This window comes from Bactrocera oleae, chromosome 5 (genome assembly GCF_042242935.1).
Source record: "Bactrocera oleae isolate idBacOlea1 chromosome 5, idBacOlea1, whole genome shotgun sequence".
Lineage (NCBI taxonomy): Eukaryota > Metazoa > Arthropoda > Insecta > Diptera > Tephritidae > Bactrocera > Bactrocera oleae.
In genome coordinates this window covers 70,166,154-70,227,101 of record NC_091539.1, presented here as the reverse complement: position 1 = coordinate 70,227,101, position 60,948 = coordinate 70,166,154, and the positions used below count along the sequence as shown (strand labels likewise).

The 60,948-nt window shown below is 35.9% G+C and overlaps 2 protein-coding genes and 1 long non-coding RNA gene across 4 annotated transcripts; 2 read left to right on the top strand and 1 right to left on the bottom strand.

Moving 5' to 3' along the window:
- Positions 1-9,856: 9,856 nt before the first annotated feature.
- LOC118681315 (uncharacterized) lies at positions 9,857-18,250 on the bottom strand. Of its 2 annotated transcripts, none has more exons than XR_011396580.1 (3): positions 17,650-18,250; positions 11,843-11,994; positions 9,857-11,779 (listed from the first exon to the last, which is right to left on the bottom strand). It is a non-coding gene; the product is annotated as an uncharacterized lncRNA (long non-coding RNA). The 2 variants fall into 2 exon arrangements; XR_004977033.2 differs by lacking the exons at positions 9,857-11,779; positions 11,843-11,994 and adding exons at positions 12,030-12,611; positions 12,668-12,810 and having other exon boundaries at positions 17,650-18,239.
- A 782-nt stretch (positions 18,251-19,032) lies between these two features.
- LOC106627082 (trypsin-4) lies at positions 19,033-20,079 on the top strand. The gene has a single exon (XM_014247080.3). It carries the CDS (start codon positions 19,165-19,167, stop codon positions 19,978-19,980), a length of 816 nt encoding a protein of 271 aa, XP_014102555.2. The 5' UTR covers positions 19,033-19,164; the 3' UTR covers positions 19,981-20,079.
- Positions 20,080-56,311: 36,232 nt separating this feature from the next.
- LOC106627079 (uncharacterized) lies at positions 56,312-58,512 on the top strand. The gene is made up of 4 exons (XM_014247077.3): positions 56,312-56,793; positions 56,886-57,054; positions 57,542-57,859; positions 57,935-58,512. The coding sequence occupies exons 1-4, from the start codon at positions 56,423-56,425 to the stop codon at positions 58,346-58,348; spliced, it is 1,272 nt and encodes a 423-aa protein (XP_014102552.2). The 5' UTR covers positions 56,312-56,422; the 3' UTR covers positions 58,349-58,512.
- Positions 58,513-60,948: the final 2,436 nt, after the last annotated feature.

Below are 60,948 nucleotides of genomic sequence, written 5' to 3'. Positions count from 1 at the left end.
GAAAAGCATTACTTAACCACAACGACCTCTACTGTCTGTCCATATTACATTTGCAACGAATTTGCTTATTTTGGTATATTATTTACGACCATGGGAACTAAAAATCTCCGATTTATGCTGTCCAATTATTTTGGGAATATACTGCCACATATCCTGTTGTTTTCAGATGCATGGCTTACTTTCGATATCATAAATTCACCGCAAATGAATGATTCACTGGCCTATGCAGCAGTTAATGTATTTTGCTAGGGAAAAAAAAGGTTGCAACCATTAAAACATTATGCATGCGGTTGCAACAAATAATTGCAAGCGGCCTCATCAATATGTCAGAGGTATAACGTTAATTGCATAAACCTAATAATTTATGCGCCAAACATAATTATGTGTGCGTAAAATAGAGCAAAGCAAAAAATTACTACAACAAGCACAACGGCAATAGCAACTGCAGCATTCAGGCAAATGTATGCAAAAATCAGCGATTAATTCATGCAAAACGCAACCAAACGAAGTCCAATAATTTTAAAATACTTCTTGCAAATGCATTTATTTATTTATTTGTATGGAAAATTATGCGAGAGATAAAATTTGAATTAAGCGCACCAAATTACAATAACTACGACTCGTGTGTGTGTGTTTGTGTGTGGGCTTTCATATCGTAAATTAGGTCATCTGCACTTAATTTACTTCAAATACTTAATTTGCATTACAAGTGTGCTAATGCACACGCACACACACACACAAATCCACATGCATATTCCCCATTTATTTATTTTCACAAATAATTACGGAAGCGAATTAAAATAAATAAAGCTGGTGAACTCTACTCGTAAATTATTGTGTTTTTAAGTGACTTTTAATTCCAATGCAAAGCAAAAAACCTTTCAATAATTATGGCTATCAAAACCTTAGGCTCATGGGTCGGCCCAATCAGCTGTTTGAGGTCTCTAACGCATAATGCTCGCAAATAAAGCTGCCAAATCCAACGGTGAAACAGCCACTACTGTCAGCAATTAAAAAAAAATATTTAATTGCAAACAAAAACAAGAGCAATTGATATTCGCGCATTTTGTGGTTAGCAATTCAGCCACTCGGCCCACTCCTATCTCGCCTTGCAGCCCCAATGATTTATTTCGCTAAATGCATACGCATAAATTCAGTGATATTTCAATATGTAAAAACAATAATATGCCATAGAAACCAGCGAAGCAGCTACAACGAACAGTGATACAAGCAAAAGTGAATTGGAAAGGGGACTCCATCGTTATATATAATATTTATGTTATAAGTGATAGATATATTAAGTCAGCGACTATCGCGTAAAGGTTCGTGGGTCCATATTCCACGCGAGGCAATATCTAAAATTTAACTAAAATTAAACTTCGTTTAGTTTTAAAATTTCATCAGTTTTATCTCAAAATTCATTAGTTGTACAGAGGAATCAAAGGAGAGTGCGCATGAATTAAACACTATGCAGATACATAAAGTTTATCATCCAATAAATTTTTCAAAATCGAAAAAATTTCACTCAAGGTTTTACAGTGCACAAAGATTAATTAACGTTGATTTCAACAAAAACACATTTTTAAGTTGGACTGAAATACTGAAATATTTGTGGTGTCTCAATGCCCCTTTTATGGTTAGAAAATTCCCATTAGTTATAAAATTGAAAAGAAAAAAACTAATTTACCTTAAAATAATTAAAATAACTGTTAATTTTTTTAAACGTTAGGTTTACGAAAAAATAGTAATTAACTTTTTTTGAAGAGCATGCAATTTTGTACACAATAAGAAAAAAATAGAAAACTGCAAGGCGGAGGATCTTTCCATTGCAATTAAGAGCTCATACTTGGAGGAACTTTAGATGTGTTAACAAACCAATTTACCCAGCGACAAAAAGCCTTAGTTTTTTTTACCCATCCTAATGTATATTTTACTAAGCATTTACACAGATTATCGACAATACGTTGCCAAAAATTTCAAATCTAACTTATGCTATTCAACTAGCACGCAGCCGATGCCACATTTGGTTATTTTGCTTTTCGCTTTAGTCGGTATTTTCAATTTATTCATTCCAATTAATTACAAGTAAATACATATGAAATATGAGCCATACAATAAACGAAATATTTTACTAAAATGTAATTTGAATTATATGCAATGGTTACATAATAATTATAAATATATTGGGAAAAAGGTGATCGTATTAATTGTCAGTTTGAATTAGTTTTAGTCGATGGCATGGCAATGTCAGAAATTTGCATAAATTATGATAAAAAGGAGAGATTAAAATATAATTATATATGTATACAGGTTGGTTGAGAAGTTTCTGCTCTCACCACCTCTCTCAAATAGCACTACTAGCTCCAAATTCTGTCAATTAATTCTTTGCTTACAAGCCATTTGAAGTTGACGTGTCAGAGTATTTTTTTACGACCAAAAACCGCAACCACACCAGAAATCATTGAGCAAGTTTATAATATTATTAGTGAAGATCCAAGTTTGACTAAGCATGCAATAGCTAATGCCATAAGCATCTCAGACGATCGAGTACTTCATATTTTACATGGAGAATTAGAATACATATTAAAAAGTTGTTTGGAAAGTTAGCGCCGCACATGTTAACAATTCAACAAAAACTGGGTCGAAAACAAATTTTTAAGTATAATTTGGATCGTTTTAAGCAGAATAAAACCGATTTCTTGCTTTGTTTTATAACTATGGATGAGACTTGGATCTACCACTATGATCCTAAATGAAAACAAGAATGTTTATATATGCAATATCGACCTTCTCAAAATGAATAAACAGAATTTTGGTGCATAATAATGTACCTCTCTTGCGAAATTGCTAATTACTCCGAGTTACCTAGAAAATCTCATACTGGGTGCTCGGTACAAAATTATTCGAACTTTCTCACAATCGTAAATAATTTCGTTTATCCGTTTTGTGGTTATTTGCATAGTGTTTTGTATGCACATTTGTATCTGCAATTCCGCTCATAACTGTTAAAAGTGGTTTACGCGAAAATTCCACAGCGGCAGCAATGCAGCAACAACAATATGAAGATTATGTATGTACAATCATACGAGCACTTGTGTGTGTGCGTGTGTGTTGTAGAAACATGAGTTTTATAAAAATGCAAATTACGATAACCGGATTAAAAAAAATTTTGAAATTATAATTGGGATCGCAGGCGAATGAATGGGCAAATGGACCAAGCCACAAAATCGCAGCGCTTTTCGACGTGCAGAACCCTGCATTCCCGGGCAGCCGTCGCGCTTACATTAGATGAAAAATGTTGCCATTTGTTGGGATTATTTGCGATCGGAAATTGTGGCGCCGATGATAACGAGTCTCCGAGCCCAGAGTGGGTGTGTGTCGGGTGCAAGCAATAGTATTAGAATGCTAGGGCTTATTAGAGAACAAATCAGGCGGAGGACAGATGGAGAAAGAGTGTGGGAGAGAGCGACACTGAGTGCAATGATAAAGTAAAAGTGCATAAATGGCATGGAAATGCTTTCACAATAATTATTGCACTGAAAATGGGCGTTCTGAATGTTTGGGTTTTACGCTCGGTCAGATGGGAGAGTTAAAGTGGGCATAAACTTACATACGCACATCCACGAGGACATGTGTACTTACACATATTAGCATTGCTGCGGTTGCCGTGTGTTTGTTGGTGTTTAAGCTGCATGAAGGTTGAGCACTTGAAAGCGAAGCTTTATATATGTTTGTTATTGGTTCACGTATGTGAGTTGCTATCGAAGTTGTTGCGCATTTGTGTTGGTGCTTTTATTGTCCTCTACATGCTGTTGCATATTCATGAACTGTAAAAACGGCAATTCTAATGAAAAAACTATGTGGAAAAGGCAAACTCGTGTGGGGAAAAATTGCAAATGGACGGTGAAAATGAAAATAAAATGTCGATCACATCCAACAGATACGGAAGCAAGTGTCCAGTTACCATACACGTACTCATAAGAAATCTAGTCATGATACACACCCACTAGGGATCGGAGTAAACACATTGCTAGTATAGAAATACATAATTGAGCTACTTAACTGATCCACAAATATATTGAGTTGGTGCGTCACTTGGCACTTAAGAAGTGCTGGTGGGATCTTCAAATTCATCGTCATCTCCCAACAGCTGTTGGTTTTTATAAATAACTTTCTTTTGATAGCAATGCACTCGGTAAGTTAACATTGACTGAAAAGAGACAATCGGTTTTCATAAAAAGCGTTTTTATAATAAAAGTGGGTTTGACTTGAAAGACAAAATCCTTAAGTTTCCTTAAATAATAAAAGAGTAATGATAGTTGATTACATATATGTACAAATATTACGAGTATATGTATATAATAATGACTTTTGAAAAAAAAACTGAATGGGACTTTAAGTTCTTGATTTAGGTCCAAGGCGTCCGAAATAGTCCTTCTTTACCAGAACCCACAAACATTTTCATCAATTCGTATTTCCTATTAACATTTCTTTCTAAAAATAAATTTTATGAAATCGGTTTATTGAATAAGTGAGCGTAATAGCTTCGAGATCTCTCTCCTGCCGAAGTCGAAAATTTTTTCGTTTCTTCGGGTTATTTTTACTATAACTAGTTAATCATAAAGCGTTAAACGAATTTTGACCGCAGGGGTTGTTGATAGCATTTCCTGATTTTCTTCTAACATAGCTTAAACCCTATTAATTGTTCCCTCATTTATTTATGCATACAACAATAATTACCATAATATCAAGCGCTCAGTCCACACTCAGTTAGAAAATTGCCCGAAAACTTTTCTACAACCGCTTTTCTCCGATGACTTGACAATTGACAAGCCAAACATTTTGTTATGTCGTATTTACCGTAAAAAATTTCACACTTTTTGCTGCTGTTGAGAGTTTAAGCCCAACCCACTTGTTGCCTCCTACGTGCTCATTGTGTTTTCAATTACTTCTGCTGTGCCATTTCACTTCGACCATTTGCGAAATTTAATTTACCAGTTGGCATTGCAAAACAAAAGCCATTACATATGCAGATCAGAGCCAATACCAGTACAATTGCACATGCGGATGTGCGACTGTGATCCCTGAATTGACCAGCAACAACAAACGCAGCAGGAAAAAACCGAACAAAGAGAGCACTTTCATTTAAAATAATAAAATTAATTATTTGAATAATAATTTCACATTCAGCAATCACCTATGCCTGCGTCTGTTTGCATGTGTGTGTGCATGATTTCCGAATTTTTTGCTTTCGCATTATTGCTTCCTGCTCAGTTCATCTCATCTTGTCCGTTTGCTCGCTGGACCCCACACACACACACGCACACATACAAAGCTAGTTTTACATTTCATTTATTTAAGTGTGCAATTCAATGGAAATTGAATTCTCATAATTGCAAAAGAAAATCGACAAATACCACACACGTACATACATCTATATACACACCTACACACACACTTCAATGCACCAGTGACGTTTTTGCTCGCCTGCATTTTCATCATAAACGCTCACCTTGTCGGTTCGTCGGAGACCAGAACACTCCGACACATTTGTGATGCAATTTTAAATAAAATTTTTTCCTTCCTAATTGTTGTTATTGTTTTAGTATTTGTACTAAATTGATTTTCATTCATTGACTATTGTGTGTTGTGGTGTAGAATTTTTGTTAGCATTCAATATTATGTAATGCCAAATATGAAATTAAAAAAAATGTACCGAATATTAATAATAAATTTGTTAAATGTTCAAGTTTTTAATTGCATTTTCATTTACAATCAAATTGCTTGAATTGAGTTATGTTGATGGTTTCTTTATTCTAATCAATTGTTTGAGTTGTAAAACAATTGTTGTTGTTGGGAAATTAAGATTTCATAGTGCGAGCAGATAGTAGAAAATGTTGATTTCACTGCGGAATAATAAAAGGCAAAAATTGTGATAAACAATTATTTTTCCCTGTTACATAGAATTAGTCAAATATATTGAATTTTTTGTTGTGGTTTTGAGGTTAGCAACACATACTCGTATATTCAATGATATTTTTTTTAATACAGTTAATTTATGTTTAATTTAATGAATAATATTTCTTATAATACATTTAAATAAAAACAGAATTAAATACCTTTGAAATTTGTTCTATTAGAGGCTGCCATCTGTTCGAAAATAATGTTAATACAAAAAAGTTTCTAAGACTAATTATAAACACTACAATATGGGGATTACAGCGAGGCGATTTGAAAAAGACTGCGGTTTAAAATATTTTTTTAAGAGAGTTGCCACTTGTTTAAAAATTTTTATTCAATATAATTTATGAGAGGTAAATGTTATCACACTAAATTGGTTTAAGAAGGCTGAGAAAATACTTGAGAAGGATGCCACCTACAAATAATGTAATACGAGTATATAATGTAACTATAAGTAGATTATTACGTTATGGGCATCAAAACCAATAATAAATGCGTAAATTCCAAAGAAACGATTATTTAAAATTTGGCAAAGGTTCCCATCTCTTAATAGGTCTCATAAACTTTACACTGCACTTTAAAGTTTGTCTGTGTGTTTGGTCAGTGTTTGGCTCAATTGTGACATCGCTCACTTTTAGATTGTCATTTTACCTCACAGTATAATTCAAAAATTGCCAGGATTCGTCTCTATTCAACCAAAGCACCAACTTATCGATTGTAATATTATAATTTGCTGAACATTTTTCACTAAGTATAATCTGATGCTGTGGCAAACAGTGAATAATATTGCCTCACAAGTTCTTTAAGCCTTCATATATCAATCAAGAGGGCTCTATAGATTTAGAGGTTGAAACTAGAATGCTTGGACTATATAGGCTCAGAAGTGTTACAAAGGCTTCAATATAATTTTTTCCTCAAAACTTAATTACGAGATTGAGCTTTCTCACACATATAATGCGAACTTACCGAAAACTAAAGGTATTATATCGAAAAAATTAAGATCCAGAAGTGTTTGTACAGCAGAAAGTAATATCTAAAGCAGTTCAGATATTCCCCAAGTACCAAGCCATGAATATCATGAATGGTCGTAAAAACAGTCTTGTAGCCTATAGTCCCTTAGTTTGTAGAAAGTTTTTGTTTGAAGTTTTTTGAATTTGTATATTTTTTATAAATTTTATTAATTTGACCCCTATGATCAATCCATCAATTTTTGTATAACAACTTGAAAATTGCATTTCTTCCGCCATTTAATTTAATTTCAGCTTCCTTTTAGACCCGAATACCTACGTACATACGCAAATCAAATGTTTACAGTTCTTGTAATTGCAATTAGCACGCGGCAACATTTTCTATTCACATTATTAAACCACTAACGCGACCATTGGCGGCCGCTCCACGATGGTCGGTGTGCATAATTTATTTAATAAAATTAAAATCATCGAATTTCCAGCACTAATCAAGCGCCATGGAAAGTTGTATGACAAACCGGCCAGTATCGGCAGCTAGAAGTTTCCGTCTACGCCTTTGCCCGACTTCATCTTGCTCATTTGTGCTTTTTTCGTGACAATTAACAGCATAACTTTAGGAACAACACCCGCGCAATTAAAGACCTACAGCGTTCGTGTGTGCGTGGCCTGTGGAGCGGCGGCTGGGTGTGCGGAGCGCCATTCGGATGTAGCAAATCGCTCGCACGTGTGCTTAGTCTTTCAGCTCACGTTTCATAAACGCACGCGTGCTTCCATGATTTTGTTTTTATTACTCGCGCTTAACGCGCTTGGCGGAGAACTGGACGGAAGCGGGTCGCAGACAAGTAAGAGTGTGTGTGGCAATAGGCGCTTTGTGGCGCAAATTTGAAGCATTCCCAAGCTTGATTACTGTTTTTAGTAGGTGGGCATTGTTGCTGCAGGTGTACGGGGAGCGGAAGTACACGGACGCCGGACGCTGGCCACCGGACACTCAACTTTGTGCATCTGGTGCTGTGTGGACATTAGCTGAATAAGATCAGCGCTTACCCGGCGCTACAGCTAAGCACGCCGTCCAGCCATCAGGGGTTAATCTATAATTACACTCGAGCACTGGTAATTTTGCCGCTTTTCGCTGGGAATTAGTTTGCAATTGTTGTTGGCGATGACATTGCCGTAGACTTGGCACGTTGGCGCTGTTGTTGGTGGTGTGTCAGGCTTTGCCGGAAACGTCAGTCGTTTGTTTGAACGCAACGCATGGCTTGTACATCCGTTTTGGGGAGGAGTGCGCGACGTGCCGGAAGCACGTTTCATATTTACTTTACTTATTGCTTCTATTTTTAATTACCGAAGAATGAAACAATTGAAAATTCGCTGCAAAATTTGCATACGAGGTTAGCTTTTAGAATTTTAGAAATCCATGAATAAGTTTCTTCTTGTGTCTCGATGATGTCATTTACGCTCTAACGCAGTAAAAGCGCTGGCGCAAATTGAAAATAAATTTTACATATTATGTTAAAGTTCCACATGATTACCGCTTTAATTATACATGATTATGAATAATTAGAGTTGCGTTGTATTATGGTCTTAGCGCTCCGAATTTGGAGTTAGTGCTACGAATTCTGCATGTATTTCTTAAAGCACATAATTGGTATGAAATATTGTAGTTCATCCCACGAAGAGGGACGAAAATTTCATAATCCTTCGCAAAATAAAATAACGCGCTCTTCTAGCGGCTGCTGCTGAAAGTGCGTAGCGATAATTTTAGTTTTTACAAACGTTTATAAAGTAGTTGATGATGTATTTTTTGGAGAGCTTCTTTAAGTATTTGTCGGTAAAGTATTTAAACGTTTGCACACCCTCTTTTTACTGCTTTCGTTTGCATTTAAATATAATTCAGAACAAAAAACATCTTTTCTAAAACTAACTTAAAGACGGGGAAATGGGGCGAAAAAAAAAAAAATTTAAAAAATTGCCAGCTGTTAGAATGGGGGGTCTCAAAAAATTGGCATATGAGCTTACCCATGATTTCAGCCCTTCTAGTCATCTGAAATGAAAAAACAGATGATCAATCTGCAATAATATCGCAATTGTGTGAACTAGCGATAAGTAAAAAAAAAATATTTTGACAAAATGGCGACTGTTTGAAAAAACAAACATTTTTTTTTACCATAATTTTTTATTTTCTCGTATTTTTTTTAAATAGTAAAAATTAAAATTTCAGAATGAGACTAGTTCATACTTGAGAGAGGTCTATAAAGAAGTTTCTCTCAAAATCTCAGGTAAATCGGTCCAGTAGAACTCGAAAAACCGATACCTACGTTATTGCAAAAGTCTGGTCTAAGAAAAACGCATTTAAAGTTTCGCGTAAAGTCTTTTGTTCGATTAGACCCAGCCGAACCAGTTTGGTTTTCAAAAATCCGTTCGTAGATCATTACCGAAAACTCCGTGGTTGAAACTAAAGCTGAAAAAATATTTCACATTAAATACATTTTTTTTCGGATGGGTTGAATGCTAAGCAGTACGGTTAATTACATAAAGCAAAAGGTTCCTTGTTAAATCCAGTCTGCAAGGCGGATTAAAAGTTGTATATGGAAAAAGAGAGAAATAACTCAGAATATTTTCATTTAGCAAATACCTTTTGCTTCAGTATATTGTAAATGTATGGCATGTATGCCTAATAATCCATGTACACATATAATAAAACTGTATATACTGTACATATGTATATATACCTTTATTTGTAAATATTCGGCTCGCCGTTGATGGTAACTGACCCCATAGACTCAGTTCAATCAATTTCAAATGCCACATGCTCACTAATTTTTTGGACTTTGTGACAAAAGTTCTCTTTATTGTAATATAGAATATCTCAACAGCAGTTTTTCTACGTCAATAATTAAAGAGCTGGTAAAAATAATCAGAAATCGATATTCAATTTACTTCACCAATTTTCTTTATTGTGCAAATCGTCAGAGTTTATGCTAATACATTCACAAATATCAGTATGTGTATACCCATGTTTGTATGGGTCTATATACATAAATTCCAAAGATAGTTATATATTGAGCAAGTATACGAAATCTATGGCATATTTACACATCTACAATATTTTTTGTATCAGTTTTTTGCTTTTGGTCCTGCTAAGCTCTCTACGAGTACCAACTGACGCAGTTCTTATTGCTCTGTCTACTTGTTGTTGCTTTTGGCACACAAATCGAATTTAATAGCAAGATATGCTAGAAAAAATAAATTTCTTTCCACAAAGAAAAAGGGATAACAAGCAAAGTCAATTTCACTAAGCAAAGGATTTTCCTCCTTAATACTCTGCTAATTGTGCTGCTCATTATGAGATTGAATTGCAGCGCAGTGTTCATGTGCCAGTGTTTCTAGGAAGATTTTTACAAATACATGCTTAAATTACTTATACTTGTATTATATAAGTAAATGCTCGCCCAAACCATCACATATGCACAAGTAGCGAACATATGGACGGGTGCTGAAGGACGATTCGAACCTTATGGCTATAAGTGTGTTGCAAGGATGTTGTGAAATCAAGTACGACAGCAAAACACACGTAAAAGTAGTTCAAAGCTGCTGCTGCCGCACTAAACTACAATCAGATAACAGCGCGCTTAGGAAGGCAGCAGTGTGGGTGTGCGTCGGTGGTGCCTTGTGGTGCGCTGGTGGAGGTGTTCGGAAAGCGAAATTGAAATTGAAATTGAAAACTCGAATAGTTTCATTGCAATAGCACCGCGGCAGCTGCTGTTGCCGCTACTGATGGAATTCTCGACGCTATTGTTAAGTAACACCGCCATTACGAGTGCTCCTAATGCAGTACATTCAACTGTAGTATATACATACATATATATCGGTAAATAGTTGATCGTCACGTGTTTATCGCTGCCACAGTATTGTCCCAGTTTTGCGCTAAGCATGATTTTATCTCTTTACTTCTTTCTGCATTTCGCTTCCCACACCCTTCGCGGCGCATACGGTTAGAAGAGCCTCTTTAAATGTTAGCGCATTTGCTGAGTATTGGTATCTTGTTTTCCAGATTGCACTATATATCTGTGTGTATATATTTATTTAATGCTCTGATTACTGTGTTTCTATGTATGTATTGATGAGCATTGTTGTCTACCTTTAGCCCTTATCGATCGGCTCATTTGGCTCATATTGCATTTTTTCCATTTCTTGCTTATAAGCGCCTTTCCTCGAGTTATACAGCTGGCTACTTCCTCCGCTAAGCTTTTCGCTACCTCTCCTATAAATATATATATATGTATATACAAAGTACATTTGATTAAAAATAGCGGTTTGCTCTTCTGTGAAGGCTGGCAGGGTGCCAATTCCTGATGCTTCAGCCTTCGATGTAAATATACCTTACCGCTCTTGCGGGTTATTACGTCCGCTTGAAAAGTGAATTAAATGCAAAAGAGTGAAACTCATTATCCATTTCTGTATTAGTGCCCTATATTTTTAATTCTTGGCAATAATATAATTGGATTTACAAAAGTTGAAGGTGTTCATATTTGAATTACTTACAAATGGTCTTCATCTTTCATAATTGTTTTCCTCGGTAAAAAGCTTGAGTACCTTGGTATTTTGGCATTGAGAGCTTTCTCTAAAATATAAGATATTTAACTGTAAAATACTGATGTAAGGAATAACTTCAATATTTGTTAAAAATAGCATTGGGCCCTGAGCGGAGTAGAAATCGGGTCCATATCGTTATACCATCCTCAAAACAAGCAATATTATTTCTTGCTAAAATATCTAGAAGTTGTCGAATTAGTACTTGATATTCGATTGTACAATAGATGATTGGCTAAAGAGTATCATCATATGAAGGCCTGATTTTTAAATATAGTAAGAATTCTTTTTAAGAGATAATGTATCAAACAATTTTAATATACCTTGGACGGGACATGAATCAAATAAAGTCACGTCTTACTTCGCTTAATACTTAAATGTCTGTAGTAAAAGAAACAATTTCCATAATAATTGCAATTTGGCCAGACTAGCAGCTTCCAAGAGACCGGTATAACTTGGTGAATGATGAACTCATCTGTGGTAAATTAAATATGGTGAATTTAGACAAGGGTATTTCAAGTGCAGCCTGATTTTTGAAATGGTGAGGTAAATATGGTGAGTTTAGGTAAGATGAGTTTGGATGGACAAAATTATGGAGTGATGAATTTATTTTTTTGTGTCTGTACACATTTATTTATAGCTATATATTTCTAAATTTACCGTAATCTTAGCTCATTTTATTACTTCTGTCTTTACCCGATTCTTACCCAAAATACTTTTATTACTTTTGTTTATGTAGACATTTACCGCTTACAACAGGCGCGAAAGTGACGTTTTATAAAAGAGCAGTTATTACTTAAACTCCATTTTATGTGAATTAAAAATACTCTCTATTGAATAGAAGAGCTAAAAGAGTTAGAAATAGGTAAGTTGTTATGAGTGTTCATCTCCTTCATAACCAAACCTAATGCTTATTATATTAGCTTAAGAATATATATGTAGCTCTACAGATAAGTACACATGTTTACATATAGCCATACAAGTATCATGCATTATGGGTGTTGCACATGCAACACGGTTTGGCGACACATGGGAGCTGGAGTATGTTTATGTTGAATGTCCCTCGGCGGATCAATTTTCAATCACTTTAGCCTTAAATAAATAAATCACTTTGTAGTTGCACATGAACCACCCACACATGCATATACCTCTACCACTTTGCCACCCGTCACCCACATCAATAACATTTGAGCAGCGGAAATCCAGTGGAAATATGCATACACATATCCATGCAAACAAAGCTCAAAGGCTCACAGTGTCCATGTGTGAGTGCAGTTGTTGCACATGTATGCTAGAAAATAAATACACAGTTGATACATAAATAAATACGACACACAGATACAAATCAAACAAACTATCAATACAACTAAATTGTGCACAACCTTGTTGACTTAATAAACTATTACCTACCGACCAAGCCATCCGGCAGCACTCCGAACGCCCGAGTTCGGAAGCGCGCGCTTTGCCAATCACTTACTCACACTCTCTACGCCTTTAAGCGCGCGCCGCTGTGTTGGTGGGTGGGCCTTAGCTGGAATTGTGCTACTCAGGGGCATTATTTGCATACAACGGCACATGCATACTATATTTTTAAGTTATCCATATCATTTACGTTAAACCCCCACGACCAGGGTTGCCTTTGATGTGCTGCCACAAAATAATATTTACATTTCCATAAATAAATGCCATAAATGGGTGTATTTTTCACTGTCGACCCGAACGCTTTAGTAAACTAAGCCACGGGGGATAGTGGGGTAATCAGATGCTTATGGTACAAGGCGATTAAGTAAGCGCATGTACGTGAGTGTGTGTGCTTATCAGTTGCACTGTAGTTGTTGCTTTTTATGTGGGCTAATAATGCACTGAATTGTGTGCATTTACAGGGAAATTATACTAAATGCATTTTTGTTTTTACAACAATTACTAAACTAAATAGCGAGAGTAAATTCTGGCACACCTTGCACATACATACATACTTGTACATATACATACTATTCAACACATCCATCATACTCGGCTCTTCTATGCAATGTTATTTAGTTTTTGATGTGCAAATTTTATTGTTGTACTATTTTGTTGTTGTAAGTCAATTGAAAATCGAAATGGGAATTGAATGTTTTATCAATATTTAAATAGGGCACACAACCAATGCACAGGCAGGCTAGCACAACACTGGCGTATGTTAGGCATAGAAACATACATACGCACTTATATATGTATACATATACATATACCATAACGGTATGCATGCTACTTATGTTTGCTTGTAGACTTGTGCGAAAGCATGCAATCAATATTTGCATAACTAAAGAGACCATTTTAACCTTCTTCGCAACTATGCAGGCTTATCAAACTCATATATTAGGTGTAGTAAAAGTACACATACATACACATGTATATGCGACATATATAAATAAATATCTATTAGGCAGTTCAGCTGGAGGAAATGTTCATCAAAGGTAATCATTAGGGTGGGCCAACTAACTAACTAACGAGTTTATGGGTTAAAATTAACTATATGCTGAGAAAGGAATATCCCTGTGAGTCAGTATCTTTAGTTTAATTTTAAAGATTTCATTCAAAATACCATAACTCTTGAACCATTTTTGTACATCGCTGATTCTTGTAGCGCATAAAATTTCCTAGTATGGTTTTTTTAATTGAAAAATGTGTGTGTAAAAATATATGTAAAGCTTTGAAAAGCTAGTTTCAGAGGTGCTTGATTAAAAGTGTGCTTATATAACAAAAAATCTCAGCTTCAAATAATATAAAAAAGCTAAAAAATATCGTATATAACATATATTTGTCAAAAAAAGTTCTTATATTTCCATTATCGTCTAATGTTCCGGTTCAATATTAAAGAAGCCCGGTAAATCCAGTAGCTGGAAAAATTCTTACGGTTTTTGTGACAGAGTCACTGATATCTTTTGAACAAATCATTGTCGCGTCAAGTGTTCTTTTCCATAATATAATTTTGTTTTCATCAATTTCGTCTTGTCTTTTTTTATATAGTTAATATTTCTTTTCAAATTTCAAACTTCTAAATATACGAACATTTGAATTGACAACTGAGGTAGAGTTTTTAGAAAATTTTATGGTCTACAAGAATTTAAGAAAATGTTTTCTAATCTGTTTAAAGTTATGGAATTTTTATTGAAAAATTATGTTTTACGTGTTATTCATATTATTTACTTTTAAACTTTAGCTAAAAATTATGCCTAGGAAGGATATTTATACCCTGAACAGGCTGTATTAAGTTTGCCACGATGTTTGTAACACCCAGAAGGAAACATCGAAGAAACCATATAATATATATATCTAAATGGTCAGCGAGACGAGCTGAGTCGATTTCGCCATGTCCGTCTGTCTGTCTGTATATGCGCGAACTAGTCCTTCTTCCCAAAAAGCTACAGCTGCCACACAAACTGAAGGATCGGAATCAAGTGCAGCATGGAAAACTCTTTCATTTGAGGAGATATCTTCACGAAATTTGGCAAGGATTAGTGCAATAATACAATCTCTGAAGAAATTGTTCAGATCAGATAACTGCTGCTATACAAACTGATCAATCGAAAGCAAGTTCTTCTAAGGAACTTTTTGCATTTGTGAAGGGTATTCGGGGGTTACACCGAAGTTAACGTTTTTTCTTATTTTAATTAATTTTATCTCATAAATTCGATAGTTTAGTTTATGGCTCATCCTAGTATTCATGGTAGTAGATACTTGTTAAAAAATGTTTGTGTGCAACACGGGGAAATTATTAGGAGAAATCTAAATTTATGTACTCCTGAGTTATTTAATTTATAACTTACAACCCGAGCAAGTAAGGAATTTCGTGTGGTGAATTTAATTTTTCTCGACATGTCAACAATTAAAAAATTTAGTGTTGAATTATATAAAAATTTTAGTGCTTAATAGTTTTGAAATGTATAAAAATTATAAAGTAATGAGTAGAAAATAAAGTATGCTGAAATGAAAATAATTACCTATTTGGAAATAGTTCCGAAACCTACGTTACCTTTAAGCGCCATTAACGTAAATAACCGATACGAGTACGTGACTAAGGTATTATATTTTTCATAGTGCGTTAACCTCTAATTCTCAAAAGATTATTGGAGAGTTTTTTTTCATTGGACCAGTCTAGATGGATTTAACCTATAGCACGATACGGATATAACTGTATTAATGCCAGAATGCACTGTATTAATTAGCTATTATGAAAAAGTAAAATCAAATATTAGAAGTGCAACGTTTGGATCGTTTAACGAGAAGAAATGTTAATAGCCTGCCCCGCATTGTAGAAATAATCAACACTATGTAAGTAGATTTAGCAAAGATTTATGTTGACATTTTTTTGTTAATAATTTGCAGATGTTCAAATTGTCTAAGAGGTTCGAGAAATCCTTTAGTTGAGACAAGTTTTTGGAACAGTTGCCACCTGTTACAATAAAATTGATAGCACAAGCGATTTATTACTATATGAGCATCAGCCTTATGAGTTTTACGATTGACCGTATATTTATTTGTTAAGGGGTTGCCACCCACTTGCATTTTTTATTAAAGTAAATTGGTGAAATATATGAAATAATAAAATACGTGCTTCCCACTATATTCAGCTATATCTATCGATGGTACTTTTGCGAAAAGTTATGCTAATAATTTGATAAAGTAATTTTAGAGAAACAGACAAGCAGTTGATGCACAAACAGATATTCTTAATAAAATTTTTTGGTACTTTTATATAATTTTGGATCCTGGAGAGTTTGATAGCCTCATTCAAGCAACCCAAGTAAGTTTAAAACAGAATGTAATGCTCAGTTATAAAAAATTTTATAGTAAGCTTTTTAGAAATATCTGTATATACATAACTAAATATATGTTGGAGACTCTCGCGTTTGATCGCGTTTGAGGTTTAGACATAGTAAAAGCTCGCAATTGATTGGTATTTTTGAAGCTGGCGTTAATTAGCGTAGATCCATTAGGAATTGCATATTTTTTTGAAATTTCTGCTCAAAAATAACTATTACTAAATACATGTATACATATAAATATATTTAATTATAATTGTATATATATTATATATTATATATATACATATATGTATATGCATAATTGTATATATATTATATATATATATAGCGTTCACATGCAACTCAACACTTGCAATAGCGATAATTATACGAGCATTCCAAATCATCGTTGGCATAACGATTGTCATTCCCGCATACACTTAAAGCCATCACCAGTACACACACACGTACATATGTATATTGGTTTGTACATTGGCAATTACTCGCCTAATCAACTCACGCTGGTGCGCCAATTGTTTTGTCCGTCCATGCGCTGCACATTTTAATCAGCATTAATCCGAGTCCCAGCGCTGTCATGCATGCGACTGCGCCAAAAGACATAGCATAACTACACAAGTTCGCTATGCGCAGATGTGCGTGTGTGTGTTTGGCGGTAATGCAGTGAATGTGGGCAATTATGCAGCAAATATGCGCGAGCATTGATTACTAATTTGCATACACGAACACACTTATACCTTCATGCATTTATGGATTTGTGTGTGTGTGTGAATTTGTTAAGTGGCAGCACTGGGTCAATTAATATTTTATGAATATCAGTATTTCGCAATTTACGGTTCAAGCATTTTCGATTGCACTTTTTCCGCCATCATTATTCGACCTCGAGTCTCTTTTTTTTGTGAGCGCGAAACTTTTTGTGGCTTTATTTTGTGGTTAATATCGAAGTGGGTGCGTGTGTGTTTGTGCAGCGGTTTCCTCCTTATTATTGCAATAAAATGTAAATAATCTTTTGTCGCTATTTAAGTTTTTCGATTTTTTTTTGTGCCAGCATGCGTTTAATATTCGCTCCAAATAATTGTTTTGCTCATTAATGAAATGAGGAAAAAATTGCGCTTTTTGTTTAATGAAAATTGATATTACACATGTTCTCTCTATTTATTGAATGTCGTATTTACGATTTAACGATTTAAATGCACGCATATTTATGAATTGGCGAAAATGGCTGATATTTACATATTTTTAAAATTTGTTTTTATATTTATTTAATTTTTTTTTATTTCTTTGTTTCAAAATATATGTTACAAATATTACAAGTAATTTACCTACGAGTGTACAAGCGAACCGCCCGCGATAACGGTCCCAGCCGATTTGGACATAAGTAATTTAACAAATTACTTCGACTCTTGGTAAAAATTGCAACGGTTTCTTATTTCTGGGTAGTGTTTATGCGTAAATATAAGATAATAATATATTATTGGAATTTCTTTGAGTAAACACTGATAAAATTCCCTTTAATGGTTAAAATACTAACGTGTGACTCACAATTCTTGACCTTCAGAGGTGTGAACTTATTTAGTACTTCAGCAGTCCGTTTACATTCTTTCTTTAGAAGAAAGCTAGCGTTGCCAGCATCGAAGAAATGTTCAGAAATCTATATATTTACTATAGACTACAGACTAACTACTTAAAAATCCCGCTACTCATGATGAAATGACTATAATTTGTACAAACCTTAGAACGTGTTCAGAAAATGCACCGAGGAAATTTCTTACGATCTGTTCAATCGAGCTATGATCATACAATACATTCCTTTTTTCGGAATTTCTTTGACTTTAAGTACTCTTTAAATCTGTAGTTCCTTAATGGAACAACTTCTTTTCGTGAAATTGCCCTTAAGTACCACAATGTTGCACTCGAAAATTTTTAATAATTTTATTTTAAGATCCATCCAAAAAGTCCGGTTATGTATAAAAATGTAGGCAGTGAACCTGAGAGTTGTATCTAGATCTTTTTTGAAAATGTGGAATAGCTTGCTTTCTTGCCTGAAGTGGTTGCAGAAAATATATTTTATCTTTTTAACATTTCTGTTAGTTTAAGTAATTCCTATTTTCTCTCTGAATAGTTATCTATTGTATTTTGTTTTATACTTTTAACAATCGTTACTCTATGTAGCTTTGCTGCGTATGCTTTTCACTTCTACTGTAGTATTGACAATTATAGGTAGGCTTGATCAAATGTTAAAGCAATATAAGGCTAAAACAAACTATTAAATTTCTCTTCGGTTAACTGACTTTGAATAATATCCTAATGTGCTCTTCTCGGAATGTTATTATAAATATATTGCTTTATTTTCTTCGTACCTTCTGGTTTTTATGTAAACCGCTTTTATATAATAATCAAGGGACTAGCGTTAATTGTTATTGAGGACTTTTTGAGCTCTGGCGCTCTATAACTCATAATCGAATTACAGCATAAGCAACATTGTTTACGACTAATAGAATTTTCACACCAGTTCAGGTAATTAAAATTTAGACTTCACTGTTTAAAAACAAAAAGTGCTATCGCCAAGAACTCTGATAAGGTGAATTTGCCTAATTACAAATTGATGTTCGCGCTCATCAATTGTGTTAACGGTCGCTTATCAGACAACTCTGAAACCAATGTCTCGCTGCACCCAGTGTCAAGTTCGTACAAATGGAGCAAGATAACTTCCGACACAGACACAAGTTCCCACGATTTCCGCGAGTCAGCTCAAAAGTAACGTTTTAGAACTCGCGGTGAATTTTGACGCAGGTGCAGCTCTATAAAATCTTTTAGAAAATCCTTAAAACTTTGCAATGTTGAACCTACGCTTGCAACTGCTCGCGGCGATTGCTTTCAGCGCGCTGTCATGGACCCAAGCGGCCAGCATATTTTCGGGCGCTTCGTTCAGTCGCATTGTGGGTGGTTCGTCGGCAGTTGATATTAACATACCGTACATCGTCTCACTGAGGTCGTTCAGCTTCCACATTTGTGGCGGTTCGATAATTAATGGATACACCGTACTCACCGCAGCGCATTGCCTGGTGGCCAGCGAAGCTAGCGACTTACAAATTCATGCCGGCGCAAAGACCCGTTCCTCACACGAGGGCATGTTGATTAACGTTGTTGCGATACATTATGATCGGCGCTTCAGTATGGAGACTATGGACTACGATATCGGTTTGGTTCGTCTAGCTAATCCGCTCATTTTCAGTGTACGCATACAGCCAATCGCTTTGCCCGCTGCTGGCGAGTTAGTGTTGGATGAGGATATCGCTTTGGTGGCCGGTTGGGGTTACAAGTCCGCTTATGGGCCAGGTTCTTACGTTTTGCGGTACGCTCGTGTTCCGATTGTTAATCAGACTGTGTGCAATGAGCAGATGGAAGGATCCATAACTGATCGCATGATCTGCGCTGGCTATGATAAAGGTGGAATTGATGCCTGTCAAATGGACTCGGGTGGTCCGCTGGTGGTGGACGAGAAACTTGTGGGCATCGTGTCGTGGGGTGTTGGCTGTGCGCGTCCTAATAAGCCCGGTGTTTACACACGCGTCTCAGAGCTGATCGATTGGGTGCAGACCACTCTGGCAGACAACTACGCGGACAGCATTCCAAGAGATAGGAAGAAATAAAAAAGCAATTGCGGAAACCAAAGAGAACTATTTGTGTAAAATTTAAATTTATTAAATTTATTCAAATAAAAATTGGTTTTATGGAGATATCATTTAAAAGGAATACTTTTTAATTATATATATATAATTCGATATAAAGGCACACTATAAATAATAGGTAGCAAAGAGATATGTTTTTAGAAATTTTACAGTTGAAAATTGATGGATTGCCACCTTTTTAAAATTTTAACTTAAAAAACTTGATAATATAAACGAATTATAAAAATATAAGCATTAAATTAAGTGGGGTTTAGAAGAAATGACTTTTACGTATGGTTGCCACCCTCAAACTCGAAATACAAAAGTTTTGCTCGTTTTCAGGTTTTACGAAGAGAGACCATCATTTTTTGGGCTGAATATTTATGATTTATTGACCTTTAGTTTTTTAATGGTAGTGTTCGCCACTTGTTTTCAGTAAGGCTGTGCTCTTTTAATTTTTTAATTCTTCGGTTAATGGCCTATCCATCCATGGAGGATCGTTTTTGAAAATAAATCATCGAATAAAAATATGAATTTAATATACTTTGTCCACCCTACTTGCAGCACAATAGAATAGAAGGTGTAAGTCAACTTTAATTCTGTGCACTCTACAAAGCTTTGGCAGGTGTAACGGAATTGCTGTTAAATTATTATTATGTAATTTGCTTATCTTTCCATCTTTCCAGCATGCAGTGGTCACACCACCGAAATCATATCGCATTGACTGATGGCGAGTCGAGTCGAGTATTGATTGACTTGACTTTTCGAATTCACACTCCAACAGCGCCGACACTACTATTTAATGATAATAGCGCTGACAGTGTTGTTGGTCAAAGTTTGTGGAGCCCATTTATCTTTGCAATGGTTACGCAACCGCATGCAGATTTGCTTTGTCCAGCATTTTGCGGCTACTAATGCGGGCTTTGCACTTGACCGAAAGACCGACGACGGTGGTTGCGGGCTTGGGAGAGTGGGTGGCCGCCCATGAATGACGCCATGTATCCCGAGGCATTTTAATATATGTACATATATTCAAACAAATACATACATGTAATGGTATATGCTTGTGTGTAGAAATGCATGTTGACCTTTTGGTATTAGAAGACATTCTCAGGCTGCCGGTGTGAGTTATGCAACGAATGTACTCTCACACGGATTTATCCACATTTGTACATGTATGTAGTGGGTGCCTGACACCACTACAAACCCATCTCCATGCAGTTTTGCTTGTATGCGCTTGCTTGTACTGGCAATTATTATCCTTAATTTGTACACATATTAACATGAAAACTCATGTTGCTGGAGTTTGCTGCCGACCCTGCCCCACTGAGTGGCCAACACAAAGCATAGACCGCCCCAACAGTGAGCGTCTTGTCTACATGCTCACTCGTTTGGTTGATAGTTTGGGTGGGGTGGCTATGTTGTTGTTGCTTTTCGCAATCGCTGCCTTGTGTGTTTGTTTATGTGCGTGAGTGCGTTGCATTGTCCATTTGTTAATGAGGCTTTATGAGCCACTAAATTGCGTAAAATAGATTAGATCGACATCTCCGTTGCACATTTGCATGCCACACCCACAGCAATTGAAATTAGCTCACTTCATTTTAAAGCACTTTGTTCCTTTGACTCGAAATGCACACAGTGCCGCGGAAAAGTATGACATTGGTTGAAAATACATATTTTCGAAAAGGTTTAAAATGCATATTTTTCAAAATAATAAATGACAGAGGTGATACTCAGAATTTGCTTTGCATATGCAAGGAACTATCAAAATGTTATCCGCATTGAGAGTTGCGAAGTCTGTTGACTCTTTCTCGTTGGGAGCCTATTTCTACCTCACCACGTTCAGTGAACTTTATATGTACAGTCGTATATTGTCGTATTTTAGGAACTTTTATGATGATCCTTTTGTAAAATCGGACAGTGTACTGTGACCTTCCTTTGAGGGAGTTTAAAGTTGCGGTTCTGAGAAACTAAGAATCCTCATTCGAGTGCCGTTGATCGTTGGAGATATTTCGGCTATTACAATTTTACTCATCTACCATATACTAAGGTTAAGAGCTCATCACTCAGCTCCTTATTTCTGATTAACCTGTACTTCATTTTTCGCACCACTGTACACATATTTTAATATTAGCAATTCATTTTCTTTGTCAGAAATTACATAATGCAATTTTATAGGAAGGTAATCATATAACAAATCCATTAATTTAATTACTTTGTACTGTCTGTAAGTCTGTTATACCTAGAGCTTTAGATATTTCGCAGAAGTGTTTCTGGGTTTGATGTCTTATGTTAAACTTTAAGAGTTTAAGAGTATACAAGTGTATCAAGAGTTCAACAATTCAATATTCTAGGCTTGCACTTAAAAGCTAAATTTTGCATATTTTAACTTTGGTACTTTTTTATAAAGCCTTAGCCGATAATATTACTCCGAGATAAATACGATATATAAAGTAATCGTTTTATGTAGATTTTATGGATCTCTTTTTTTTTTATAAAAGTCTCGGCATTAGATTAATCAGTTGTATCATCGTTGTTCGGATAAGGTACGAGTAAAGATAAGCGCTCGTAAATTAAACTCGGCCAGGAATTCTGTTCAGTCTCTATTTCGGAGTTTAGTATTAAACTCCATTACAAGTTTTCTTGAGAGAAAATTTTTCAACATTTCTTTCTTTGGCTCAACATTGTTTTATGATAAGACAAAACTTTCTATCAAAATTCATTCGAAACGGTGTGGGGTACGCTTGCAACTATTTGTCAATTTAACACGGAATGACCCAATTGCTTATTAAAAAGTCATTGGTATAAAGTGAAATGAAAATAATTGGAAATATAGACCACTAAATCTGAAAATATGTGAGTTTTACTACAAAAATTACCTATTTTCATTACAATTTTGGAGTGTAAAGTGGTAACAGAGTTAGGTTAATGCCAGTTTAGTTGTAAGTCATCAAAAAAATCTGTGAAACTACAAAAAAAATTTAATATGCTTAGATATTTATGAAAGTCGAAATTTTCAAGTGGTGAACAACTTTTTTATAAAGTATGCTGTCATTGTAATAGTACTTGCTCTTTTCCTTTTAGCGCATTTAGACTTTAACTGCAGTGCGCGCATGACTTGATCGGTTATAAAAATCCAGCTTAACATTCCTGCTTTGAACTTCTTAGCATACTTCTGCCACATACAAACACACACACATGCACTGGCACACCCACACAATTCGAGACAATCGATGCACTTGTAGCGCGTTGCTCTTCCACCGACGTGGTTGTTCAAGCCGTGAAATTGACACCGCTAAAACTACAAAACAGTCTCAACGAGTTTAAACTTCTTTGCTCTAGCAAACGCTTTAGCGCACTAGGCATCTTTATGGCTCTGAACTGCAAGTCGTTTTTATCATATTTACTCTACGTTCCCTCCTTCATCCTTCATCCGCTGCAGTATTTATGAGTGCGCAGAATTTGCGTTTATTTTATTTCTACTTTTTGTTGTTGTTCTTTACCGTGCAGTATTTATAATTTTTCGCTGCATTTTTTACAATGCTCCGCGTTTCTTCTCATGCTGCATGGACCTGTTTAACCTGTGCGCGCTATTGTCGCAGCATGAAAATATGTATCTCAAGCCGTGCCTAAGTAATTATGGGCTCTGCGATGACAGTTGATGGCCGCAAATTGCATTACAACATTCGTTCGTGGTATGCGCGCGTGTGTAATGCATGTTGGCATGTTAATATATGTACGAGTATGTGTATGTATTGGTGTGCTTGGCTTCATATTTTTATTAGTATTATTACCCATTATTATTTTGTTGGCGTTACGGTGAAAATGAAGTGATTCAGGAAGACTCTTCTTTCACAAGCAGAAATGCAAAGAATGAACACAATTCTCAGCACGATTTGTTAGTGGAGCGCAATCAAATAGTTTGGTGTAAATTTTCGTCATAATAATGCGTCGTTATTGCACTCTTTACGGTTATTGTATGATTGTACATGTCAATGAGCTCTTTAGCAGTATTCTGTTGTGTATATACGAGTATAAATGTGCCTCTGTTACAGTCCTCACATCTCCTTTTGAAACAGCCAAATTTTCAATCTACTGATTTTTGTGATGAAATACGTTGGATTATTAGTTTCGAAAAAGGTGTTTTGTCGAGAACGCACTAATTATATTTCTATATCATTTTCATAGAAGTTTCATGTTTCTTAATGTGAGCTTTGAAGTTTATGCTAGGCTCCGCTTTGATTAGATTTCTTATATGCCGGCATGTAGTAATTTGAAATATTAGTTCCATTCGGCTATCAGAGTTGATCTTCTCGATGGTTCGTGTCTTTCTATTCATATTTTACTGGCTTATCGTTCGCGTACGATCGTAGCAGATAGAAGTATATAATTTAGGCGAATATATGTCTGCTTGAATACCGTAACCACTTTTGATTCTATCAATGGACACATCCTGTGGCACACTTGACGAATTGAACTAAGACTAAGTAAGAGTTGTTATAAAGACACGATTAGATATGCTGCTAAATTTTTTTTATTGAATTTCTCAATGCGATATTGTTTTGTGAGCATCGGTAAAATTATGAAAAGTTTGCATTTTATAATTTTTTTATTATTTGTATTGGTATTAAGTAGCTTGCATCTCTTGAAGCTCATACACTTTTATCGCTGAGGGTTAAAAAAAGTAGCTTGACTTATCATTAAAATGTCGCTGTTAAAAGCACTGTTCAGCGTATGCGTTCAACCAAGTCTAACCAATTTTTCAAACTCGAACTGTTGAAATTCCCGTTTTGTTGTTCAAACATAAATATTTTTTAATCAACCTTAAGATATAAAGTTTATTATACTTCGTTGCAAAAGCTAGTTGCCTTTAACACACATTTCAACGCATCCTTTAGCTAGTCTACCCGGGAGACAAAAAGGACCGAGACAAGGCAAGTCGTTGTTAAATTAATTATAATTGATTAAATTAATAATATTTGTTGCGCCATTGTTTTGCATAGCGGTTGCGTGTCCGGTCGCCGATATACCTGGTTACATACAAAGCTGGCCCTTTTGCATTACCAGCCCAATTACCGAGGAGTATTTTGAGGCAGTCGAGCACAGCGGACGCCCACAACGATGACTTCGATTAAGTCAATGTGCTCCCACTGGGTATCTAAAGGGCAATGGTGAATTCGCACACCCGCGCACGCACTCACCTGCTTTTGCGGCAAATTTGAATTGTTCGGGTGTTTGCCAAATGGCTGTCAAGTGTTATTAGCATTTAAATTGAGTTATGTGCTACAAGTATGCGTTTGGTGTGCACCCAGCTACGTGTTAAGTAAGGAAACCTTTACCTTTTTTCGCAAACGCCACAATTGTTTGCGGAAATTTTTGTACTCAAGCAAATTAATTTCAACTTGAACACCTGCCAATGGACGCCCGTATTCCTTGAGTTGTTCATTGCAGACGAATATTTGATTATAGTATTTGGTATTGTTGTTGTACCACAATTATTCTTCAGCTGTATAGCGTCTTTGTGGCAAGTGTGGCATTGTAGGTGGCACAAAGGCTACACTTTAGCTTAATGGTCAAACATTTGTGTGCGCACACCTCAGGTGGAAAACGCCAAAATAAAACTGCTTCATTATTTTACTTAAAAAACTTTTCAAAGTTTTCGAGAAAAAGTGCAAGAAAACGTGTAAGCATGCAGCGTGCAGCAGCAAACCGAGCAAAATAACAGAAACGAAGAAATTACTTTTGCGCGCAAATGTATGCCTCGAAGGTACGAAAAGTCGTGCTGAATGGCGCACATACACCCACTCGCACCCATGGACCGTTAGATTTTTTGCGAGCCAAGTTTTTTGGTTGCATATACATTTCGGAATGCGCATTTCCATCGCAGGTGCAGCTGTTGAGGCGTTCAACATATCTTGCCTGCTGCAGGGGGCATGAAGTGGCGAAGGGCGCGGGTATTTGCATGATTGTGTGACACCAAATTTCAATTGCATTTGTTTCCTTTTCGGTGTAAATTTGTTTGTGCAAATTTTGTCGCTGTTTTTGCCGGTCTCTGTCATTTGCACTCCTCTGCGCTGTTTTGCACCATTTTGCATTGCTTGCTTTTGCTTGGCTGGCTGGCTGGCTGTGGAAGGAATTTTTTCCGGAATTTCCAGCCGACTGAGGCGGAAAAATACCATAACCACATAACGCGCAGCTAAAGCGCAGCGCTGCTCTCAACCTAGCTTGGCAAGGCAGGACAAGGCGCGGCGCAGCAGGGCGTGGTCGCTTCAACAGCTCAAGGACAACAATGTTGTACAACAACACCATGCTGTGCATTTCTACCGCTTTCTTTGGCTCTATGACTGACCAGCCAGCTACGCTTTGTTGGCCTGTCTGCTTTGGTTGGTGCTGGCTTAACAGGGCGGAAGCTCGTGGCACGTCAACGCAGAAGGACATGCAGCCAACGTGTGCATCACCACAATCCGCTCGCCGCAATTCAGCAAATCCGTTCGTGTTGTTGCTGTCCGCCGTCCCCTCTCCGGCTGTACGTAATTTTTATTGTTGTTGTTGTTGTTCTGGCAGTGTTGTCGTTGCAACAAGGCGCATAACAATTGTGGTCGCTGTTGCGGAAAACTAAAAAATCCTCAAAAGAATTTCACAAACCGACAAGAAGAATGGAGCAAAAACACAAAAATACATAAATAAACAACAACAAAAATAATATTGTAAATGTTGCTGTTAAAATAAGTTGCACACAAATTAAACGACAAATGGAAATGTGAAATGCGGTTAAGGTGTGCGCTGCGGTCTCTGACAAAGCGAAGACGCAAGTAAAAAAAGCTGATGTGTTTGACATAGCAAAAAATAAATGAAAATCAAATTATTAAAATGAAGAGAAGAGTGGGTTAGCACGGCTTTAGAGGACTTGGACGAGCATAATAATTTAAATATTTTAAAGAATGAATTGAGATATTTCTTAAAGAGGTAGAAAATACAGTTTTTGGGACATTGCGCCAGGAGTCTTTGGAACTTTTGTTGATATTTATAAAAAAACAAGAATCTAAGAAACTTACCTTTTTTCCTGGCCTTTTGAAATATTACGGACGCCAACAGTTATTTATTCCTAAAAAAATTCTTAATGGTTGAGTTCTGGTTAGTCCGTGAGTGAAAGTTTGCTGGATTTGATACTTTCTGAGCCATTGCCGTCACTAAAAAAACCTGGTACGATAGAAAAGAAATATTGAGAGAATTCGCTCTTCAAATACTACTCACGCTTACTTAGTCTATGTGACCGGATTTAACCTAGGCTGGTCTGCATGTATTGCGCATGCAATTAGAATAGGATTTTTCTATTTGGTCTGTCGATTTATACATGGAAAAACTGTTGATTTGATCATTAAGATCAACCTGAGTGGCACCCATTGAAGCGAATTTATGGAAATATAGATTAATCATCGATAAGAAGTACTGACTCATAAGGAGTCTAATATGAAAGCGATTAGAATTTGTTTTTTTACCAAAAATGGTCATTAGCAAAGAGGGATATACAAAACAAACACAGTCTGGAATATAAGCCATTATTTACTATTTTAAAACACTAGACCTAGACTAACCTTCATTATTTAAAAATTTAATCGAAATTCGATCGGCTTGTCTTTATTGCTTATCTTTATGAATAGTTTTCGTTCTAAACAAAGCCAATATTTAAAATTATTTTTAAAGCTCTTCACACTGCGGTATAAATACGAGTATATCGATTTTTAGAACTTTCGAATTGCTTAAAGATCTCAAAAAAGCTCGCACAAAGCTTTCATTCCTATTTCAATTTCTCTCACCAATTACCTTGAGACCATTTATTGCATATAAAATTCATTTGAGATTTTATATAAATCATTTATGGTATATACGACCATATATGTACATTATGACCTTTCCCCATCCCAGTTGGCAAGCTTTTAATAAATATTTACATAACATTTTCTCCTCGCCCGCTTATGCTGGCTTATAAATTCTCACTTTGAAGTGTTTTTCACCTCGCACTTTTTTGCATACATTTAATATTTTTCCCAGGTTTGCTTCTATTCGTTTGTTTACTGGCACATTCCAAATGAAATACGAAAAATATGCAAATTTTTGGCGCACAAAAAGTGAATAAATATGAAGTTTGCCGGCATTTCTACTCTATGTGTGTATGTATGCGTGTATACCCCATATGTGTAAGTGAAATAGCTTGCGCTTATCCTTAAATTCATTCGCGTATTTGTTGTTCGCCACACAATTTCCCAAAGGAGCTTGCCGCCGTTTTAAAGGCCATCACTCAAATTGCTGTGTTCGGGTGTGCGATTGGACAAGTATGAGCTGGAGGTGGGGGAGGGGGAGGGGACATGAGACTCAAAGAGCTTACTGCAAGTAGCAACTAACACTTAAGTGAAAGTTACGACGCGCAGTTACCGCATACTTTTATTGCAGACTGTTCATCAGCACAAACGAAAATTATTTGGCTTTTAAGTTTTCCACCGAAATTTCGTACAGCGAACGGGTGAGCTTACAAACTTATATGCCTTCAAGTGGGCGAAAGTGAGTGAGACGGGAGAGCAGAGGCCGCATTATCTTGCATATGTGTAAATTGTTTTCTTTCATATCTGTACTCGCTGCCAGCGGCTCGTATACCCACCCACTCATTCATCCCAGAGGAAATCAAGGACGTGAGAATGCGTTTCGCTACTGTTCTCATTTCTTTTTTTCATAAATATTATTTTTCCTGAATTTGTTAGGTTGGAATTCTGTTTGTTTTTATTGTTGTTGCTTTGATTTTCAATTTGTCTTGCCGAAAAATGCTTTGAAATATGTATAAAGCGAGTTTTTGCTTTCGGCAACTTGTTTCGGTAAATATAAAATTATAAATGCTTATGCAACATATTTCGGCAAATGTTGAAATATCCGTACGAAGCTCAAATGTAAACGATTCGAGTTTTAAAGCCACAAAGAAATATTTCCTAGTATGCTAGTTAAAAATTTAGAATTAAACTCGTTTTCATATTTCGAGAGAACAATTTTATTGTGGAGATTCGAAACGTTTTTCTCAATTTGAAAAAAAATCATTGTTTGTCTATATAATTTTAATTCGAACTTATGCCCAAAACAGTTGATTTATCTCTGATAGTGATAATAATAAAAACTAGTTAAATTCTTACGCATAAAAATTATTTCTGAAAAAAAAAATCGGTTATATATTTTATAAGTTGAATAAACAGCACCATAACGTAATTAAATACGGTATGTAAAAACGCAGTCTAATCCTCTCGTGAGATTTGTGAAAATAGTGTTTTCCATTAAATTCTTAACATTTTTTTGCTTGAGTTTATTGATATGTAGATTTTACTTTCAGTATTTTTTTTCGAAAATGATTTTCAGAACTTTTATCTTTATTATATTTCACGTGGCAAATCCATAGGATACATTTAAGGTCATTTTACTAATAATGCTCTTTTAAATAACGTTTCTTTCATGCCACAAACAACAGCAACTCTTGGCTAATTATTTGTACAATAAAATAAACCCTTTGAAAGCGCTTAAAAGCATTAAATATTTAGTATTTATTTTCGAACATCGTGCATTTGAAGGCAGGTGACAACTTGGCAGAATATCATTTTTGTAATAAATTTTTTTTAATACTTTTTGGCGTATATATTCCAAACATTGACGTAATTTATCTTAATTTAATGCATGTGGCAATATTGTTAGTTTTTTTTTTTATTAATTATTGGATATTGTCAGTTAAACACAATAAATAAAACTGGGGTGTATTAATAAAATGACGAATTTTTTACGAATCTCTCTATTTTTGCTTAGTACAAAGTTAAACGAGGCGTATATGTAATAATCTAATAAATATTTTGATTAGATTTTCCATTTGTGTGCAGAAATGTCAAAAGCGAGTATCGAAAATGACATTTTTGTAATTATTTTACTTTCATTTTTTTTCTACTAAATGTGAAATTCTTTTTAATTTATGCATTGCACCAGCAGAAGTCTTGTCCATCATAGGGTTTAGTAAGTTGTGAAGGCCCATTCGAAATGCATCGAAATATGGACTCACATGCGAAACAAATGCAATTAACTCTGCTTTTAATTTTTTTGCGACAAATCGCACTAGTGCTCAATTTTATGCAACTGTCAGCAAACGAAAAGTGACATTTCTATTAGACGATGCATCAAGGTAGATAAGGCATCTGCAAAAGCTTTTTATCTAAAATGTAAACGACATGGAGATAAAAATATTTGCGTAAAAATAGGTCTGAAAAAGTCGACAAACAGTTTTTACTGTACATTTCATGGAACTAATAAAGGCCTCAAGTTTTATTAAAATGCTCCTTTTGAAACTAAAAAATTTCACTTAAATATTATTCACAAATAATAACACTTCCTCCGAACATCAAAAATATTTCAATAACTTTTTTTAATAACTGTTTTTTTCGTTCACCTCCGTGTTCGAAACATTGACCCATGATTTATCAGTAAACATTCCCTTGCGGGAAAATCAGCAAATCCAGGGGAATCATGTAACTATACTGTCACCAGAAATTTCTATAATCTTAGTTGACAAGTCCAAAAAAAGACTAGAAAAAAAAGATAAATTTATATAAGCTCCGTGATACATTTTTTTATAACCGAAAATCGGCCAGCATAAAGAATATATGTGAAACTGCGAACAAAGAGCCGTCAAGTGTAATACATATATGTTAAGACTTGACAAAGTAACTTACTTTCATAAATATATATCGAGACATTCGGAATTCAGTGCACTCATTATAGTGGAAAAGCGGGGTTTTCTATTATTGCACTAGCAACATTTAAATGGGAGGTGGGTGGATTATTATTATATAATATTACCCGATTTAAATTTTGTTTGAGTTAGTCATGCTTGTATTAAATTTATCGAAGTTCAGAACCATTTCCAAACATTTAAACCTCTTTATTTAATTAATTTCGTATAAAATCGTTATGTGGGCGTGACATTAATGCGGTTCTGCTAAAAGCAACCTCAATCTGTTCAGATTAAAAATATAATAAAGAAATATAACACTGTTTAATTTATCATTTGGAAGTATTTTTTTAAATTTGTATGCCTTTAGCGTTATTGTTGATAGTATAACAATACAATAATACAATATTTAATTTACAATACTTGGTATATTTCTATTTAAAGTCCATATAAAGCTTGCAATAAAATTTTCTCTTAAATACACCACTGCCTCCCAACAAACCCTCTAAGCGCTATGTAAAATTAATGTGCTTAAAAGGTTCGCAATTCGCTGCTGTGGAAGGGTGGCCAACAGGAATCCCTCACCAACACATTCACAGCGCTAGCTGTTGCGGCATATGGTAAGTGGCGTCTCCACAGCAGTGCCACTACGGTAAACAGCGGCTAGCAGCTTAAGCTCGCCAGTCAGTCAAGTCTGCGTTTCAAGCGTAAAAGGTGCTACACTCTGCCTGAATGTCACATTCATATAACCACTTTCGCCAGCTCCTTGGTGCTCACATCCGTTCCAGCTGCCAGTGCGCTCCCAAATGTCGAGGATCAACGCACACACCTCTGCAATTTGCTTGAGCATTCGTTTATCGTTGTGTGCTCGTGTGTTTGTGTCGGTGTTGTAAGCCAACATTGGCACAGACTGTTGTCTCTGTCTCTGCCTCTGTATGCTTGGGTACTTGCGCTTGGGTGCCCTCTGTCCTTGTTGGCTTCAGCTCAACTCTAAGCCTTCTCCGCTTTACGAATCGGATGTGTGTGTGTGTTTGGTATTGGCAACGAACTACACGGCGTCATATGGCCTTACATGAATTTTTCATTTAATTAATTACAACCGCAGTCTTTAGGTGACGCGCACGTGTTACCAATGCCACATACGCATACACACACACTCATATGCACTGTTATAAATTCAGCATAAGCCCGCAACTTAAACTGTCATATGTGGCTACATGGTGACAAGTCACAGCGACCAGGGTAGTTGCCAACTACAAAACCGTTAGCTCACACATCAACCTTCTTTCATACATATTCGTTTAGGTGGTGCCAAAAAACTTGGTATGGGTTTATATATTTTTTGAAAGACCTTGGCCCTTATGTGCCACCTTGACTTGACTGAGTTTAAAGGCCGTGCCAATTCTGTAATTCATGGAGAAGGCTTAACAATATATTTTAAATTATTGGGGGTTTTAGGAAAGTATAGGACCTTGATTTTGAACAGAGTTGCAAACTACGTGAATTTTTTTTTTCAATATGCAAGTACCCATATAGAGTGAGAGTTACTTAAAAAAATGTAGTTAAAAAATATGAGCTGAAAAATAGTCTGATCAGTGCTGCCATATTTTTAAAATAGGTAAGTTAGGTAAAATATTTGAGCATGTTTAAGAATAAGCAAATTTTTCTTCTTGAAAACTATTGAATCTCAAAATTCGTACTTGTTGTGATACCAAGTTTTCTAGACCTCTGCTGGGTCTACATATATCATTTAGATTTGTCTTAAGCCACTGAATCGTTAAACAAATTTTGTACAAGCTCAGGTCTTCGACAGAAAAGCAAATAACAGCCTCGAGTTAGTCTCCTGATACCGGGGAGACAGTGTTACTTCCATTACCTAATTTACAGAACAAAATAAGGGGGCCGCATATCCTTTCGTTAAAAAATCCATTTTGCTAAAAAAATATCTTCTAAGCCAATTTCTTACTTTTTCTTTAAAATAAAAATATATATAGTATTATACCTTATCCAAATAGTCTTATTCCTACCGCTCATCCCCCTCTTACCCTTAGTCTTCCGCAGCAACAGTTTAGAAAATGAAATGAAGGCAAAGTTTCTCGAAATGACGCACGAATCACGGTTTAATAACGGGTCGTTAAAAATATGCTCGCACTGTAAAACTGACCGGAAACGACACAAATCAAGCGCACAATGAAATCAGCATAAATCTTTGCTTTTATTATTGTCGTCTACATAAAGCAGTCCTGCCATTACCGCCATCAGCGTAATTACGAGTATTAAAATGTCGAATGGCAGACACTTTGAGCGTTTGTTGTTGGTGGAAGTGCGCATAAACCCAAATACATACATACGAATTTCTGTATGAACCCATACATACAAACATGTACAACATGCACATACACACATGAGATTTTATTATTTTCAATTAACAAGAATTCGCTATGCACATTTAAGGTCTTAAGCAGCGGCAATAAATATTCTTTCTGTGCTTTGTTCTTGTTGCTGCATTGTATTTAGCATAGTATTTCGCTAATTCCGTTTTTCATTGCCACATAAAGAGCTGCGAAGACATTAAAATACGCCAACACTAAGTGGCAACGCGAATACGAATATATGTTTTTTTTTTGTACATAATATGTATGGTAGGGCATTTTATACATACATACAATTATATATACAAGTATATACATATATTATTATTAATATAAAGGTATATATTATAACATTTGGATTCAATCCGTTTCGAGCATGACGCCAATTTGTTTTTATACCCTGAACAGGGTATATTAAGTTTGCCACGATGTTTGTAACACCCAAAAGGAGACGTGAGATACCCTATAAAATATATAAATATATATATAAATGATAAGCGTGACGAGCTGAGTCGTTTTAGCTATGCCCGTCTGTTCGTCCGTATGTCTGTATATATGCGAACTAGTCCCCCAGTTTTAGAGATATCGGTCTGAATTTTTGAACTCAGAATTTTTTCACCAAGAAGCTGCTCATTTGTCGGAACAGGCGATATCGGACCACTATAGCATATAGCTTCCATACAAACTGAAAGATCGGAATCTAACGCATGTATGGAAGACCTTTTTATATGACGAGATTTCTTCACGAAATTTGGCAAGGGCTAGTATACAACGCAATCGTGCAATCTCCAATTAAAAAATTGTTGTTACCTTACAAACTGTCCGATCAAAGTTCTTGTAAGGAATCTTATGTACTTGTGAAGGGTATCCGGTGCAACCGAAGTTAACGTTTTTACTTTTTTTTTTTTTTTTTGAACTTTTTACAAATTCCGATTCTAAAAGTATCATAATTTGACACATTTTTTTCAATTTTTTGGTCAGGGTCCGAAGACTTCATCAATATGCTTCTGGTATTTTTATTATTGACTGATTTTGTAATGGTTTAATTGATTTTAGCCAAACTCTAAATGGCGAGTCGGCGGTTTCTTCGCTTCTTTCTAATGAACACCGCCCGAGCCACCTCCTCGCTTATTGCGCTCAAAAGCATTATAAATTGTTCTCCTATCTTTACGTCCTTTCCAAGGGTATCTGCTTTTATCGGTTATTCAACCCGCTGAATAAAACCTGGTACGAGGTAGTATACCTGATTATGGTTAAATAATTTACTGCCTAATTTTTCGAAATACTCGAGTTCATCGTTTTCTCCATATTAGTATTTCACTGGTGCTTCCATTCTCTTGTCAAATAATATAACTTGAAAACCAATATCTAGGTCTGCTTATTAGTTTTAAGTTTTAGTTCAGTGGCCAAATGTTAATCGACGCAGCAAAGTTGTTAAACATTGTTCTTAGGTAGTAAGAGGACTTTCCTATACGGCTAGAAACCTACTCTTAATGGCACAGAGAGGTGTGCGTGTATTAACTGTATGAAACAGATTTTGAGTCGACAATAAAAAATACTAAGACCTGATCGATTTGGTTCTAAGATCGAAGGCAGGGTTCGAAAATTGTTGTTGTTTAGAGATATAGATATATGACACGCCCATCGTTTTTTTTGCTTTGCCTATATTTAATGGCTAACGTAAGGATAAAATATCAGATTGATAATCTTTAAGTCTAACTCATCACAGATTAGTAGAATGAGCTTAGGTGAATCTGCTATGAAGCAGCACACACACAAATGCATTTGTATAGGGATATTGCTCGAAAAAAGTTAAGTATAATATAATTTTATAGCAGGCGAACCACTGTCCTTCTCCCTTGGTCCAGGGCTTGGTTGACTTAGCAAAACAAAGCCCAAAATAACAGAAATTGCTCGCTTGCATATTCAAATAGAAAAATGACCGGAGAACGTTTAATTAAGAACACAAACAGAGAACTCTGCGAGACGACAGCACAGCAACGACAGGCGACAGATGACCAACGAAGAACCACCGAGCACGGCCGACGTCAGACGGCCAGTCGACAGACACGCTTGCGGCTGCTTGCAAACAAATACGCTGGTATGCCTACACAATCAATTTAAAGCACTCTGCGTATGTATGTGTGTGCAACACCCCAACAGCATTGTCAAGCAGTCGCATTGTATTTGCTTATTTCTGTGATTGCTTGTTGTTGCAACAGTTGATGGTGGCAACAATGGTGGCGGCGGCGACAAAATATTTTGTTTTAATAATTTCTCATTACATTAGTCTAGCTGGATGCTGAGCGTGTGTTGCATGCCACATACCACATGCCACTTGCAGCAGCTAGCTAAGCGCAGCAAAGCGAACTGGCCATATCTGGCGATATTGAATTTACACAATTGTTGTTGCTGTTATTGAGGCTCTGCGACTATTGGCAGGCAATGGTTTGTGTTGTCCAGCTTGCCACTTAACCGACCGCCTGTCACACATTGCCCTTGCAACAACACACACACACACATGGATGTACACATACACACCCACATACATATGTATATATATATATATATAGTATGGGCACCTTCAGAGAAAGGACATTTCGTGCGAACAATGCGGACAGCTTCTTAAGTTGTTACTGCTCTCGTTCTACTAGTTGTTAGCTGTGGCTGTGCCACTCAATTGAATTGTTGGCTGCTGCCTTCCCCGCGTAGTCACTGCTTCTGCTGTTGTTGTTGTTGCTGCTGCCGCCGACAGATGTCTGCCGGCAATTGGCGGCTGCCAGCGAGGAGTTTGTTGCGTCGACTGGTCGCCTTTTGGAGAACTCCTGCTGCTGCTGCTGCTGTTGTTGTTGTTGGTGAATGTTCATGTTGTTGACTGTCGCCATACCACTCACGCTGTTGCTACGTTCATTATACTGCTGTTTTTGTCATTGAATGTTGCTGTCGTCATTGTTGTTGTCGTTGTAGTTGTTGCACTTACTATGCTGTCGGCTTCCATTCAATTGCACAAAGTCAATTTACGTAATTGACAATTTTTATCAAACAAAGCGCAAAGCGTAGAAGAGTTGAAGATTTCAGTTTTGTAACGATAACAATAACAACAATGAAACCATCATGCTACATAAATTTAATAAGTGCTGCTAAGAAATTGACAAGTCGCAGAACTGCAAGATGAAGTTATGTTCTCAACACACACGCGCTAAGAAAGTAAAGTAACGAAAAGGAAATCAAAATGACCAAATCTTATAAAAAGCCTGCTGAAAATACATAAATATAAATAATCTAATATTCCAGCTATATGCTACAGTGGTCCGATCTGAACAATTTCTTCAAATATTGTAGCGTTGCAGTAAATAATAATCTACAAGTATGTTAAATTTCGTGACGATTTCGGTTCGATATTTCAGTTTGTATGACAGCTATATGTTATACTTGACGGCTCTGAACAATTTCTTCGGAAAATGCATTATTGTCTTAGACAAGAATCCATGCCAAATGTTTTGACGATATATTCTCAGATGCAAAAGTTTTCCATACAAGCACTTGATTCTTATCGTCTCAGCTTATGTGAATGGCAGCCACAGATGTACATATATGTCAAAGTGATCCAGTATCGGTGGTTCCGACAATATCTGTAAAAGTCTGTAACAACTGAAAGTTTTGAAATGTAAACAAAGGAGGCATTGGCCGCATAAAATGTATACAAAAGGGTTAGTGACCCCACATGGAAACAAAGGTTTTGGACTTAGCTAAATGTAAGCAAAGGTTTTGGACTTAGCTAAATGTAAACAAAGGTTGTGGACTTGACTAAATGTTAACAAAAGTGCCATTGACCTTATAAAATGTAAACAGAGGGTTCATTGACCTCGCAAAATGTAAACAGTGGAGTCATCGACCTTATAAAATATAAAATGTAAACAAATAGATCAGTGGTCCTAAATGTAAACAAAGGTTGTTGACTTGGCTAAATGTTAACAAAAGGGTCTTAGACTTTAAAAAGTTTTTGTTAAAAACAAATTGACTTGAGATCTACACCAACGATAAATTGTTTGAAGTTACATAATGATATGCTATTGTGAGAAAACAGGAAAAACTGGTATTCAATACTTTGTTGGAAATATTTTTATTTATTCAATATATTAAATCTAGATTCTGATTGGCTTTATTATTCCCACTAATTGGGATATTTTCGGACGCACACACTGTGATGAAGTGGGTTGTTTTATACTCTCGCAACATGTAGCTACAGAGTATAATAGTTTTGTTCACTTAACGGTTGTTTGTATCACTTAAAACTAAACGATATCATAATACTGACACGCCAACAAAGCGTTATTAAACGAAAGCATATAAAGTGTCAGAATTAAGCACTAAATTAAGTTACATAACCGTAATTTGGTGCAGGAGATCGCAGTAACGAGAGATTGGTCAATTTTTTATAAATGAGCGTGGACGATAGACTTATGATAGATGGAAATCTTATATCTCAGGAACTACCCGATCAATTTCAACCAAAATTGGCATGTGAGGTTATCCAACCATGGGCGAAATCGGACAACAACCACAACTACTTCCATATAATATATCTTTAAACTCCATCTGATTCTTTCACTTCCCATTATACAAATCAACCACCAATGAATTTATCAGGTTAAAACTTTGCCGCAAAGTATTTAAGTTTTTGCCCACAAATTGTCGAAATCGGGCTATAACTTTTAAAGGACCCAAACATCAAATATATGCAGCTTCTTGGTGAGAAAAGTACGTGGGTATTTCCCATCTGGTCAATATCTCAAAAACTGAGCGACTAATTCGCATATATACAGGCGTACCGACAGACGGACATGGCTAAGTTGACTATTATTTGCAGGGTCTCCGACGTTTCTTTTGGATGTTACAAACTTCGTGCTAAACTTAATATATTCTGTTGAGGGTATAACGAAACATATTTTCACGTATTTTAATAAAAACGAGCCTAGCACTGACACGTTTCATATACATTTTTTCCATGTTCAATATTACCAGCCACACCTTTCGCGTCGTAAACGATTCGCTGCCAAACATACATAGACATAGAGATCAAACGTTACACGAACATAAAAAAGGTTATTATAATCTCGGAAATTTTTTTATCGATTTCAAGTTAGTTCGGAAATTGATTACTCTCTTCCTGCTTTTTTGCGCTAACATTTAACATCTTTTTCCAAGGCAGAAGAAGTTGAAAAATTACCTGGCCACATTTGCCCAAAACTTTGCATTAACTGGTAATAAATACTTTCTGCTCTACAACAAAACGTTCGACTTGCTGTGCACAATTTAAAACCGAAATTATTATTATAAGTAAATTTGTGCGCGCAAATCACTGAAAATTGACAATATCGAATTTGGAGGGGTGTTAACGTTTATGGCACGCGAATGAAATATCAGGAAGTGTCAATGCGCTGATGTCTTTTCAAATTTATGCTTGGTCGGCCACCATCGGCTAGAGTGTGCGCTGCCACCACTGATTTTCTATTAGCCAATCTGACCACACTGACGGACGCCGCACTGCATCCCCGACTGCTGAACTCGACTATGTGCTCCCGGCTATTTATTGAAAAGTGCTTTGCCATTCTTTCATTTGAAGGCTTTCAAGCTTTGTCCGCCTCACTTTTGTATCCGCCTCACCTTTTTATCCATCTCTCCTCACTTTACTTTAGTTTTGTTTACGATGACTTTGCCACACGTTTCCTTGGAGGCGTTGGTGTCAATCGAATTCGACTGCTATTGACGCCTGGTTATCGTGTCGTGCCGAATCAATTGATTGAGAAATTAGTATTGTCAATTGTTATGATTATTGGTGGTCATTTTCATATCGCTGGCCCTTTCAAGGTGAATAAAACGTGACTTCCGTGATATTTAAAAAACTAAAAACTACAAAAATATAGAAGAAGCTTTGCAGATTTGTAGTGAAGTAATTGAATATCATTGCTTCGAATTGTTAATTCCAATGAAATATTTTTGAAGTGACTCCTTTTTACTCTAGTTGTCCCAAAAAGCGCTTTAAAATTTTTAATAGTGACCTCTTATTATTACTTAACGTCCAAAAGTAGTTGGCTGTTGTATATATAGAGAATACGATAAGCTCGACTCTCCAATTGAACCTGGATTTCTAGTACTGGGAATAGCAATAGTCCGCTTAAACAATAACCGACTAACCACTGACTGAGCAAAAGTTAAAATATGGTGTGCCTTGTACACTATGTTCTGACAACCTGCTAGTCCGTAAGAAAACTAGTCTCTATTAATAGAAGATATTAGCTTGCATTTGTTATGACAATGTTTGGTTCTAGCAAACCTTTTAAAAACATTTTTGAATAGTTTTGAAGGAAATCACAATTATTCAGGTTTGTGAATACTAAAGATATATAAAATATGTAACAAATTGATATAATCTAAGAAGTGCTGTGAAGTCTATAAAATTGACCTCCAAGCCCACAGAATGAGTATGTATCGACAAACAAGTTTTGTCCTCGGGCGATCAGCTGTCAGCAGAAAACTGCGTTTTTACTGTTATTGTAGTATTATGTGAGGAACACTGCAAACGAATCCATGTGGGAAGTAGCATATACATATATAATATATATACATACATATATGTGTAAGTATGTATATATGTAAAGCTAAATGCACTGCTTTGATCTTAAGTCTTCAAATGAGCAGCTCATCTTGTCGGATAATCTTCCTTTGCTACAAAATTAGTTCGTTCTCTTCTTCGCTTTTCGCAAGCGGCGATCATTATTTTATTTCTGCTTCAGACGCTGCAGCGGTTGAGCTCGCACATATATACGGACACATGTGTGTGTGTGTGCTGTGCTTTATGTTGTCCACTTGCGACGTTCATAAATCATGACCCATTAAGTGCAGCTACTGCCAACCGCCCTCCCTTCGTCTGCCGCCGTTCGCCCTACAGGCACTGCATTGTTTTGAGCGAGCAGCCCTTTTTGGTACACACACACAAGCGCACAAATAAATATAAATATTTTTCATTTGATGGCCGATTTTGCTCGCATCGCTGCATTATTTATGATCTCCAAAGCTTGCGCACGCATAAGCGCGCACACACACGCTCGGTCATATCTGGCTGGCGTTGCTTTTTTGATGAAAAATGTATTGTTTGAGAGCAAAGCTAATGTGCCCAAAATCAATATGAAAGCACCGTTTATTTATTTATTGTATTTTGCCGATTTTTTGCTAACTTATTGTACATTATATATATATATGTAGGATGAACACACATATATGCTTTGTTTAGCGTAGTTTGGTTTTTTATTGTCGGTGTGTGCGTCTTAAGGTTTAATCTGCGCTGCGCTGCGCTGCGCTGCGCTCGTGAGTCCCACTTTGCCGCAATCCGTTTCGTTTTTTGGTTTATCAACTCGGATTATCGATAAATCGCAGAACGAAACGAAACACGCGCGACCTGGCTCCGGTCAGCGGCAAAGTTAATGGCGGCGCGCCGCTTTAATAGAGCCCGTCTCTCGGCCATGCGGTCAGTATGTGCAGATATGTGGCATTACAAAATGAAATATATACGCGCAATAAGAATATAAATAATAAAAATTCAACGTGCAGACGGCAATAATAAATTATATTTCTGCTGCGTGGTAGAAATGTGCCGCATTGTTCGACGGCACAGCGCGTCGCTATGCATCGCGCGGCTGTGTGACAGATAGGCAGGCGGCCGATGTGTGCGCGCCGCATTCTACCTTTGTGCTTGCTTGTATTTTTTGGCTTTTTCGTATGAAATAATTGAAACTCGCACATAAATTGTATTTCGGTTGCAAATTTAATTTCTCTGCGCCGTGCACCGTTGCTGGCTGACGGGTTGGTGTACGTGCGTGTCCCTGAAATGCGCGCGCATGTGCGCGGTTACGCGTGGGGTGTCGGCGGTTGGGGTCTCATCATTACGTGTCGCGCAATGCGGTAGCCGGAAAACGCTGTTCGTGCGGTGGCAATCGCTGTTCGATAAAGTGGTTGCGGCCGGTTGATGTGGTCACAGTGATGTTGATACGCTCATCGTCATTGCAGTCGCTGTGGCTGATGCGGTTAATGCGGCATTTGCCGCTGCGCCTGCACTTTGATAATGATGATATATACGCTTTTGCCGCAGCGCAAATACCGGTCAGTGTAGTTGCCGTTGATTGCTGTCGCTCTGCGCTTGTAATCGCTTGTGAGATTAAGCTACGCCGCCTAGTTGCTGCGGCGTGACACGTAGATTTTGTTCTTATAAGGCTTTTAAGACGCACCGACTATTGGTGCTGTCATTATTCGCTTGTCATTGGGAATTGCGGCGATTAACATTCGTTTTTGGAAATTGTCAATCGAATGAGTGATTTTCTTGGCGTGGATCCATTTTAGTTTTAGCGAAGAAATCGATGGCTCAGCACTCATCAAGTCTATATGTCTTAAATTAAAATTAAAGTGAATAAAATATGCTGTCTTTAATTATTGAGCATATAATGACATGCTTGCTCTTGTTGGGTTTTCGAAGATCGCTTTGGTGAAGCTGTGGAGTTTGTTAAACGATTTGATCTCTAAATTGTTTCTTTGCATATTGTGACGAAGTTATCGAAGTTTTGTGTATGTATAAACGAATTCCAGGCCGTAAATGTTCTTCAGCAGTGCTCTCTGTTCTCATGATACTTCTTTGGAAACCTCATAGTTCATGGTTTGTAGCCCCATAGACATAAAGAACTTGAACATCTTCGAATCTTAGAACTAATATCGTGTGACTTAAAATTGCATATCATGCGCTTTACAGGTGAGTGCACAATGCAATCTTAGTTGAGTTGATTCTTGGCGCTTTTGAAAGAACGAATCTCCGAAAGATAGGTAGTTAATTAGCTTTACGAATTTGGTATTTATAGATTTGTCTGAGTATCACCAAAGTAGTAGCTGGCGATAATAGATATTTCCTATTCCAACTAATCACCGTGGAGAACCTGTTTTGTTAGCTAACTTAGAGTCGGAAGATTCAGAGGTAAGGCTCACGGTTTTTTGTATGATTGGAGATATATGAGATCGGAAGTGTACTTTACAGACAAAGTTTTTTGTAAACTTACGTTTCCGGTCACTTTTTAAGACTTTAATATTATTGTAGTATTGGTTTGCAGTTTTGCTTTATTTCCAGAGAAAGCAAAAACTTGTTCCATAATATTACATTTGTACTTCGGCTTGTATTAGAACCTATGACAGACACGGCAAAGCAATAATAAACACGAGTTTAAGGCTTTACATTCTCTTAGTTTAAGTCGCACATTTTTATGGAAAACTTACGGAGCTGTCCAATGAATTAATGCAGCTTTCACACTTCTTAACGTAAACCGTTTTAAGTATTATATAGTATAATTGTATGTAAAACTACGTGTTTGTGGCGGTTTTAATAAAATCGATCGGTTCAAACAAATCGATTTGTTTTCATATTTTTAAAGTTTAACTATTTATGAATATGTCTACGAAAGAATTTTTGAAAATTCAAATTATTTTCAGAGATATAGACATTTTACTGACTCTGCCTCCAAACTGGTTCGCCTAGGTCAAAAGAAATTATGCGAAACTTTAAATGCGTTTTTCTCAGACCAGACTTTTTTAATAAGATACCTACAATTTTACGAGTTCTACTGGACCGATTTACTTGAATTCTTCAGAGAATCTTCTCTACAGACATCTCTCAAGTACGATGAACTAGCCTCATCACCAAATCTCAAATTTTACTATTTTAAAAAAATACGAAAAAATGGATAATCGGTTTTTTTCATTTCTGATGACTAGGAGGGTAGAAATCATGGGTATGCTCATGTGTAACTTTTTTGGAACCCCCTATTTCGCCAGCTGCCAATTTTTTAAATTTTGAACTTTTTTTTTAAATTTTTTTCTGTACTCTTATAACATTAATAAAAAACCGATAAAAAATCGATGGTAAAAATATTGATTGTCTTATTTTACGACACTTTAAAAATTACCTAAAATTCATGTCTGTAGACTAGAGTACCCCTAGACTAGAATAAAGTTTAAATAATCTGTAGAGTAAAGAGTCGACTTTGAAAATTAAAAATAAATTTTTTCCACAAAAAGCCATTAAAAAATGGCATTATTTTAATAAAAAAAAAATTGCATGCGTGTCATTCACAGATATGCTTATTCACGCAAATATTCCGATGACGGGTTGCCACCTCCTTGTCTCTGCGTTTTTGTTTTGTTTTCCATTTGCTGCTTCCCATCTTTCTTTGGGCCAATAGCTATTTGCATGCAAATGCAACTTAAGTGTGTTGCAAGTGCAGTCAATATTGCTGCAAATGTTATAGATGTTGTTGTTGTTGCAACAAGCGTACTCGGCGAGCGTTCGTATTTACATGCGTTATGCACGCATCAGCGCGCCAACAACAACATCAGCATCAACAATAAGATCACCAGCAAACACAATCATTAACAGCAACAGCAACAAAAACAGCAGGAGCAGCGTTGCACTGGTGGATCAGGGGGGCGCTCGGTCAGACGGCCAATACAACAATTCAATTAAAGTAATTTTTGCTTGACCACCTCGTGACCAGCCGAACGCTTCACTAACTGCCTGACTGACGGCATGACAGCACCGTGCGGCTTGCAACATGCATTTGCACACGTGCGTGTGTGTGTAAGTGTCTGATTGGCAAGCTGGTTGGCCGGAGCGGTTGGTCCGTGGCAGCTTGTTTGTTGTGCGATTGATTAATTATGCTGCAATCTCAAGTGTAAAAATATGAAAATAATCGCACACACACACATACATACACGGAGAGAGACCCGTGTTGCAAGCTTGCTGCGTTGGCAAATTGTTTGTTTGCTTGGGCGCTCCAAAAAGCTGCAAAATTATTTTAATTACTTACAAGTGCTTTCATTAATAAATAATTGGACTTATGTTGCCATTGACACACGCATTGGTGCAACGCAAACAACACCAAAAACAGCAACAACACCTCAATTACACAGTTGGCTTACGCATGAGGCACGCACTAGCTGGCACACAGCCATATTTTGAAATGTTTCAAGTGTCGCTCCGCTTTCAGCTGCAGCCCTGGCTTTAGCCTTGGCTTTAGCCTTGGCTTTGGCTCTTATGGTCGAGTGTCTAGCAAAGTCAGCAATGTGTTGTCTGCTTGCTGAAAAAGACATTTGCATACACACCTACTTATACGTCCGCTTACTTGGAAGTGCGTTTGTGTATGTGTGGGGTTGTGCGTATGAAATGTTGCGTTCCATGATTTCTGAGGTTTTATAACAAAAACTTTTAAAGCTTCAAAAGCAAACCTTTATATAAAGCCTTCAGCTGTTCGGAAAGCTTAGTACAGTAATTTCCTTTGCTGGGAAGTTAAGCGCTGACGTTTTAGACAACTTTAGTTAATATTACTTTCATATGTGGACTGAACTAGAGTTTATTGATTGATTTTGTTGTTTGGCAATAAATCTAGTATAGCTCTTACCAACTGCCGACGAATAAAAAAGCTCTCAACTACTAAAAAAATGTCAAATTAAACTCAGAGTTTCTGAAACACTTAAATGAGAACACATCGTAGTTCATAAAAACATTAGATTACTATAACAATTACCCATATTGGCTACTCGCCCTTAATTTACTTAAAAATTAACACTTTTAGCTCAGTGCTGCCATATTTAAGGGCAGTTAAATTAAAGCTGCACTAAAGTTATTTTTTGTTACAAATTTTATGTTGGAAAATACTTTTAAGAACGGTTGTCACCTATGTAAAAATGATAAATAAATAAAATATATATGTTAAAAATATTAAGCTAAACATATTAAACAAAATATTTAAGACAGTTTATGAATTCACATTGATTGATATTGTAAATAGGGTTGCCAACTGTTTAAATATTTAATTTAAGAAATTTACTAACATAATATAATTATAGAAATGTTGGTTTCAAACAAAAAATGTTGAAAAATGCTACCATCTGGTATATTGTTGGTATGCGTTGCCACCTTGTTCAAGTTTTAAATCCAAATAAATTGGAAAAGGGTGAAAGATACTTTTTGAAAGCGTTGCTAGATGCTCGGAATTTTCAAAGCAAACGAAATGTGTTCAATATTTATCTGTTTATAAGAACTGTGTACACATAAGTATTTTTCGAAGTATCAGCAGTTTATTTAAGTGTTTGTAACTAAGTAGTAGGATTTAATCAGAGAAAGGTCGAGACCCTATAAAATACACATATTCGTATATATTAATGATCAGCGAGACGAGCGAACTAATCCCTCAGTGACTGAGATGTCGATCTGAAGCTGCTCTTTTGTCGGATCAGCCGATATCGGTCCACTATAGGATATATCTGCTAACCAACTGATCGATTAAAATTAAGTTTTTCTATAGAAAGCTTTCTTATCTGCCAAGGTTTCTTCACGAAATTTGACAAAGATTATTATTAGCAGTATCGCTACAATCTTCGAAAATAGTTTTTGGATCGGGCAACTATAGCAGCTGTCATACAAACTGTCCGATTAAAATAAAGTGCACTTCTTTATTTGTAAAGGGAAGGGAAGGGAAGGGAATCTGCGCCGTTCTGATTTAATGAGAAATCGCTGTAATTGCCATAGAATTTTCTAAACTGCAAATACAACAACTTCCGTATATCGATTTTATTAATCTTCCAGTGTTTTAGATTTTATATACAGTCAAAATAATAAATCTGTTAATTTTATAGTAAATATATATGTTTAAATGCACATTTTGCCTGGAGGTCTGCTGCATTAGAGCTGCTTTGACAACTGCCAGTTTCCAAATATTCTCGAGCCAGTGCTTTTGCTATCGGGTACCATTTAGTGTACAGAATGTGTATGTGCGAATTTACAGTCAAGCTGTTGCTGTCGGTTGCATATTAAATATTCAGCTGCAACAACAAATACATCGCACAATTACTTACTTACTTGGTTTGTTTGCATTTGTGTGCACTTTGTTATGTAAATTCAGCATTACTTCTATTATAAGCTAATATATACTCGTAGGTTTATACAATCTGTGTGTGTGTGTGTGTGCGCTCTTGTCAAATTGTATGCTAACCGAATAAATACCTGTAAGCGACAGCGTCTTATTAAAGCTGCAATCGACCATTAAACTCTGCAGCGCTGTGACAAACCTTCAACAGCAAGCCACCAATGTGTAGCTATGTGTGTGTGTGTGCGTGTATGTGTGAAATGCATTGGTATGTTATGTGCGTTTGCGTTGGCAAGTGATTGTGTTCTCTGTGTGTCATTATGCACAAATTGGGCACTTGTTCAAATGTTGATAGGCATTATCGCTCGGCCATTGTTTGTGGCATGCATTTTTGAGTGAATGAGTGGGAAATAATGAAACGGACATGTTCAATGACGCATTCAAATGTCATGTAGTCTCGTGTGCCAAACCTATGAGACACATTGAGTATGTGCGTTAAATCAACTGATATGCACAAACACACACACACATTGACGCTGCGGCATACTATTAAATAACTGCAGTTGCACAATAAATATAAATCTATATGCATTTGTATGCATTGATATTCTAAGATGCTGATAAAATTATTTGTTTGCATTTGTTGAACACACATACACACATTACTTTGCATTCTTATTCATATATGTTGACTCTTTGCCCAGCCACAAGCGCTGTGGCATAAGAATCTTTTCAATATAGCAATGTTGTGTTCATAAAATTTCCTTCTTAAAATGCAACAATACATCTGCCTACATATGTTCGCATTATATATGTGTGTGGACATACCGAATTCCTACATTTGTCCAAAATTTCAATTATCTGACTGGCATGGCATTTTCATTTTCTTAGCATATATTTTCTGACCGCTTGGCTTCTCTAATTGCTAATGTCAAAAATTTATTTGTAAACTCTGCACTGCTTATAAATTCCTGTCCAATACATCAATTTGCATATTTCCCGTTATAGATATTGGCAATTATTTAGATATTGCTTGTTATCAGCAAACTTCGTAGCATGCTTTGGGGCGTTCTAAGGTACGCAGTAAATATTTGAAATTAGTTTGTATTGGAGAGAGCTTTGTAATGCATTATTTTTGAATAGCATGTATTATCAGCATAATTAAAATAATTACCTTTCATATGCATGTTTGTTTGTGGCAGTGGAGATTTTGTAAGTGCAACAAATTGATTTTATATTTGCTAAATATTTTCAAAAACTGAAATTGTGTTATGGCATACTTGGCATCCAATTTTATGGTATTTAGTAAATTTATTGTAATTATAATAATGCCAGTAAGTATTTGTATTTGTAGAAATGAAGAGGTGAAATAAGAAAAAAAATTAATTGAATTAAAATTAAAAACTCATTGTGTTTTTTGTTGAGCCTTCTTGGCAACTAATGAAGTTCTGCAACTATATAAAATATTCGTGTAGGTAAAATACGAAAATGTAAGTTTCAAAGCTTGAGATTTTCGAAAAAATATTTAAGGTATTCTGAATAATTTTTGTGAAAGCTTCAGATGGTTAGCCACAGTGATAGGCAACATTTTCTTTGAAAACTTTTTGAATTGAGCCTCTTTTGTATTTGCTTTTAGCTTTGTTGAAAAGTTTCAAGGGTATTGATCGGAGCTTTTATTTTGTTCTGTATAATTTCGATGACAGATCGGAAAAACTATTTACTGCTTCTGAAAGTGCAACCGTTTATTTAATGATGTTTGAAAGCTGAATGAAAAGCTAGGCAGGCATATTTATACTTGTGAGCTTTCAAGAGAACGTAATTCGAGGCTTCTTGATTATTATAGTATTTTCATGTAAAAACTGTCCGTTAGAGACTTTAAATTAGCAAACGCTCAAGTTATGACACTATGACTAAAATGAGCTCGGTTACATCGGATAGAAAAGCATTTTGCGAGTAAAACCCGTTATTCCCGCTTTCTTTTTGCTTTTTTATGCTTGTATTTTAACCAGATCACAACTCTTATTTCTGGAGTATACAGTAACGAAAGAGTGATCTGATTGTAACTTCCAATATTTTGTTGTCTTACTTCATTACATTTTTTTTCTCCTCTGCAAATGATTTGTATTTATACCTGGATACTAGTCTTAAAGCTTGGAGTTGAAGAATGAAAAAAGTTTTCTTCCTCCACCCTTCTTCCTATTTGGTATGTATATACACCCTTAGCTAACTAACAACTAACTTCACTAAGAATCTAGCGCCAATTAATTCATTTCCCAACTAACAAATAATGGGCTCCACAGCTGCAACAAAAACAAATTTAATGGTTATTAAATTTACCCTCGAGCAAAATATGTGCAAATTTTCGATAAATTTTCTTACAGACTAAACGTAAGGGTTCCAGGACTTATGCTACTGTCGACGGCGGCAGGTTCAACCCTCAGTGAACCCCAAATTCTAAATGGCTTGCATATTTTGTATTTTTTTCTGGCAACTTCCCCCACCAAAAGACGCTCTCTGTGACTCTGTCGCATTTCACTTTCTAATAAACCTTCGGCGCTAATAATTCACAGCGTGTTAATGAATGTATCGGGTATCGAGTAATAAATTTTTGGCTAAAAACTTTGGAAAAGGGAAAACAATAATCGCACGCCACTGCGATCGAAGGGCGTTGCACGTGCCACAGATTTGTAAAGATGTCATAATTTGCACGAAGCGCACAATTTACACACATCATTTAACATGTGCTGCTCATCGCTGTGTTTACACACACTTACACCCATAAGCGCATGTGGTGGTATGTGGCGGGGTGTTTCAGCATATTGAAATAACCACGAATTATTGGCATCGAAATGAATTTCGTAAAATTGGCGTATAATTTTGTATCACTCTGCAAAGGCTAGCGACAGATATATATATAGACTTACATACGTATAAGTATAATAACTTTTGAAGAAACGAATTTGAAGGTTTTTTAGTTAGAATTTCTTTTATTTTATTATACTCTTGCAACATGTTGCTAAAGAGTATAATAGTGTTGCTTGAAAAAAATCGAGTTAGATATAGGGTTATATATATATATATATAAATGATCAGAATGATGAGGCGAATTGAAATCTGTGTGACTGTCTGTCTGTCCGTCCGTGCAAGCAATAACTGGAGTCAAAATTGAGATATCTTAATGAAACTTGGTGCACATGTTCCTTGGCAAAAAAGTATGGACGAGTTCGTATAGGTGAAATAACGTATTAAAACTAAGTGAGTCTATGAACTTGAAAATAAGTTAATATGATACCAAATTTCATGGTAATACATTCACCATTTCATCGAAGAATGAAGTTGAACTCTTTCACCACATTTCTCAAAATAAAGTTTTGCCAACACTCGAACTTAGCACCTCCTTACTTGTTTTGATTACATTTAGTATTATAAGCACATGTACATATATATGCACATATAGCTCAGATCGCAGTTGTAAGTTGTAATTTCAAAACAATTATAATTAATTTACTGAGGAAATTTAATGATTTTTAGTTTTCCTCACTTTTGAAGCCTTTTGACTGCATATTTCTAACTTTGCTGTTCCATTAGCTCTCTTTTTACTGCCATTCGATTCCACTTATCACATGTATTACGTGCCTTCGCCTCTGTTAACTGGTTTAACTGCCAATTCACGGCGAGTTATCAGCAAATTACAAACGTGTTTCCAACTGCAGCATACTGTTATCTTAAACGCTTGTAAATTACTGACTCATAAATGTCATATTTGCGTTACGCGATTGAGATCGTTCTACGGCGCGCCACACCCGCCTGCAGCCCGCAAATTCTTCACATGGCATGATGCTTGCAAGCAACGGTGCGGTGTGTTGTCTCTCGGCGCATTGCTGGAATCGCCTGAAATCGTGGCGCAGCAATAAATGTCCAACATGTCAATAAAAGTCGTCGTGCGCTTGTCAATGTTGTTTTGAGTGTGTGTTCTCCTACAACACATACAGTAGGTATATCTGATGCTGCTGTTAAGAGTAATCGCACTGTTTTCGCTGTTGTTAGTGTGACAAGTAGCGAGCGTAGCCAGGTGATGGTGTAACAAGGGCACGATATGCAAAGAATCAGACCACCAAAGTGCATGCGCGGTTGCTGAAATTGTAATAGCTTAAGCCCAAGTGGAACTAGCGGTGTATTTATGGCTTGCTTAAGTTGTGGTTATTCAATTATAACAAATTACAATTATTTAAATTATTACAAATGGTTTACAAGACTAACATTAACAAACTCCAAATTAAAAAAAAGTTATCTTATGAAAAATATCGAGGCCAACCAAGCGGAGCAGCTGATTTATTCAATGATAAGTTTTAGGTTACGAGAAAAGGGCTCTGAAACTTAACATTGCAAGCGGAAGTTCTGATATTGGTTGAAATCTGTTATTGACCTAAAGAATTTCCACTTTAGAAACCTAAAATAATTGAAAGGAGTTTCTTAACGTAGCTATTATGAAAATATTGATCAACTGTTTATAATTGCTTAATGTTTGGTGAATCATAAGTGTTTAAATCCTAAAATTACAACTAAATAGTGTTTTTCTTCAGTGGTCTGTTTTAGGACTGCAGATTGTTTCGAATAGATAAGTATCAATCTCTTCATAGTTGTAGTCTTGCAAGAAAAAAAATTGTAGCTGACGCACCCGTAGTTTGCCCTCAACTTATATTTACCCGTCCATTCTTTTATCGATTACTTATCATCATCAGTATATTTGCAATGCAACGTAACCACCTTGTACTCTCTTTTATCGTCAAGATCTCTGCATTTTTCATAAACGTATGTGTGAGCATATAGCATTAGTTAGCCATATTAACGATGGCAACCCTGTTTACTAAATCTGCACATCTATCTCTAGTTTACGGTGGCTGGTTCTACCGCTTCATGCAACATTTATCACAAATGCACGTGAAATTGAAAAATGCATTCGCATAACATTTGATATGCAAATTTTCTTATCTCCGCCTAATTATGCTAATTTTCTTAATCCTCGTCAATTTACATACGCAATGAGGATCTAATGTACACACCACTCCACCAGCATACAACCAGGTTTACACTATGCGACAAGTTCTACGGAAGGCTTGCACACACACAACAAATGCAAATTGTTTGTAAATTATTTATTATTTCGCACAAATTACAATAACTATGCAAAAGCGGCAAAGCAATTACACGCATACATACAGCCATACCTATTTGTATGTGCCACATGTGCGACGGCATCAGTGATAGGTCTGGGCCATTTGGCAGATACAAGCGGTGATATGGCAAGCATGGAGATTAAACGGCAATTATGATGACGGCGAACGGTGGCAGCCAAAGCGTTGGTGTCCAACACAACGCTTATCTTAACGGCAGTAATTATTCAAGGCAAAAATCCGTCAAAACCACTTCCTTAACTGCACCAGACGGCGCGACTCTTTACTGCCTACATTTTGTGTATTTTCAAGGTCTCGAGGTCTTCACATTGTAGTTTATAAGCGTTTAAAAATTTGCATTTGATTAGAATCAGTGAAACATGTGTGCGCATGTGTGTATAGACAAATTTGTGCGGAGATAAAGTAGAGGCGGTAACGAAGGCCTTTTTTGCGACATGTATGCCCACCTCTTGTTGTTGCCTCAACACTTCAAAACGCTTCTGTGTGACGTATTCGCAAATTGCGTAAGAGTAGCGATAAAAAATTATAATATTTTAATACAGGTTTGTAAAGGAATTTAAACAACAAGGTAGTAGGTAGTTGAATATTTATAAACCGGTTACTTATATACCAATACATTGGGAGAACAAAATACTTGAATTGTATCGCAAGTCTGCTGCCGAAATTTTTAATTTATTGTTTGTCCGACATGAGTCCAGTAATTATTCAAAAACATTCCACTTTTTTACTTCTTTGCATTTAACGAGTTAATATTTTTCATTTTCGCAAGCGACTAAGCGCCGGCCAAATGTTGGAAAATGAAAATTGATTTGATAGCTGCTGCATGATTATGTCCGTGTGGCAAGCCGTACTTATGTAGTTACTAGTATGTGAAAAAAATGCACTCACCTTCATTCTCACTCCTGGTATTCTTGTATTCACGTCAGTCTGTTTGAACGCCGACTGCTGCAGAACGTTCTCATTAAGATTGTTTGTTCGGATGTGGCGATGAACGTTGTGAATCGCTTTTTAAAACGGACAATTAGGTGGGTAATTAACATTTCAAAGCATGACGGTTGAATAAATTTCGTTAATTTTCGTTAACGTTATATGTGTCCTATTAATTGTCAGACATAGTAACATGGCATATATTAGTACGAGTGAAGGTATCTTAAGTGAGTGTATATGAAGATTTAGTATGAGAATTAAAAATGAGTGCTTGATTAAAATTGTAAATATGCGTACATACTTGTATAGAATTAAATGAGATTGAATGACAGTAGACAATAGCTTTTACTTCGAGGCTAATATTGCATCACTTTAGCAACCATCTTCGACTCGCCATCTCCATTTTATGCTTTTATACCAATTGTTTGTTCGATTTACCACTCTCTAAGGGCTGACAAAGGGAAGCATATAAAAAAGTCGTATCATTTATTTTATTTTATTTATTTATGTTGTAATAATTCGTTTCGCTTATCAATTTTATTGAATTACTACTATGAAAATACTTACAACTTTATGCTTTCGTAAACCTCGGAAGTTTTTATCTATATATTTTTTTAACTGTTTGTAATAGGTGGTAAAACATATTTGACTGAAATATTTACCATGTCTTTCTAATACTCATATTAAAATTTTCTACATCATTTTGTCAAGTTAATTAAGTACAGAGAAATTACAATATTTAGAATTCAAAATTGTTCGACAAAATCGTAAATGAATTACAATCAAATTTGTTTCTTTTTAATTTATATTACACTGGGAAACAATAGTTTAAGCGTAGCAGAAGCTGATTTCAAATCTGCGGTCAGTTTTTCATTAGTAGCTCTAGTTTTCGAAATATGAACATATTACATTTTTTGCCAAAATAACTACAATTTTAGAATTTGAAAATATATTGCACTTACTTAACATGAGAACAATTTTCTCTTATGTGGAAATACTGAGATATTTAAAACATTCCCCATCCTTGTTTAAAGCTTTTACAAACTGTTTTCTCAGAACTAACTTCATATGAAGAGGGGTAATATAATGCGGTCTCTGGCTACTAGAGGGGCATTCATCACATTCATACTACACGGTACTAAATACACTCTCAAAAGCCAAACAAAAACTATTCGGATCATTTAAACAAGTTCTTCATAATGTAGAAATAGCAGTTTATTTATGAAATTTAGTAATTTTTTGCTCTAAAAATTAATTCAAGTAGGGAGTAATGATATTTCAAGAAGTACCTGTATCATTAAAACTAGAGCTGCTAGAAAGAAACTGGGAATGGATTTGAAATCAGCGACGTCAAATTGGTAAGAAACAGTTTAGAAACTTCATAAAACAAAAAAAGTTTAATTTTCTTTACAAGTGTCATAGACTAAATTAGTTTTATTACTATAATTTACTAACCGTCAGTGAAAATTATATTAAAATTATTCTCAAATAAGACATATCTAACATAAACTCAAGCAAAGAGGCTAAATTTAATGTATCGAGATTATGTGCAAAACGTCCACCAGAGGTAATTTGTGAGAAATCTTGTCCACTTAATTTCACTAAAATATTACTAATTTTGACCAAGCTAAACGATTTAGAGTCAGGTGGAAATTCGGAAATCACTATAAAGATGGCTGGGAAATGCAAGGGCTGATTGCATTAATTTTGATATTGTTCAGGTATATTTGAGAACTTATTTTCAAGCAATTTTATAAATATATACATAAATATAAATATATATATATATGGAGTATAGTCAGCCGGATGTTTCAAAATTCAAAATTTAATCCATTTTAGGCACAAAGATACAAAGTTATTAGAAAAACACGCTCTCTCAATTTCATTAAAATAAGTCCCACAGTCTCGTCATCCTGATCATTTATATATAAATAGCTCTATATATTGTATATCTCGATTAAGCGTCAGATAATATTTAAATATTTTTTTACTTTCAAAACTATTCTTATGTAAATGCATTTTGATTGCTTATAAAATACTTACTAGTACAATGTAAAATAATTACTCTACGTAAAAGTTACTGGAACGGATAAATGCGAGCGATAAGATATTTAATTACACTACTAACTACACAATAGGGTGTAGCGAAAAAAAGTTTTTTTTTTTTAGTCTGTGGGTAAAATCTATAGTTCATAAAAAAAGAAAAGAGGCGGCCCACTCAGTTTTAAAGTAATTTTCGAGTTAAAACTTTTTTTGGACAAAACAAAAGTATTTTTGGTTTAAACACTTTCCATTTATATAAAAATTACCGAATGTGACGGTTTTCGACTCAAAATTTATTTTAACGGCTGAGAAAAGCATGTTGTTGTTTAAGACTTCTTTTTAAAACTCCAATAATGACCACAAACAAACCTTTAATTGGCCACAAGAGGACTCTCCACAGCTTCTAGAACACTTATGAAAATTTTTTTACGAAATAAATATTTTAACTCGAAACTTTACTTTAAAACTGATGTTAAAAAATTTTATAATCTATAGATTTTACCCTCAGGCTAAACAAAAACAAAAAATGCATTTTTTTTCGCTCCATCCTACAACACAATAACTTATATTAGAATTGCATTGTATGACAAAGCTAATTGGGGGAATTTGAGTGTGTACGCGTTGGTGAGTGAGATCTGTGCTCAGTATACGAAACAATAGCACGACTGATAGCGTGTTTAGAGCACAGCATAAAGCATAGCAGATTTATCACTTTGAAATGCAAATTTATCACTATACCTATAAGTATAATATAATATATAGAAATTAATAATACCGGCTAAGCGCTCACTTTTGCTTGATCTTCGCATGTATGCGAGCATGACGTAGCAAATTTTTTAAATATACGCGTATTTCTCGCACTTACTTGTATTTATTCCACGTGTGGTAAATGTTTATAAATGAACGTAAGGTGAAATATAAAAAGCCACACAGAGCAATCAGTCGATCGACAGTTAAGCAATACTCTGTCGAGCGCTCAGGCTCTCTTTAAGTAGCACTGCACTAGCCATCAGTGTTGCCACTTAAAAAAATCTTTGGGTCCCAAAATGCCTAAAAAATCTGTTGCAAAACTACCAAATTCTTTTATCATCAAAACATTGGGTCTCATTTCAATTCACATTTGAACAAATATGTAGCAATAAACCTTAGAGGTCAACTAAATGAGGATGCATTTAACGCGCCTTGGTGGCTAAGGTATAATTAAATTATATTGAGTAAGCAGTTTAGTTTAGTAAAATGTTATTATCAAAACTAATTTCAGCATATCTTTCTGTCCATATAGCTCGATTACCGAGCCAGTTATGATTTAAATAATTATTTTGTGCGACTGGGAAAATACGGGCGATTAATTAATTTTATCCGTGTACAATAGTGCTGAAATTGGCTGGAAGTTTAGGGCATTTCGTATTTGGTTGCAGTTGGTGTTTGAAATCTAACTTCTATTCTGAAAACTAACTCATAGTATACATATTTTATTATTATTAAATACTTACATTAAAATGAAATCATCACTGGTATTATTAATATTACCGTCGAAGTCCGTAAATTTAGTTGTGGCGAGTAATTTTGAAAAATTAGTAAATTAGTGCGATAGAATTTAATTAAGTAACCACATTTCCGAACAAACGATGCTCTTTCAATATAGTCTATGGCTGTGAATGACGACGACATTTGTTACGCGCGATTTTTAAAATATGCAAAATTAAATGTATTTTTTCAATCTTTTTGAGACAATTTCTTAATATTTTTTTCCGTAAGAACCTTCTACAGAGTATTAGAAAACTACACAAAAAAAAACAGCCAATTCGGTCTAGCCGTTCTCAAGTTATGGCGTGACAACTGGAAACGGGTTTTATTTATATATATATAGAGATAATGATAAAAAATATTGCATACCAACCAAACAAACCAAGGCATAAGAAACGGCAACGCTGCCGGGCACTAATTGGATGAGTTAAATAAGTCTTTAAGTGTGTGAGAAAGTTTCGCCAAAAAAAAAAAAATCTTGTGTTATCGTTGTATTAACAGATGCTTCTATTAAAGCACAACATTTAGCCAAGAACATTTCAGTTTAGTGAATTACGCGGAGCATTCCGGATTGTGTGGGCCGTTCGGGACTAAAAGCTGGTGTTAAATAAGAAAAACAAAAATATATTATCGATAAATAGAGACAATTTTAAGATGATTATCAAAAATGCGAACAATGTGCTTGTGCCCGATTATTTGAATGAGGACTTCTTCGTGGCCGCGCTCGAGGAAGGTTTGCGTGAAATCCAGCTGACGGTTAATGAAGTAACTTTCGAATGGGGCAGCAACCCCGGTGATAATTACTGCTCACGCATCTATCGCGTTTCAGTGGTCTATGAGCGTCAAGTTGACGATGATGAGCCGCCGGTACAAGAGCAACGGTCGTTAATCGTCAAAACTATACCGATTACTAAGGACACACGTTTTCTTGAAGATGTAGGCGTTTTTCTTAAGGAGAAATTGACTTACTTGGACGTATTGCCACGGCTGCAAATACTTGTAGATGGTCCCAAATTCAGTGCCACGTCAGTATACCAAATAAAATTGTAGCGCACTTTAGATTTTTTTTTTAACAATTCAATGTTTTAAAATATGTTGCTTTCTTTATTCTGCACAGCTGCCTTTATGCAGTCAAAGCACCTACTCGCACCATTGTACTTTCTGACTTGAAACCCGAAGGTTTTGTAGTTGCCTCGCGACAGGAACAGCTCGATTGGGAACACTGCGAATTGATCTTACAACAAATAGGGCGTCTGCATGCCACTTCAATGATTTTAGCTCAGCGCGTAAGTATATTGAAAAGGTGAAAATAGTCGTTTCTTATACAATTAGTGCTTACTATATAACGGGAGTTATACAGAAGAAAGATATACAGATGATGACTGCAGCGTTTTTTTATTTTTTGTTGCAAAAACAAACCGCAATCATAATTAAAAAACATTTTCAAGGATCATATATTTTGCGGTAAACGCGTCTGACACAAGAATTTCGTATTGGTCTCGGCATTCCAATGCTTTATAATGTTTTATTATTTTACTCTTTCCATGGATGCCAACAATTATATCTAGTCATCTTCGAAAAACTTAAAAGAATTAACGAAAAATGGCTAGCCCTCACAATAGATAAGCACTAATCTTGTTCGACAAAAGTTGCTATCAATGCACTTAATTTGTGAAAGCAAGTGTGACACAAATTTTGAGAGAAATTGAGTGCAGCAAAATGCAAAAATTTTTCAAAAACTTTTACAATTTGCAATATGATTATAATATTTAGGATCCCGACATCACCAAGCGCATTGTAAACGGTATACTGAGCAAGCAGACAATATTAAAAAGTGATACCTTCAAAATAATGTTCGGCTGTACCCTGAAGCACCTGGCTAACAATGCAGCCGAGTGGCCCGGTTTCGAAAAGATCGCACAGAAATTACACCGTTTCCACGACAATTTCAAGCCCATATTCGCACAGTTAGCCGATCGTCGTGAGGGCGATCGTATCGTAGTCATGAACCACGGTGATCTCTGGACAACAAATTTCATGTACGCCTATGATGATCCCAAGCAACCCGAGAAGCCAACGCGCGCTATTTTTGTAAGTTTCACTTAAGTCCGAAACCGTTTCTTCTCATTTCATTTACTCATTCATTCATGTTTTGTGAACTTTCAGGTCGATTTCCAACTTAATTTCTATGGCAGCCCTGGTTGCGATCTTAACTTCTTTCTCAACACTAGCGTACGTCTGAATTTGCTGAAGGAACGACGCGATGATCTCATAAATGTATATTATAAAACATTCAAGGATACATTGGAATTCCTTCATTACGAGAATATACCAACTTTAGAAGATTTAAAATACGAATTGCGCTCGCGTGAACTTTATGGGTTTTTCGGTTTGTTCGGTTTTCTACCTATAATTACTATGCCGAAAGAGTTATCCGAAGATAACAGTATCGAAAATTTGGTAAATGAGGAGTTCGCGCGTCTAAAGTACAAAAAAGTGTATGCACAAGAACATTTACAAGCCCAGCTAAAATATGGACTCAAGCGCTTGGAGGATATGGGTGTGTTGGACGAGTTTTAGTTCCTTTTTTTATTTAGTACAACTACATTCTGGTTGCTGTGAAAATGTAAATATGCACAAGTATATATATGTTATTAACATAGGATATAGAAAATGTATATCGTAATTTTTGTCATGACTCTAATAAAGAATTAAGCTATGCCTACAAATAATTTCACTAAAAATATGTATTTTGTATATATGACCAAATAATGTCAAATATGTCCAGAGTTAGCTATTTTATTACTTACTTTGCGAAAATATTTCTTAGAAGCTTTACTCTTGTACACATTTTTTAATATTTTCAGTTTAATTTTTGAGGATATGTGTGACCCTTCATACTTTTGCAACTTGCAAGGATCAAAGCAGGGGCAATACCTTCAGGTATTGGCAAAACTTTATATTAAGAAATGTAGCGAAAAGGCTCAACTTCATTCTTCGATGAAATGGTGAATGTAATACCATGATTTATTACTATATTCTTCTATATGGTGGCTAAAACAAGTTTTCGCTCGATTTTATCCATTTTGGTGAAAAGATACGCTGTTATTAGAAAAACACGCTTTTTCAATTTCATTTAAACAAGCCCCACATTGGCCGATATATGTGTTATCATCTCAAGGTATTTTATCTTATGCCTAAAAATTGCCGAAAACGGGCTATAACTTTTCAAGAAGGCAGACACCAACTATCTGGACCCCAGTGCATATGGATGACTTTTTACCGAGCATATCGGCCAATCTGTGATTTATAGAATTGAAATTCGAGGAGATTACTTTTATGGTGACATCATGCCGTTATGCCAGAAATGGATAAAATCGGGCCAAGACTTCCCATAGTCCCCATATACCTAATATATGGTTCAATATTGTAATCTCTTTCTAAATAGTGTACGAGTATCTTGGCTGCATTTTATTTTAAATTAATATATGTATGAAAATCCCGTATCTCACTTTACCTGGCGAGAGTATAAATTGCTCGGTTGAAACCGAACTTAGCCCTTCCTAAATTGTTATTTATTTTTTTCTGGCATAAAAAATTTCTTTCTGTGTATTTAATAAAACACATGTGTCATTGAGGGTCAACACCAAAACAATATTTACACACAAGCATATTGTTGAGCTTGGTCTACATATTGGCAAAGCCGCAAAACCATTAGAGTGAAGCAATTAAAATTTGCAAAGCAAAGCTTTGAAAGTGTAAAATGTGAAAATGCAAAATGCAAACTGAAAGTGCCAATCGCAATGGTGCAACCACCAATAAACACCTACAACACCGATACTCATAGAGATACGCATGCATAATTGTGTTCTCTGTACGCCTGACGTTGAATATGAATTTATGTTGGCGCACAAAAGTATGCAGAACTTTAGGCATATTGATGCAGTGTTGCGCTTGCATTTTTGTAGATTAGTGGGCGGCTTGATTGAGGAGAGTATATGAGTCATGCTGCAACTTTTACATTTTATTGCACGAAATTTGGACAATTAACAAGTATGGGCTTTGTATGCCTCACGCCCGCACACCCACATGCAGTCCTACATAGTGAAAGCAAATGAGAGAGAGAGAGATAGAGAGAGAGAGATAGTCTGCTGATATGCTCGATAATTTTGCCACATGAAAGCGGTCTGCATTTTAATGCACACATGCACACTCTCGCACACACAACTACATGCAAATGAGTTGCAAATGTGAAAATGACCATTGCCGTTGCAATGTTGACATGCGATTGTGTGCGTGCCTGTGTGTGTGCGCCCGAGGTGTTGTCTACTCATTTCGCGCCCATAGCCTGCACTCAGCTCATAGCTTCGGTAATTTTTGCTGTCATTAACTACATGTCTGATAATATGATGCAGGTGGTAATGGTCGCTGCAGCCCCTTTACACCCGCCCCTCTACTATGATGCTGATGCTGATACTCGCATGTGCATGTGTGTTGTTGTGTTGGGTCATGCTTTACGGTTTGTTCACGGTCAAAGGAAAATACGGCAATGCAGTAATTTTTGTGCTTGCCACACACACAGTGTTTCTCAAACAAGCCGAGAGACAGACAGTCAGATGCATAGATAGCTCAACAAATGTCTCTGCTTGTGGCTAAATGAGCAGACGGGCAGACGGATGCTGGAAAACTAGGAGTTCAAGCTTCGTGTTGCTTGGAGTTTGAGTGGAAGTTGGCTGCTGCTGCTAATGATGAGGATGTGACCAGCAGCAAATTTCCACTTAAGGACACCTATGTATATAGACGTACCTGCGTACATGTGTTTGTAAAGCACAAGAGGGCTGTTATTGTTGTTGTAGCATTGATTTTATCAGCATTATTCATTGGCGCTTCCATACTCATTTACAGTTCATTTAAATTATGACCAACGAGATAAAGTGCAACCAACTTTCATTGCCATTTAAAAGTCCGAGCCAATTCAATTCAATCCACTCCTCTCCACATCTAAGCGAAATAGTTCGCTTCATTCCACTTGGCTTTGTTCCATTTCAGCCCGCCACGCTCGTATTCAGCTCGATGCGAAGTCATGTATTAGTGTTGACCATTGTTGCCGCCGTGGATGCCCACTTTTTGCACAGCAAATGAAAGGAAATTGCAAACTATTATCCTTGTAAACATCCAAT

Coding starts and splice junctions, on each gene's coding strand:
- LOC106627079 (XM_014247077.3), top strand. CDS start 56,423: ATGATTATCAAAAATGCGAACAATGTGCTTGTGCCCGATTATTTGAAT. Junction 57,055..57,541: donor CAATGATTTTAGCTCAGCGC/GTAAGTATATTG, acceptor TATAATATTTAG/GATCCCGACATCACCAAGCG. Junction 57,860..57,934: donor AGCCAACGCGCGCTATTTTT/GTAAGTTTCACT, acceptor GTGAACTTTCAG/GTCGATTTCCAACTTAATTT.
- LOC106627082 (XM_014247080.3), top strand. CDS start 19,165: ATGTTGAACCTACGCTTGCAACTGCTCGCGGCGATTGCTTTCAGCGCG.